Source organism: Typopeltis vanoorti, chromosome 1 (assembly GCF_054136105.1).
Source record: "Typopeltis vanoorti isolate ZY-2024b chromosome 1, IOZ_Tvanoo_1.0, whole genome shotgun sequence".
Taxonomy (NCBI): domain Eukaryota; kingdom Metazoa; phylum Arthropoda; class Arachnida; order Uropygi; family Thelyphonidae; genus Typopeltis; species Typopeltis vanoorti.
The window spans coordinates 182,391,616-182,443,491 of record NC_143549.1 but is presented as its reverse complement, the minus strand read 5'-3'; the positions used below and the strand labels follow the sequence as shown (position 1 = coordinate 182,443,491).

Below are 51,876 nucleotides of genomic sequence, written 5' to 3'. Positions count from 1 at the left end.
GGTACATAACAGGATATGTTACTATCTCAAATATAATTGGGTTCTATTGCTGATTTTCATGGGATAAAAAACCTGCTTGCCCATGCCGAAGATGGACTAACTCAGAAACCACTAGAAGACAGGCTCAGAAAAAGTTCCTTCAGTCAGCAACTACACTTGAACTGAAGTCTATCTTCAGGCAGCCTAGCACAGAGGATGCAAGCACCACTTTATATATATCAAACTTTGGGCAAAGGTTTTGCATTATGATTTCAGATATGTGCATCAAAAAATGCGAATTTCATATTAAAGTATGCCATTTTAATAAACAGCCCGTGTATTAAAGTGGAATGGTAAGGATACTCAAATCTTTTCCAGATATGCTACAAGAAAGTAAACAAAAATGTGTTCTGTAGAACTCGTACAACAATCTAAAAATAAATAACTCTGTAGTGCAATTGGAAGAACGGCGGTACGTTGCACCCTTGGGCGGGAGGAATCTTTATATATGGACTTTTTCGATCGGTGAGTTAACCGATTTCATACGGATGGAGCAGGGTTTTTTCTCCCGGAAACTCGGGTTTTTCATCCTGCATACAGACAAATCGGCCCTTCAGAACACACGCAATTTACAGATAAAAAAAATACTAGCTGAGGTGGTTGTAGGCAATAGATAGCATTGAAGATGGAGAGTCGTACAGTTGGTGTCCTCCCGTGATGAGTCTTCGGATTCCTTGGAGGTGTCACGAATAATATCTTCGTCTATGAATTTGCAAATAAAAGTAATAGTGGTGGATTAATAGCCTGTAACCCTGCCATTCAGTTACTTTATCATGAAGTATCTCTAAGGCATAAAGTTTTAGTAGTTGATATAGTATTGGAAAAAAATATCATTAAAGGGCTAACGAAAAAAGGATGTTTGGGGAACAAATAAAATACTATGTATTTCAAAAAAGCATTGCCATAGTAGCAGAAGACATGAATCTCAGAAAATAAGATGAAAACCAATAATAATAAATAGAAGTACAACAAAAGGAAGAACCAATGCATCTAAAATAAATATAAAATTTACATTTCAACCTAAATCGAACCATACGCCAGTCGTCTTCAGTGATTACCACATGGTAGAGGCCAAACTTTAGTTTTCCCAAAAAGATTTATCAGAACTTCCCATTATGAAAATTCAAACACTAAATGAGGAAAGTGAATTGAATATAGAAGTGGAAAAAATACTGGCAAAAAACTTGAAATGCAATAAGTGCATGGGAAACATAAAATATCAAAAAAGGCAGCCTATCCGAATAGGAAGTAAAAGCACCAGTGGAAGAAAGAACACAAAGATCTAATCTAATATATATAGGTTATACTACTTGACAACAAATATTAATAGAAGTAAAAACAGAAATAGTTTAAAAAAAAAAAAAAACTACAATACAGTGAAATAGGTGAATGGCTATTTAAAAGCTGTAGAAAATAATGAAGACAACATTCCACTGCTTTGGCTGTTTGAAAGAAAATGACAGATGAATGTATTGCAACATGACATGCCTCTCACTCCCCTACTCACACCCTCTTTATACAGTTTCCAGGGTTGACCTCTGGTTCTCCCCTGATCTCCCACTATTCTCCACCATTGATCCTATAACAACTCCTAATGCGGCACTGCCCTTCGCGCAGTTCCACTGTTATTTATATGTAGTTTGCGCCCGTAGTAGTGTTCGTAGTGCTTATCGTGTTTACTCCGTCTCTTTAAATATTTGAACATTACAATTAAATCCTTTAATTGTAATGTCCAAATATTATAAATCCAGTCCTTTAATTACAATTAAAGGAATGGATTTTTACTTTTGAATAATACTAAACTGTATAATTTTATCGATATTTTTTCGTTTTTTTTTTTTAATTTTTACCATAAATTTGATATTTTATCCAAATACGCATACGCTGTACTTACAATGTGTATGTATATTTCGAAAGTTGCAGCACCCCCACGATTTCAAGCCGCGAGCCGCCACTGGTTCTGAAGCAAAGCATCTCTCGAATATCAATATAGATTGTTTTTCCAAACTAAGTAACGAAGGAGCCAAACTCCTTCGTTATTAAAAAAATACTCCCTGTCACACCACCCCAGGTGGAACTTTACTTCCTGTTAAACAAGCGCAGTAAAACGTCACAGAAGTCAATTCATTGAATTTTTTGAACACAGTGAATACTGAGGAAAGGGAAGTGGATGCTCTAATCAAAGCTCGTTTTTTTTTTTTTTGCATTTCTTGCAAGATTTTTGAACAATTTTATTTGCTAGAAATGTTTTTCTGTTCAATTTGGCTATAGTGATGGAAGAACGAGAGGTCATGCCTGGAAACTAAGTAAGAGTGTCTTCACAAGGGTGTTAGGACTAGATTTTTCTCATGGTGAGTGGTGAATGAATGGAATGCCTTACAATTGTGATGTTTCATCTGTCAACGAGTCCAAGAAAGGTATGGTAGATATTGTTCGAGTCTACAGACTCCATGGAAATGCCTGTATAATAATAATATACTGCAAACCTCATCCTATGATATTATTCTTACGTGATACCTCCAGGGAGTCCAAAGACTTATCAAAGACCTACTCAATCCACCAACTATCAAAGACCTACTCAATCCACCAACTACAATGAACCAAAATACACCAACGCCATCTGCCGTTCAGCACAACCACTAACATCCATGTCCACGGCGGGATTCGAACCCGCAGCCTTTTACTGGAGAGCAGATACGCTACCAACTCGGCCAGTAATGATATAGTCCTGTTGTGAAAAAAAAAAGTGCATGTCGATGTTTCTCGTCATTTTTAAGCTACTTCATAGCGTCATGCACTTTTTTTTTTTGATGCAGTGGTGTAGCTAGAGGTTTTGCCACCCCTCTCAATACACACCAAAAATATTATAAAATGTCAAAACGACGTATAGGGAAATAAATTAAAACACTTTATTTTAATTGCTTTTCTGTTAGCAAAATCGTCGAAGTCTATTTCATTGTAATGTAGGTAATTCTTAATTTTATTTAGAAAAACTCCTCTCACAACTAGCAACACTTACAGCAATTGTGAGAAAATTCGCTGTAGTATTACAATAGTTGGAACTGAGTTCTCGAGACTGTATTTTAGAATTAACTGCAAGAGTTCAAAAATGTTCAAAGTGCTGCCCGGGGCGGATCGTCCCCCTCTAGCTACACCTCTGATTTGATGATGTTTGGGTTTCTTCATCAAAGCAGAAGCATAGTTGATGAGTCGAGACGGAGAAGACGTGTGCCTTCGATTATAATATGGAATAGTCGACTGCGTGTGCCTGGAGATGGAAGAAAGATACTCTTCACTTTATAAAACTTGAATTTTTTCAACTCTTTTATAGTGAAAGATATGGTCAGTGCGAAGACTGGTAGTGTTTTAGAAAACTAAAAAGATTTTTATGGCCTAGTTCTATATTCGCTTGAAAATTTAAATGAAATTACTCTTTTCTTCTGCCAGGAAACCAGTGCATCATCTTTTAAAATAAATGTAAGAAAATCAACTTCAGGTTGCATTCAAGGAAATTATAAGTCAGCAGAACTCGTCGATTCCGAGCTTTCTTTTTCGGATATCATTGCGTTGTAAAGGACCAGGAAAGGATGTATGGCCTAAGCTTAATCGCTATTGAAAAGACATTGATGATGGAATTGAAGGGAAAACCCTTTATTATTATTATTATTATTATGTGACACCTCCAGGGAGTCCAAAGACTCATCGAGGGAGAATGTGCCAACACCATCGAACGATTGTCCCCTTCTAACTACTAACCGCGCTCAAACCTGTTTAACTTTTTGCAAGCCATTAGTAGCAGAGGCTCTACCAATCGACCAACCCTTGCTGTCAATTTATGTGCTAACACAATTCCTAAGGAGAAACAGGAGATTGGAACTTGTGTATAAATAAGTAAAACGACTTATTTTAGTCTTTCTTTGATTCAATTCGGGAAAAATAATAATTTACCAAGTGATTATTTATACCGATTTCTGTGCATATTATATGGCTGTATTTAAAAATCGTATCAAAATTGAAATTATCCGTGTTTCACTCTAGTATTTGCCAAAGATAATTTAATCTCGCAATGAAGCGTAAACCCTTTGTGCTTCTCATATAAACAACATGCATGAAGCATAGATATTGTTCATTTGACCTTTATGCTTTCCATATTTCAAATTATATTGTCACGTTCTCGCCTGGTTGTCTGCAGTTTCTTTATTCGCTGGCGGGTACTAGCTTTTAGTGTATGTATGCCGCTTCCATGTCGAAAGGTCGCATTTTCATAAAGCTTATAGGTCATATTAGTTACATTTTCAGTAGAACTTTACTTCAAAAATTAGCATTTGTTAAGTGTCTGGATGATACCAAATATCTGAAATGCAATTCATACTATATGGAAACTGAAAATTTGAAAACAGATGTTAGGAGAAATGTATTTAGTTAGCTTTATGTTTACTGCTACAATAATCTGTTGTTTGCGTGCATGCAGCATGGTCTGTGGGAGCGAAAAATGTTTTTCCATCAAGTGCATCGTTCGAGTTGCCTCTAATTACACTAATTGTTCCTAATGTCTGTTCAGTACAGTAACGAGGTATGAAGCGCCTGTGGCAAGTGTCTAACTTGCGCCCCCCCCAACCCAAAAATTTTGAAAATTTAAATGTAACAAGTTACATTTTACTAAATGCAATGTTAAATACTTACTATTAACCCCATCAAAACGAGTTGCAGAATTTGTCTAAAGCGGCGTATTGCCGAAATTTAAAAATACAATATAAAAAAAGCGGACTTTTATATCTATTTATTTATTTTTTACGTTTTGCACCCCAAACCTAGTTGCGCCCTCGTTCCGATACTGTGTCTGTTTACTGTATTTAGTGAAAAAGACTCAAGTGGCACTTAATACTCGTGTTGTTTAAGGATATTAACAATATAGATGATATAATAACTAAATAAATTTGTCATTTGTAATATTGTTAAATTGGCATCTTCAGGGCAATAATACAGTAGTATTAACACATACATGCAGGCACTATTTCAGTAAATGAGAATGAATATCAGAAAAGAGGGCTATAGTCCTAAAATCCTGCTACCTATATTAGCTGTGATTGAGCATTCTTGGCTCTTGGTTGGATTGCCTGCAGTGAATTTTCCAGATGAGAGGCAGTTTAATGCAACCGTTTGTTGAGAATGGAATAGTGAGGGCAGATTCGGATTTGAGGAAGTCTCAAATTTAAATTTGCTTCAGTATAATTAAGCAGGTTTTTATACATTGGATCCTGAGGTGAATGTTGAAAGCAGTCTACTAAACCTGAGTGGCCCTGGTGGCAGAAATGGATATAGTTGTAGCACACTGATATTCTAATGCTGACTGTCCAGCTTGTTTGGCCAGAGCAGGAAAGGCTGCAGCTGTAGGGTACCTGGTAGACCCAGAGGTTTGCAGCTGGTCTTCAGGTAAGCAGATAAAGGATGCCGGCTCAGTGTGATATGTTAAGTAGTCACAAGATTGCATTTTTTTAGGATCTTGGCCAACTTTTCAGAGGTGCTCTGGATATATGGAATGGTGAATTTGTTATGATTCTTTTTTTTTTCAACTGGTGAGTGGGAGTAGCCATTGACTAAAAGGGCATGAAAATTCCTCAATGAATTTCCTTGTATTAGGTTAAATTCAGTAATGAGTGCAGTGTTATCAGAGCAAATTAATTTTTCCCTGTGAACAAGGATTTTTATAATACTGATTTTATTTTATTTTTTTTCGGGGAAGGGAGACTGTTAGTGGATATATTTAGTTGTGTGGATTTTATATAGTCGGTGAAGGTCAAGGATCCATCTGCTAGTTTTGTAACTAGAGTATCTAAGAGTAGACTGGTGTTGTTACCATGGTGAATTTCTTTGGATGTTGGCTGTTCAAATGGAAGGGGTTTTCAGCTTAAACAAACTGACAAGAGAAAAATATGTAATTATCAGACAACACACCGACCTCATAGCCTTATTTGCTTTGGCCATAACTCCACATAGCTGACCAACTGATCACTACTACCATAGTGCTGTTCAAAATAATGGTCATTAGCAGACAACTCCATCTAGAGGTCTAATAATTAAATCAATGACCATCGGTCTGGATTCTGCTGCTCCAGATGAATAGCAGATCTCAGCCTACATTACTAACCATTGAACATGTAATGGCTTATAGAATATTTATACATTAATAAACTGCCATCCTTCTGTCTACTCTCCACCCTCAGACTGGATAGTGAGCTATCTCTCTGGTCATTCACTGTGTCATGGTAGATGACTTCCTCTTTCGAGTTTCTCTGAAGCAGGGGTTAATGACCTGTTAACAATTCTATCCTGCAATCAGTTTTACTAATGATAGTTCAGTCCACTCTTATCGTTACATAAACCAGCATAATGAATGCCTAAAACATAGATCACCATATGTTTCTTTGATAGGATGAGGATAACCTGGTCACATTCAAACAAATTACACTGATAGCCTCTACAGCATCCAACAACTAGGCATTCTTTCAGCTCAATATACAACTTTTCACCCAGTGAACTTTTGTATAAATCTACCCATCCTTAGAATACTAATCACATTTGGAGTGGTGCACATACAACTTCCCTAAAAATTCTTCATTTCAAGCAATTTGGCTGATAGATGATCCTTCTTTCAAAGACTCGCTCCATCTGTTTCAGTTCTGTGTCTTTTCTATATAGGTATTTTCATGAAGATTGCTCCTCCAAAGAATTGTCATTCATTTCCTGATGGTTGGGCCTGTTAAAACACAAGTGGCAGTTGCTCAGCATCCCTTTTCAGCCTGACCGCAAACATGCCCATCATGAGTCTCTGGAAAAGCCCTCCTCACAAAGTGTTTTCCAACAATTACTTCTCCAGCTATTCATGAATTAAGAGATTCCTGCTTTCCAAATCCCCACTCACACATGGCGCTGTTATGCTATAGGTTCTTTTCCCCTCTCCTGAGTAGAACGAACTGATATACACACACACTTTAAAAATATCAATTCTACACAAATCTATTGGCACTTGCTCCTGTATTCTTCTTCATTTATTCATGCATGAATAACTAAAGGTTAGTTAGCCAGTTTCATACCTGGAATTTCAGGATTTTCATCCCTCGGAACAGGAAAAACCAGCCTCCATAAACACATGCATGTACAGACATAAGACACTCCTGGAATGAGAATTATCCAACCTATTAACGTAGGATTTCAGTTTCAAATGCCTACATGGTGAAGTGTGGGTCTATGCATGAGCATAAATCAGGATCTTTTACAAACCCAAATCTCATTGTTCGCTCTGCAGTAATCAGGTTGAATCTACAAAAAAATCTGGAGCAGAGACGCCAATTTTTGCCATATGTATCATAAAGTTTCAAAAAATTCACTTTATTTTTTAAAAGCAGAAGTGTTTTTGTACTTCTGGTTATTTATTTCATGTGGGGTTTCCTCCTTTCCTCAACCATCCCTAAGGACTGATCGAGTCCTCCTAATGAGGGATTAAGTAAGTATTTTATGACTGTAGATCTGTGTGTGTTCATGGGCCAGTTTGCCTGTTCTAAGGAACAAAAAACCCTAAATTTCCAGGTGAAAAAAAAAACTATCTACCTTCATATGAGACTGGCTAACTCACCTCTCCTCACATCATGGGCAGGAATCAAACCCAGGTCTTTTTGACCAAAGGGCTTCGTCTATACTGACTGAGCTATGGAGGCTCTACTTCTGGTAAAGAAAATAATCAAGCCTATTTTCTGCTTTCTAAGTTATTTTGATACAATAAGCTTTAAAAAAGAAATTAAGCCACTGCACTGGATGACAGAAGCCAAATTTTAAATTAATTTCATGTAAGGTGTTCTCAATATACTCATTTGCTATGGATGAATGGCTTATGGCATGAAATGAGACTTGTTGAAAGCATTATAATGAAGTGACAAATGTTAACAGTGTAAGATGTGATAAGTGTTGTCGACAATGTAGTAGAAAATGAGTGAGCGATAGGGGGAAAAATATGAAAGCAGCTTCAGTGGAAGGTAATGTGGGTGATGAGCTGGCAGTGAGGAAAGAAAAAGCATAATTACACAGTGTACTTTTTGCAGGACAAAACATGAGCTTAAGCAAGAAGAGAAATGGCATGTGGCACAGGAAGGAGAATGGAAGTAAATGGGTAAAGTATGAAAATATGAATTGAGAGTAAGGAAAAGGTACTGTATGGAGATTTTATGGTATGAGGTGTAATTAAGAACATAATTAATGCAATAATTTGGACAATTATTGCATTATGCTGCTTCCTCATTTTTACATTTCTTACAATCTTGCAACTTCAAATTAATTTATTTTCATTTTGAAGCTGAAGTGAAAATAATAAAATTATATTTTATCTTACCAACAAATTATCAAATGTGATCAAAATTTAAAAAAAAAAAAAAAAAAAAAACTTCGTGTACCAAAGAGCATGAAAATATATTGGCTACTGGTAGTGAGCTTTTGTTTTTGTTTAACTAACAAACTACCTAATAAAAGAAGTAATTCTGTGAATTAACTGATTCAGAGTGGCCAAAAGTAATAGCAATATCTATTATGCGTGACTGGTTTGGTGCACTTTCTGACTTATAGAATAACAAGTAACATTATATTTACTACGGTCATTAAATAGATTCAATCATTTGTAATAAACTTTAATCATCTTCTATAATCTATATGATAGAATACTCATATCACTAAAATTAAAAATTAGACAAATTATAATAAATTTGACACATCTATTTCACATTAGTAAATTTATCAAATGTCTTGAGTTGTTTTTTTTTTCCAGGACTTGAGACAAAAAAAAAATTTTTTTAATTTCCTGGGAATTCTTAGGACAGAAATCGTGGTCTGCATAAAAGCTAAAATTTCAGTGAAATCTGATTAGTTTATGGCAACCAAATCCTCTCTGCCTACACTTTCACATCAGCAAGCCTGTTAGTAGCTTTCAAGCCATTAATGGCTTCACTGGCTCACTAATGTGAAACCATCAGAATGGAGTGAAGCAACAGATAGGGAAATAAGTCCACATCCTTCAGATGTAAAGTTGCATTGCCTAGTGTAAATATCACTTTGCTTATTGGAGGCTTGAAGTGAATCAAAACTGCATCCGGACTCTAAAACAAAGCCCTCTTTCCCCCCCCCCCCACCATTTTTTTTCTAGCATGAGTAATGTTTTCAGTTGCATTAGACATCACAGGGCATTTTTTTATAACTCAAGGGTACACCTTAAAAATAAGCTCTTCTGCAGACATAACTACTTGATACTAACTACATGACATAATTTTAGGAACTTCTTCCAAGGTTAGACAGCTAATCTTGTTGCTGTTCTGCCTGATGCACTGTGCTGAGACCATGATTTGCTAGGAGTGAAATTCTTCATCTGTATTTTGTTTTTTATATTGCTCCAACCCATGCAAGGTTATTTTCAAACCTATAGCATATTTTGTACTGTGGGTGGTGCATATTCTGCATATCCCCTTATTTCAACTAATTTATTTAAAAAAAAAAAAAAACAGCCATGAAAAGCAGGCATACAAAAATGCATTCTACACAGAAGCTAGCAAACTCCCCATCCAAACTTTCAACATCCAGTTCCAAAAATAAGTGGTTTTAGAGTGCTAACTATTTTTAGTTCTAATCTCTGAAACCAACCTACTTTTCTCAATGATGTTTCAAAGGTAGAATATACAGATCTTCACTCTAATATTCCAATATCCAAATTCAAAATATACAACATGGCACTCCTCTTTTTTTTTTTTATCTTTCTTTGGACTAAAAATATCTTTGCCACATTTCGTAAAATGCATTTGTTTCTAATGCACTCCTAATGCCACCAACCATTTTCAACTTCCTGATTTCCTTTTTTTCAAATGTTAATATTTTCCAGCCATCCTAATAGTAATTAGCATGTGATGATATAACAGCCATTACACTTATACAGGGAGGCATGGTACCATCTTATTAAATCAATACATTACTAATGACTGAAATGTAATTTTGTCAGCAAGCATTCTGTTAAAATGTAGGATGAAAAAAGCCAGGGTTCCTGAAGAAAACAAAATATTCCAGCCAACTCTATATGAGATGTTCTATGTGTCCCATAATGAAGTCATCTTCTGCAGTGATTTTTACCAACTCAAACTGAACTAAATGTACTGATACAACAAGCAGAGATGTGTTTGCTAACACCAGTGATTTCACATAAAATTGTTCACATCCAGGAAGATACTAGAAATCAACAAACTTGATTTTTTTCTTTGCTAATGAGTCTTCAATTGTTTGTCCTCAAAGCTATTTAGATCACAATGAAGTACTGATTAGTTTTTCACAGAGAACTAACAACTGTTCTTATTCACGTGCTGTCTGGCATCATAAGAATGCCAAGTGGAACAATCAGAAATTTCTGTGCTTCATTTACCCGGATTGCTGTTTCCAATCTTCTAATCAAAACATGTGCATTAAATACATCAATGACAATTCTTACTGGTATGGAAACATTCATTTCTCATACACTAAGTATACCCTACATTAAGTTATATCAAAGCCATAGTTCCTTGAGAAGCTTGCCAAGGATGTGTAAGAGAAAGATGAAGCATGTTATAAGTGAGAGTCAAAATCTTTATCTTCCTTTTCTAATTATAAGAAAGCTTAAAACAGTTCAAATTTCAACTCATATAAAACTGAATTTGAAAGATCAAAAGAAAGGAGAAAATCTTGTATCATATCCAAATAGCAGTCATGCTTTCTGATTTCTTGCCAAAGATACTGGCTATAACCTCTGTCCAATGTTGATTCCATCTGTTTTGCACTTGGGCGGTTCCTAATTCATTGAAGATGCTTCCCGACTTTCCCAGATTCTTAGTTTTACATCCAATTCTTGTAATGACAATCTTAGTCAATGCTTGAAATTCCAAATTCACAATACTCAATTTTATGTTTTATTTTTTGCCAGAAAGAGAGAATAATCTTATTCAGACTGGATACCTAAAAGTCTCTTCCCAATAGTATTGCTCCAACTGTTCTGATGAGCTAACTTCTATTTTGTGTTTCCTTATTATGTTCTCATATTCCACTGGTATTCCTAAGGAAAAGTGCTACACTTCTCATTATTTTTCTGAAGTAAAGAACTTTCTGCACTACTTCCTCTGAATTAGCAAATTATCACTAATAAATAATGTGATAACTCACACTTCAAACAGTGAATCCTCTTAATTATATCACCTACTTTTAGACAAATTCCATGGAAAAAAATTAATTGATTTTGAGGCAAATGATCAAGTTCAATATAAGGTTTTATTAAGTAAGCTCCCATTTTATGGTGTGCCTTCTGACTTTTGTTATTCCACTGCCAGCTCTGGTTGCATATTGTGAGAAGGTGAATGGTTAATGTTCAAAACACTGATATTAATGCTGAGTTATCACAGGGCTTGTTCATTCAGGAAGACCAAAATCTGGGTAGATTGACAAAGAAGTACCTTAGAAGAACAGAATGCTAGATACAAAAATATTGCAGTACTGACAAGTGATAGACTAGTTTGGAAGAAAATTGTTGATAGGAGATTAGTAATATAACATAAACTTATTCCTGTAGTTGCTATCATAGTAGCCTTCATACCCTATACCAGAAAACTGATGATTATTCTTTCACCTACTCTCTTCCTTCTATGCAAATGACTTAAGTCAACTAAAAATTCAATTCAGTTTTGGCTTGGGATATGAGAAGCGCAATATTTCTACAACTGTGATCTCATGATTCGGTCTTAAAACCATTCTTCAAAACTCAATCCTGTCTTATCTGTTGCAAAAAAGTTTTTTTTTCTTTTTACATAATGTTGAAATCCTCCAAGATGAAATTTCTCATGTTGTGTCTCAGCATCCGAGAAATTATGGTCTTTCTTTCACTCCCAGCATTATTTCTGAAAAACAATCATCTCTATACAAATTACAAATGCATCAAATCAATGAATACTGTTCTTGTATTTGGGGTGAATGTTCCTAAGAGTTCAACATCCTTAAATTAATAGTAGTGGAGAGCGAACAAACAGGCTGATTAATGAGTCTTTTATGCAGAGGTTCAGTTTCTGCTGCATGTATTTTCCACAGATATTTACACAATCATTATTTTTTGGAACAAACATTGGTAATTCTCCCCTCCTTCTCTCCACAAGCAGCAGCAATAGCTGCTGAATGCTCCTTTAATAGTTTACTCCAAGCTCATACAACAATTTTTATTTTTTTCTCCTTTGTTCATTCTCTTTATTATGTCCTCTCTCCTCTTAAGTAGTACCTCAAGAGTACAATCTGCAAGTCATCAAATACAAAATAAATAAATAAATATTCTAATGACTTATTCTTCAAAGGAAGTAAGCCAGAACTATAACTTCTGGAAAATTACAGCTGACCTTGAATACTTCACGACATCTGGAAATCTCTTTTTTGCTTGTGTGAGACCTGTTGCAAGATCTCTGTTATGAAAAATAACTACCTAGTGACATTACGCAATAATACACAAACCATGCATAATGCAACTAATGACCTGCATGATTATCTATTATGTTACCAGTTGCTTTTATTCAAAAATACAATGGTCATTAAGTATTGGCATCTTTTTTTGTTTTCCACTGCCTAGAACAAAAATTAATTTTATGTATTCTCACATATCCTGAAAGAAAAGATATTTTCGGAAAAAACATTTTTGTTCTATGTGTTTATCAGAACTTTCCAGAACCCCCTCCCCCATCCCTCGCAAGATGTCTGGATACAATTATTCCTTGAACTTTAAGCATAACAATGTTGCTAGCTAAAATCATGAATTTAGTAGTGGACATCATTCAAAAAAGGATTAAATTTCAAATATACAAAGTTTGAGAATGAAGAACATTATTATTCAGGCCTCCATGGAGTCGAAAGACTCATCGCAGGAGGTCCTTCCTAAGAAAAACAAAGTTTCTCAAGGCTCATCCCTCCTAGGAAACACAAAGTCTATCATACCACTCCAACTCATTGATCGTTCTTGGTCTCAACACTCTTCCAGCAATGCATTCCATGGTTTAACTACCCTCCATGCAAAGAAACCACTCCTCACCCTCTTGCTCACAGTTTCCTTTCATAACATTAGAAAAGAAAAATTTCATCTAAGTACTCAAAATTTTCCAAATGGACTGAGGAATATAAATAAACAAAAGGGAACTTCTCCCTGCATTCTTGTCAAAGGGATGTGAGAAGTAACTCATATATCTTGTTTTATTAATACCCAAAGTTCAGATCTGCATGTAGATTTGAAAAAAGAATTTAAGTGATAATTAACGATTCAGTCTTTCTTCATGATCAATGTAAACCCTACAGTGGAAAATATTCTTTTATGCCTTCCATAGCAAAGAAAAAAATTGTAAATTTAGTAACTCTTGGGAAGTCAAGAGCCCTGTTCCATTTCCCAGAGAGAGAGTCTTATGGCTTTTCAGTGTAAAATTGAGCCCAACTCCAATGTAAGAGATGGGGAGGGGGGGTACCAATCACTATAATACTAACAAGGCCACACATCTTATTAGACATATTTAATAGCTGGTACATCCAATGTCATACAGAACAACAATAGTTTACATCAACTCTCCCTATGGGAAAACTTGTAGGGACCACAGGAACTGTTTGCTATAGTAGTTGTGTAGTAGTATAGTAATTATAGTAGATAGTGTGTTATAGTGAATTTCTATTTAACATAGTATTATGCTAATAGAAAGGGGGATGGTAAATCCCTTTATGTTTTTATAGCTGGGTACGAAACTCAGATCGAAATCCATAGTTTCATGCAGAAAAAACTATCGGCGAGCCCAAGTGTAAATGATCACTTGGGTAGTACAACACCAGGGCAACTCCATGCAAAGGTGGAGCAAGATCCATCATTAACTTTAATATTCTCTCATAATGTAAAACCCAGCTCCTAAGAAATGTATATATATTGTTTTACATTATGAGAAGAGGTCACTACCCAGACCGGTTTCAACCTTTTTTGAGGTCTCATCAGTGAGTAGGTAGACCTGGAATATCAAGATTTTAAGTGAACACGAACTTACATACTTCTGCTATCGAATTGCCGAAGTGGTGTACTCTTATATTTATTGTTAATTACTAATTTAATAAGCCGAAAGGCTATTTTACCGGCGAAAATGTTAATAGAAAGGGGGATGGTAAATCCCTTTATGTTTAAATCCATAGAGTTTAAATCTATGGATTTCGATCCGAGTTTCGTACCCGGCTATAAAAACATAAAGGGATTTACCATCCCCCTTTCTATTAACATTTTCGCCGGTAAAATAGCCTTTCGGCTAATTAAAATAGTATTATGCTTTTAAGACTTTGGTTTGGGAGTTTTCAGCAGCTATAGCGAGCAAGTTTGTTATAGCGGTGTTTGCTTTAATGAGAACATACTGCAGCACAACAGAGTTATGGAGGAAGTATGTTCACTCTGGTGAGAACTAATAACGAAAAAAAAATGTCTGGGTAGAGTCAAAGCCCAGGAGAAGGCAAATTTGGATGTTGAAAGCATGATTATTAAGTACTTTGTGCAAAAATAACAAAGCACAACACCAGATTGTTTATTTACAAACATGCTTAAAATATGACATAAATACACAAAGAAGCATGACACGAATGATATTTCTTATATAAATCACTGAAACATAATGTAAAGCACGAATATATTTACTATCAGCTTGTCTAAAACAAGCAGTTTATCTTGCATTAGCTTTCTTTTTTGTGAATTTTGAAAAAGAACAATTAAAGCGGCTACAGTTTATATAGTTTGAGGTTCTCAGCTAATAATATTAGTAAAACATATAATAAGATCATGCAGTGCACTGAGGACTGCATGATTTTGAGTGTGTGTGTGAGTAGCAGTAGCATATATAATATGCTTTGAAATTCCTGCTGGTGTGTGTGCATGTGCGTGCACATGTCTTTGGGAATCCTAATAGCTCCCAGGGTAAAGGAGATATGGTACCACACAAGGACTGCTGTTCTAGGCAACCAACAAATTAAACTTAGTAGTTAAAATTTTTTTAAGGCACCAAAAGATCTTTGTCTTATTATAAAAAAAAAAAGAAAAGAAAGAGCACTTCAGCTACTTATAAGATAACAAGAACATAGAAAATTAAGTTAAACAAAAAAAAAAAAAAAAAAAAAAATTATGTGTAGTTCAAAATATCACAAAAAACATTTCTTTGAATATTCAAAATCAACTAATCTTAAAACATATCTAATAACCCTCATTTGACTGTTCTATTTTTTTATAACCAGGAAAATGTTCTTTAAGAAGTTGGCAGGTAACAGAATGGTCTGCTTGTCCATAACCCTGAAAGAAATAATTATGGTTAAGAACATAGCAAGTATATAGTGATAACACACACACACACACACACACACACACACACACACACACACACACACACACACACACACACACACACACACACACAATGTTGCCAAAGGCATCTGGACATCCCCCATAGCTCTACAATACCTTGCCTGCATGACACAGATATACGTCCCCAACATTATATAAGCATAGGCATGTGGGTATCAGCAGTGTAGGCATTCTTTGCCATTAGGATGAGTGGACGAAAAGAGTTGAGTCTGTTTGAGCCCATAAGTTCAGTCAATCGGTCCAAGAGATTTCTGCCACATTGCACATCACTACTGTCAGCAAGGTTATTGTGAAGTGGAAACATGATGGAACCACCAAATCCTTCTCCCGAACTGGTAGAATCAAGAAACTGACAAATTGGGACTGACTGGCAAACTCTCAAATATGATGTCACAGTAAATCGTCAGTCGACCTTAGCAACTATTGAAAATGACTTCTGCATGAACTCTGGAATGGATGCCAGTGACAGAACTATTTGCCAGGAGGCATTTGCCCTTGGGTTTCATGGTTGTGCTGTGGCTCATAATCCCTCGATTACACCTGCCAATGTCTGATCCACACCTGCCAATGTCTGATCCACACCTGCCCTCATCTATTGATCCACATCATTAGACTGTGGATCAATGGATGAGTCTTATGGAGTGCATGAATTGTGGTACACAATCTGATGGAAGTGTCTGTACCTGGCAGATGTCTAGTGAACAACACTTACAGGAATGTCTTGTACCAACTGTGAAATTTGAAGCCAGCAGCATAATAGTCTCAAATTGTTCTTGGATTTGGGCCTATTGGTTTTTGTGTCTGTATCTTTGAATGCTGATGCAGACCATGACATTTTAAACACTTCTGTTCTTTCCACACTATGGCAAGTTTGGAATAGGTCCTTTCCTGTTTTCAGCATGATATTGCACTTGCTCACAAAGCAAGAGCCCTAGCTCCATGGTTTGAAGACATCATGGAAGTGGAAGAACTAAACTGGTCAGCCCAAAGCCCCGACTTCAATCCTACTGAACATCTTTGGGATGAGCTGGAGTGAAGTTGCGTGCCAGCTCTATTTGTGTCCGACTAACACTCATCAGCTGTTCACCATACTACAGGAGTAATGGAACCAAATTCCAGCAGCAGTTTACCAGAACTATGTGGAAAGCCTACCCAAAGGGTAAAGGCTGTAATAGCAGCAAAAGGAATCCTGACCTCATATTGCCAGCAATTCTGTAGCGATGGGAAATACAAACAATTGCTGTCCGAACACTTTCGGCAACATAGTGTATATAGAATATAATTCTTAGATAATAAAAGTATTCAGCTATGGTTCTTTAGCCCTGCATTAATATTGCTATACATGCCTTTCAAGGAAAAAAAGTTTGCTTTACATAGGAAAGATTCTAATGGTCAATATAATTAACATTTTTAAAAATAGAATTTAAGGAAATTTCAGTACACATTATTTTTGTTATTTTCAATCTTTTATATGCACAGAACTTAAACAATAACCAATAAGCAAAGTCCACAGAAACTTTAAGAAATGCAAATAAAATTCCCAAATGCTCTAAGATTCCAATTCTTGTGTAAAACAAATGTTCCAAAATTCAGTTACCTTGATTGCAACCAAAACAAATCAGCAGAACTTTTACAAGCAGGTGAAATGGATGATTTCAATGGCAAAAAAGAAAAAAAAAAAAGATCGCCAAGACTGCTTTCTCATAAAAGAATAAATTACTCCTTTTACTTTATTGCTTCTATGTGGATTTACCTACTCAGGCTTATCCTTCAAACAAATGGCCATCTAATTATAGCATGCGATACTGATTTTGTTTTTCCCAGTATCAAGCAAGAGCAGTGCTAGCATCTTAAACTGTAGTTATAAAATTTTACTATTTCAGATTCAGTTTATGATTGAAGAAATTTAAACAAATAAATTGCTCTTCAGATGTCAGCATGTTAGCTTGAGAATGCAATTTTGATTATAGAAATATCGTCAGGTGTCATCATTTCGGACTCACATATAAAAGAAAGGATGGAACTAGCTTTCCACACCTTGTGACACTATCAAGCACATCTAAACTAATAACAGCAATTAATAGCAAGTTCAAGGACACTTTTCCTCCAATCACATATGTGCTCAAACTGACCTAACTTTTGCCATGAGAGAACAAGAACGTCAACTTCAAAAACAAATGTCAAAATAAAAACAACAGTAAAGAACAAGATGGATTCAGGCCATGGAAGACTGTTGTATAAACTGAAGAATATGGGATTGGATTTTTAAAACACTTAAGGAATTGAACAACGTAGTTAAGGATATAAATTAAATTATACTTTAATAAATATTTTCCGATATTTCGGCAATGTCACATTGCCATCTTCTAAAGGAACTTTCAAAAAAAGCACGTGCACGTAGGCACTACAAACACAGTAACTGGGAATGAAGAGATGAAGCTATTGTTCTCCTAAAAGTCCTGATGGTGCCCTCTAGCAAGGTGTTCTTGGTGTTCTTGGCCGTTGGGCTGAAGGTCTGCTGATGTAAGCCTCCCAAATTTGGGGCAGTCGCATACAACCAAATTTGTTGAGGTTTGGAGAATTTCTTAGGGCTGAGGCTGATTCCATAAATAGTCTTTCGAATTTGTATTTGCTACGGTGTATTATTGTAGATTTCTTCCACCGTATTCTGTGGCGTGTATCCAGAGCAAAAAGAGGAAAAAAACAGCCTCCCTTTCCTAGACACACTAGTCACCAGCCAGCCTAATGGAACCTTGGTCTTCTCAGTTTACAGAAAACCCACCCATACAGGCAGATACACCAACAATCCCCCCCCCCTCACAACAATATGGAGTAGTGAAAACACTATACAACACTAAACTAATCTGTTCAAACGACTTGGCCCTAAACACTGAACTAAATCACATCCTCAACACTTTCTCAGCCAATGGCTACCCCCCCCCACAAAAAAAAAGTCCAAAAAATATTAGAACCTACAAACCACAGATCCCCCTCCCCCCCTCCACAACAAGGATTACTCTAAATCCATCACCATTCCCTACATCCGAGGCACCTCGGAAAAGATTACCAAAATCTTAAAAAAGCATGACCTGACCTCCTGTTACAAACCTTACAGAAAATTGGCATCCCTTATCCGCTCCACTAAAGATCAACCACTTCCCCTAGACTTACCTGGTGTATACCAGGTCCCTTGCAGTTGTAATCTGTCTTACTTTGGCCAAAAAGCAGGACAGCGAATATCAGAATTTCTGAACACAAGGACTACATCCGGTTTCACAAGTACAGCCATTCTGGTCTTGCGGACCATGCTCTGGATACACGCCACAGAATACGGTGGAAGAAAGCTACAGTAATACACCGTAGCAAATACAAATTTGAAAGACTATTTATGGAATCAGCCTCAGCCCTAAGAAATTCTCCAAACCTCAACAAATTTGGTTGTATGCGACTGCCCCAAATTTGGGAGGCTTACATCAGCAGACCTTCAGCCCAACGGCCAAGAACACCTACTTAGCCCGCTAGAGGGCACCATCAGGACTTTTAGGAGAACAATAGCTTCATCTCTTCATTCCCAGTTACTGTGTTTGTAGTGCCTACGTGCATGTGCTTTTTTTGTAAGTTCCTTTAGAAGATGGCAATGTGACATTGCCGAAATATTGGAAAATATTTATTAAAGTATAATTTAATTTATATCCTTAACTACGTTGTTCAATTCCTTAAGTGTTTTAATAATGCATAACCAACGTATAAGTCTGTCTACGAGAATGGGATTGGATTATAAACTATTGGCATGAATATTGGTGTAAATGCCAGTGGTGTGTTTCAAGAATCAGTTCTTGATCCATTTTATTCAATCTGTACATTAATGACATTGGGAAGGATTTGATATGTAATCAGGAGTGCTGCTGATATGCAGTACTTGCAGAATGATTTGAATAGGCTGGAATTGTGGACATGTGAAAATGGCTATCATTTCAATGTTAATAAATGTAAAGTTATGCACTGTGGCGTGATTAGATATCCAGTGCTGGTGGGATTATGCATGAAGTCACTGATGAGGCTAGGGATCTTGGAGTTTTAGCACACAGGAAGTTGAAGTTTAAGGTTCATGAAGTTCAAGCAAAAATTGTAAATACAACTCAGAGAATAATAACAATGCTGAAACGAACCTTGATATGTAAAGATAAGGAAGTTATTGCCTTACTGCAAGACCTCTTTACAAGGTCTTGATAAAACCTCACTTAGACTACTGCGTGTAGGTATGGTCTCCTGGTTTTTGTGGTAATTCTAATACAGTGGAGGGTGTCAAAAATGATATCAGGATTGTGGAATAAGATTATGAAGACAGATTGAGAATTTGTAGGCTGCAGACACTAACAATCAAGAGAAAGAGGGGTGATATGATTGAGACTTCTAATGAAATTCTATACAGAATCTCATTAGATGGAATTTTTCATTCTATGAAAGATGGGGAAATGATATGAAGGCATCCATAGAAATTGAGAATGAATGCTATCAAGGGGATTAGGGCTAGATTTTTCTCTCAGAGTAGTGTGATTGGAATGAGTGGCCTTTGGATGTTGTGTATGCAAGCAGTGTGAATGACTTCAAGAACAGGTATGACAGCTGGTGCGAATAATATGGCCTCTCTCGATGAGTTCCTGATTCCCTCAAGATCTCTGTTAATAATAATAGTAATAATAATGAAGTTAGTAAATTACTAAGGTATGACCACCTCTTCACAAATCCATGTTACCACTCATAGAGTGTATCATATTCTTATCCAACCATTCTTGAATTCTCTTTTTGACTAATTTTTTCAGTACTTTTACCACCACTCCTGAGATACTGATTGGCCTATAATTTGCTACTGCAATCTTAGAACCTCCTCTTATGTAAGAGAATTATTTTGTCCTCTTTCCACTCCCTTGGAAATACCAAAGAATACTTAAAGGGCCTAGTCAGAGGCATTGTAAGTTCCCTTACACGTTCCCAGATAATGCTAGCCGATATCCCATCAAATACCACAGCTGTGTTTACATTGAGATTCTGCAATACCCTGAGTGGTAACTCAGTAACTGAACTATTTTATCTACTTCTGTCACCTTGTGACCATTAGTGCTCATTAAGGTTATTCTTCCTGTTACTTGCCACACAGTGAAAAAACTCTTTGTGATTTTCCTGCTCAGCTAGTTTCATTTCATAATCTGATTTTGCCTTCCTTACCATACTGGTCACTTTTCTGACACGATCCTTGTACTATTCATGACTTTGCTGGTTTTCTCCTTATATATCCTCCACAGCATTTTTTTTTTCTGAAGCTCATGCTAAATGATATTACTCATCCATCTAACTCCTACTGATTAATCCTCCTTGCCTGAAGTATACAATTTAATATAGCTTTCACTTAGGGTGACCAACTTTTGAACATGAAAATAAGGGAGACTGGGTCACAACAAATTTTAGCGAAATTTTTGGGATGCGAATCCTACATTAATTGATAGGATGGTTTAGATTTAAAATATACAAATAGCAATTTAAATTATAGTACATCAAAATATTTAATATAATTTTAAACATTTATACTTACAATTAAAATATCCATACTTCTTAGATTAAACTTATTTATATTTATCAACAGAAGCTGCAGCAGCTTGGATTTTCTTGACTCCTTGTGCAAACTGCAAAAGCTCTTTACAATCATAATCAAAATTGATCACTACCATTAGTTCTAATTTAATTAATTCTAAGCTACTTTTATTTCTCTGATCTGTCCATTTATTGTTCATCATTGAGAACATTCTCTCAGTGTGGGCATTTGAGCCTGGAATACTTAACACAAAGCCTAAAATTTTACAAAGATTTGGAACATTGATTTTCTTGTTATTTAATTCAGTAAATATATTCACCCACTTTTGTTCAGTACTTCCTGATTTCAACATATTCACAACACTCACTGCACTACAAAACTCTTCATACAGATTGTCTTCATTTACAATATCAATATGAAATTGTTGAACAATGGCTTGTAAATGCCTGAAAGAAAGTTCACTGTCCAAATTTAGGGGCACAAGATAATGGATGGGATTTGCATCAGATAAATCAAAATTCTTGGAAATGTACAACAGTAAAAACTATCAAATTCATCTTTAATTTTTTTTTTTTTTTGTAGGGATGGGGTCATACAGTTTAAAATATTTTCAGTGGCATTACCAAAAAAAACTCCTTTATCCTCTGTTTAATTTCACTACCTAAACATTGCATTATACTGTAGCATTCAAAGATACTAAGATCTGTAGTTTCAAGGGATTTGGCAGCTTGAACAAGTGTAGCACCAATGTTGGAAAATAAAAATTAAGGTATAAGGATTTTTGGACAGTCGTTGACACTTTTAAAATAACTCTTAATAGGTAAAGTTCTTTATTAACCTATCTACAGCTGATGTCAAAGAAAGCCACCAAGTAGGAACATGACGAAGAATTTCAGACCATTCTGCTTCAAGAAAATCAAACCTTCTCTTCTTTTTGCAGATACTCCATAAATTTTTAAAACTATAATTTCAATATCAATATCCAATCTATCAGAGGCATGTTTGATTGCATTATGCAAAATATGATTGCAGCAGTTTGCTTTACCAAGTTTTCATTGTCTTCTGCGAGCAGCTTTATTACAGAATTATGTTTCCCGTAATTCATGTGTGCATTATCCGCACAATATGAAGTAACATTTTTTACATCAAATTGTGCTCATCAAAGGAAGACTTTATCATGCTATGAATGGAGTTAGCCGTCTCATCAGCTTGCTCAATGAAGTCTAGGAGCCGTTTTTTTATGCCACTTAGAGGGTCAAAATATCTCACAGCTAGAAGAAACATTTTTCTATTTTATGGTTCGAGGCATCAGTTGCAATTGAAAAAAAGTTGCTGGTTTTTGAAGGATCTTTTGAAACATCGATAAAGTCCTGCACACTTCTTGGAGCCAGAACATTTCTCACAATTGCTTCTGCCTTCGTTCGACCACATGAAATCTTCTTGGCCAAATTTGAGTCATAGAAATTGTCCCTTGATACCTTATTTGAGCAGTTCACTTCTATAACTGATATTGTATTTTACAGTGTGAAAAACTAATGCTAGCTCACCTGCAGTGTTGTTTAAGTCCTTACTTGTGTTACCGAAAAAGAGGTTCAAATTCGAAGAAATCTTCACATCTTTCCCTCTCCGTTTATGTCCTTCAGTGCTAGAATGTTGCTTGCAGTCATTATCATGTTAGTAAATGTGACTTCACTGAAGTCACATTTACATAATATACAATTAGCTTTGTGAATGTTGGATGGCACGGGTTTCAGCCACGAGTGCTGTTCTTCCCATTTCTTCAGATAAGCACACAAATATTTACATTTCTTTTTTGGTGGCATTTTTACATTATTACTTTCCATTTCACCATCACTATCCATCACGAAAATATACTATGGCACTATGTTCAAAGATACTGAAAATACTTTGAGAATGAATGCAGACACAATGGCTGGTAAGAACGTAAGATAGGAAACAGACAAACAAAATCCAGAAGTGTATATCAAAAATCGCTACAAAAGATTTGATTATTCCGAATAGGTATCGATTATTAAAATGGTGCCAAAGGTCAACGCAATGATATAACATCTTTGACAAAACACCCATGTATATTTGTTGGTAGGAACAGAATTGTATCGATTAGAATTTTCCAAACTATCAATATTAGTGTCAAATTGTATTTGGTGGTTATAATATACATTGAAAAATTAACGACAATGATTGATTATGAAAAATACGGGAGTATTTGAAGATCAATACGGGAGCCGGGATGATCCAAAAAAATTAGCTAAAATACAGGAGAGTTGGTCACCCTACTTTCACTAGATGCCCTTTAACTATCTACCATGCACTACTAAGATCTGTCCCTTGCAAGGTTTTATGTCATGGCACATCTTCGAGCTTCCTACTAAGCTTGTCATAATCACAAGCCTTGTAGTTCCACATATACAAGGGGTCCTCGAGTTAGGTCGGAGATCTGTTCGTACGGACTGACGTAAGGCGATTTTCAATGCAAATCGGAATTACCGTAGCCTAAGTTACTTACCTAACCTAAAACACCCTAAAGTAATACATATATATCAAGAAACAGAACTAGGCAATAGGAAAATGAAAGGAGAACATAATTACTGTATAGTACAGAAAAATGACAAAAATGAAACTGTAATAAAAAAACAAGCATAAAACAATCTTTTCGCCTTTTCTTGAATTAACATGAAGCTAATTGGGATATGGTGTTGATGCTGGTCTTCCAGCCAAAGAACAAGAAGCCTTTCCATCTCAATCATGAGCCTACTACGTTTTTTCGTAATCACAGTTGATTTCATGGGCGCCAATCCTTTCACGTGTTCAAGGATGTGAACTTTATCCTTGATAATAGTCCCGACTGTGGTACGACTTAAGTTCAACGTGCAACCGATGTTTGTTGGCGTTTCTCCCTTTTTTGCCCTTTTAATAATTTCTAATTTCACTTCTAATGTAATGGCTTTCCTTTTCTTCGCCATACTGCCATCGGAAGAGTCTGCCTTACATTTGGGAGCCATACTGAAGGGTAAAAAGTTACAAAAAAACACAAACACAAAAGCGAGAGAGCGGATGTAAACAAAGCATGCAGTACCCAAAGTGTGTATGCTGGGACCCAAGCGACGCCACCTCTCCCAAACAAATGCCGTGTAATGGCATATTCTTCCATCACGCTCACAAACAAGTTCGCCCGTGACGTTTGAATTTTACGTCGCACTGCTTCAAGTCGAAATTAATTTTTTAAATTATTAAGGGATTACCGCAGTAAAGGCAAAACGACGCATGTCAAGGACCCCTGTACACCTTATTGACAGAACATTCCTCGTTTTTTACAATCTCCAAGTCAAGACCACATGGTCACTTTCCCAAATCAGAAGCAATGTGGCCACCTTAGTTATAGATAGCTTTTCTGATCCAATACTCTTGCACATTGAGTCCCCTCCATGATATGCTGCCTTAAGTAATTACATCTCAGTAAGTATATAAATTCCATTTCCTTCCAGTCTATGTCTCCATAGTTGAAAACCCCCATAATAATCACTCAACCTGTACTCACTGTACTAATTTTGCAATGCATGTCTTCCTGATCATCTCTGGAACCCCCTGGCCTACTGTATATAGTGTCTTATTGGCTTTGATCTCACACCAGACTGCTTCAAATGAGCAGCCACTGCCCCATCTATCTCCTATTTTTTTTTTTGCTGCAATCATCTGTGATCATCAGCAGTACCCCCCCCCCCCTGCCACCACCACCACCATCCTATCTTCCCTGAAAATACTAAACCCTTACATTATATCTCTGTAACTAACATCATTTGCTGTTAGCCAAGTCTCACTAATGCCTTTTGGTGAGACTGAATTAACCAATGCCTCTCTCTCTCTCTTGTTCCTAATATTCCTGGTGGTATATAGAAGCTGCAACCATCTTTACTTGCTGAATTGACTACCCTATTTAATTTAATAATTATTTAAACCTGATTCAATATTTTTGCCTGAGAGACTAGATTTTGCACTTGTTGGTCATTCTCACATAAACTTGGCTCATGGGTGTCTTCACACACATTCATCTGCATCCACCTTAATTGCTTAAGTTTTCCTGATTTTTTTTTATTTGATTTTTTATGGCACAAAGACATCAAGGGTCATACTGAACCAGGACACAGGTCACAGCAGTACATATGGTAATTCGTTATTAGATACAATCACAAACATCCATGCCCTTGGATTTGATCCTGCAGTCTCTTGGCTGGAGAGTGGATACGCTAACAACTTGGCAAACCAGGCCAGTAAGTTTTCCTGAATTTGCACTTCAGCATACTCAATGAACAAAGCTCTTGCTAAACACCTAACACCAAAACCATTTTGATGCAATCTGTCAGCATTATACATTCTTTCTGTCAAACACAAGCTATAGGTCGACAAAAAAAAGTACATCATTCTTTCTGCACAACCTAATGAGTAATGAAGTTTTCAAGGAAAGTTATCTTACTGTTTGGGTAGTCAGTCTACAGAAAATCAGCTTTCAGATATAATCAGTGTCAGTGTGGTTATCAGAATTAGGAGAGCAGTAAAGGCAGAAAATGAAAGTAACAAAGTGAGACAAGGAAATCGTAAGTGAGAGCATATCATATAAGGATGACTCAAGAGTAATTGAAAGTTTATGCCTGAAGTATCTTCAGGACTGACAACTCATAGTAAAGGTGGACAAAGCTCTCATCACTCCTTGTCTTAGTATCTCCCATAATGCAAAACACATCTCCTTGCAGACATGTATAATGCTATGCATTAAGGGAAGGGCCACTACCCAGACCAGTTTCGACCTTTATTGAGGTCTCGTCAGTGGGAGCCTAACCCAGAAGTGGTGATACTAAGGTGAAAGCAATGGAGAAGTCATATTTACCTATACAAGTTGCCAAAAGGTGTCTCACCTTATTATTAAATTACTCTGGATTTAGAGAAAGATGTTGAAGTTTTTTCCCACTTGGTTAGACTATAATATATTTAGTTTAATCTTTATAGGTAAATATGACTTCTCCATTGCTTCCACCTTAGTATCACCACCTCTGGGTCTGGCTCCCACTGACGAGACCTCAATAAAGGTCGAAACCGGTCTGGGTAGTGGCCCTTCTCTTAATGCATAGAATTATACATGTCTGCAAGGAGATGTGCTTTGCATTATGGGAGATACTAAGACAAGAAGTGATGAGAGCTTGGTCAACCTTTACCACGAGTTGCCTCAGTCCTGAAGATACTTCAGGCGCAAACTTTGTTTGCTTACACTTGGATAAAGGATTAAACTAAATTTATTATAGTCTAACCAAGTGGGAAAAAACTTTCAACATCTTTCTCTAAATCCAGAGTAATTTAATAATAAGTTGAGACACCTTTTGGCAACTCATATAGGTAAATATGACTTCTCCATTGCTTCTACCTTAGTATCACCACCTCTGGGTCTGGCTCCCACTGACGAGACCTCGATAAAGGTCGAAACCAGTTGGAAGCTTGGGTGATGAATGGCAATGCTGAAGCCATGAAGTTTTAACTGAGGCTCGGCTGTTGCTTTCACCCAGGTCCTGGGTGTGTGTGTGGGGGGGGAGGTAATGAATGGCAATGCTGTAGCCCATGAAGTTAACTGAGGCATGCTTGTTGCCCCTCAGATGAGATATGAGCAAATGAGCAGCTCTGCTCAGTGGTGGGGGGAGCCTGCCATGGTGTACAGCCAACCATGGCAGGCTCACCTGAGAGTTCTTCTCAGTGGCAGGGTGAGCCTGTTACTGAGGGGGACAACGCTGAGTTTTTTTGAGTTTGACCTGTACTTGAACATTCAATAAAGGTTGAAACCGATCTGGGTAGTGGCCCTTCCCTTAATGCATAGCATTATGCATGTCCACAAGGAGATGTACTTTGCATTATGGGAGATACTAAGAGAAGGTGTGATGAGAGCTTGGTCCACCTTTACCATGAGTTGCCTCAGTCCTGAAGATACTTCAGGAGCAAACTTTGTTTGCTTACACTTGGATAGAGGATTAAACTAAATTCTAACCAAGTGGGAAAAAACTTTCAGCATCTTTCTCTAAATGCAGAGTAATTTAATAATAAGGTGAAACATCCTTTTGCAACTCGTATAGGTAAACATGACTCTCCATTGCTTTCACCTTAGTATCACCACCTCTGGGTCTGGCTCCCACTGACGAGACCTCAATAAAGATCGAAACTGGTCTGGGTAGTGGCCCTTCTCTTAATGCATAGCATTATGCATGTCCGCAAGGAGATGTGCTTTGCATTATGGGAGATACTAAGACAAGAAGTGATGAGAGCTTGGTCAACCTTTACCACGAGTTGCCTCAGTCCTGAAGATACTTCAGGCGTAAACTTTGTTTGCTTACACTTGGATAAAGGATTAAACTAAATTTATTATTAGACTCAAGAGTAATCTTTGGCATGGAATGCCAGATCTCACAAAAACACATGCTTTACAAAAGAAACTCATGATTTTTGGGAAGTATTTGTTGTTTTTTTGATACTCCCCCCCTCTCTTTCACACACACACACATCTTATAGCCATATGCATAATCAAAGGATACAGGACAATATCTTTCGAGGCAGCTTACGTTACTGCAGCTCTAACACTGATCTGCCTGAAAATACAAGAATTATCTCTTATATATGAAGTCACTTCCGGAAGATATATCGAAAGTTACAAAATTGATCCAAATTGCTACGAACGTCCACTTCACTACAGTAAGTGGCCTCACTCAGCAAAGAAAACAAATATTAAGGAGAAGGAAAGCTCTGAAAGTGACGAATTCCAAATATACACTGATGGAAGCAAAACCGAAAGGAACATCAGTTGTTCTTTCACTGCATACGACAAACAGTCCATAATACAAGAGCGCTGTTCTAGACTGCATCCTCTCTGTTCCAATAACCAAGCAGAACAACTTGCTATAGTTCAGTCACTCACATATCTCCAGGAATTAGAACTCAACACCTCTCAGCAAAAGACAGCAACAATCTACAACAATAGCAGAAGCACTATAGACGGCATAAAAAACCAGAATAACCATATTTGCATTGATAGAACAGCCAAGAAATCTGGTTCAAAATCTCACTCTAGAGGGATGGGAAATCAATTTCTGCTGGGTGAAAGCGCATACTGGAATAGTAGGAAACGAGAGAGCAGATCAGTTGGCTAAAGAAGCAGCTAGAAACAAGTTACCAGGAATTCTCAAAATCTGCAATAAAAACACTTGCAGAAGAGAAAAGCCTAGACATGTGGGAAGAAGAATGGAAAACATCAAAAAATGGATTAACAACAAAAGAATTCTTTCCTAGCATCAGAAACAGACTCTGGCTGAAAAGACATGCCATTTCTCCAGGTTTAACCACGCTACTTACGAGACACTGAAAACTAAGACACTACCTTCACAGATTCCATATCCTGGAATCACCATCGTGCATTTGCAGTCCACACCTTCAACAGACTGTTGACCACATACTTTACGATTGTCAGCTATTGGACTCCATCCGGATGCCCCTAATACAACATGTCATCACTTCCGGAGACAAGTGGCCAGTGTCAAGACAGAGACTTATTGAAAACTATTACATAGAATTAACTAAATTTGCTAATAAAATCAATTTCCAGTCCCTGTGATCTAACATAACTAATAACATAAATAGATCTAAATAAATCTAACATAATCACACACACACACACACACACACACACACACACACACACACACACACACACACACACACACACACACACACACACACACACACACACACACAGTGTGTGCTATTATGTGAATTATACAGTGTTAATATATGTATATATAAAAATCTAAATGTAAACATGAAAATTGATACAAAAATATAAATGTTAATCAGTACTTATAAACTACATGTAATATAAGCATTGTAATGCAATGGAGCATGTAGGAATAAATTACCTCCTGGTAGGGTTACTACTGGGAGGAAAATGCAAAACACATACACACAATAATCACTGTCGAGTGTTTATGTACTATGCCTTTCTAAAGATATTCTCTTAGGCTGCTATCCTGAACTAGCTTCATCATTCATCCACTTTCCTTCGAGCCTCTAAAAACATGAGCAGCTCATTCCAAGTGCTCATTCTGCTCTGTTTTACATATAGGAGAATTTATATTTTTTCTCTCATCTCACTTTCAGTGTCCTTTACTGCCATCTGCTAACAATAGAATTTTAAAATGAAGTAACAATTACTTTATACTTTTAACTCAAACTAATTAATATCATACTTATACCCCATCCTAATTGGCTTTCACAAGCTCTTCTTCCCAATGGGACCCTAGCCCATAGTCCATTTACTAACAAAATGTTTTTTTGTCTTCTTCAGAGGCTTAATCAGAATAACACAAGGGGAAAAAAAAATAATATATAATGTTTGTAATTTTTGTAATCGTTGTAATTCAAAATGAAATGACAAAGACCAAATAAATAAAAATTGTGAAATATTATCAAATATGACTCACTTGAGAGTAACCAAAAACACGTATTGTTTTCTCATCTGGTTTATGAATAATGCGACCACCTCCAACACATTCAGTATCTAATCCCAGATTAGTAAGTTTTGCAGAAACTTCCTCATAAACATTGGCTGAAAAATAAAGCATTATACGTATCTGCTTTTACTCAAGTGTTAAATACTACAATTTATATCATATTTATGTGATACACTTAGATGAGTTTTAAATTATTGTATATCATTATATATAACTATGGTAAAATATCAGAAGAGATTTTAATCTAGGCCTTTCTTCTGGAAGGCACAGATTCAAACCTCATTGAGAATGTCATAATCAAATTCTTCATATGTACCTCAAGGGTTGTACAGTATATTATGATAGTACTGCATGAAAAAATTAGATCATTACTAACTTCCTAACAACAATTTTCTTCCAAATTAATATGTTACCTGTCAATATTCCAATTTTCTGTCTTCTAAGACATATCTTACTGTATCAACTACCTAAACCTCGTTTTCTGCTGTTTTTTTCCTGCAAAAAAGGCATTTGTTTTTGCTAATCTTTCCACTCCCGTTGTTTAAGTGACCATACCACCTGAGATTAGTTCTGTTAATACATCACTAAAGGCTGACAACATCAAGTGCTTTCCTAATATCTTCATTTTAACATGATACTATTGTTGCCATTTGTTCACTCCCCTAATCTTTCTCAGAACTCTGTGGCTTCCTGCTCTCAGATCCATCAGTTAAAATCAGCTTGAATGCTGTGTTGTATACAGCTACTTTAGTGTTTTGACTAATTTCTCTCATATTCCATACAAATTTACAATTGACTTTCTACAATGCCAGTTTTGCTAATTCTGTTTAATTTGCCACCTATGTTAAAAATTGTGCTTTGTTTCACTTGTTCTACAATGGTCTCCATTCAGGATGTGGTTGATGTTTGCAATGTTCTGCCTATTTTCATGGTCATTTTATCACTGATTTTCATACCAAATTCATTACAGCAGTTATTCAGTGTAGTCAGCAAATCCTGCAGACTTGTACTGGATTTATTTAGGATTATAACATCATCTGCATAAACATAATCAAATCAAATAGAATAAAAAATAATCACATATAGAGATTACATACTGATTGATATAATGTCCCATTTACATCATAACTGTAGCATTTTCTACAACAGCTTTTTGCTTGGTACCTTATCCAATGTCTTTTCCTCATCAATAAAACTTAAACACAGATATTTGTTATATTTCCATGATTATTAACTTAAATGTCTTAAAAGTGAAAATCTGACCCTGATGACCCTGGGCCCAAACCCAGTTCGTTCTTCTCCAAGCTTCCATTCCACAATTTTCTTGACCTTTTCTTAAGTATGTTTGCATAAATCTTACTCAGAACATTCAGTAGACAAATTACTCTGTAATTCTCACAATTCAGTTTTACTGGAATTTGACTCTCTAACCAGGCCTGAATTATGCAGTGTAGCTACTGTGAAACTTTTATACTTCATATTTGAGCATTTCTGGTTGAATATCATCTATTCTATCTGCCTTTCCACATTTGAAGTATTTAATGGATTTTGCTACTTCAAATATAAAGGTGCGCTGATAAGTTGTTAATCACCATGAAAGAATCGCAGAACCATGTTCTAGTATTTTTCAGAACTTTTCAGCCTTCTTCCCCTCGTGCGTGCGTGCGTGTCATTGCATTCATGGTTTCTATCACAGTGACATCACTGCTTGTTTCAATTAGTAATCCTTCAAAGTAATACTCCAGACATTTAGAATATCTTCATCTTCAGTTTTCATGCCACTTTTATCATCTATGATTCTTTTTACTGTACTTTTTCCTCCACTTCTAAGCTTTTTCGATAATCTCCAAAATATTTTCCTGCATTCCTGATATTTCTTTTCTATGTTCTTACCAAAGTCTTCCTGTAACTTTTGTTTCATTTAGAAATCTTTCAAAGTAATTACTTCAGACATTTAGGATATCTTTATCTTCCTCAAGTTGTCCTGAAGACTTGTGCACCAGAGTTGACTCATACTATACATTGCCTCTTTATGCTCTCTTACTCCACAGGCATCTACCCTACACCCTTGAAATTAGCTCATGTCCAACCTATTCCCAAGAAAGGTGACAGATCCTTGCCATATTATCATCCAGTCTCTTTCTCTCACCTAAGTCCTCTCTAAAGTAATGGAGAGAACCATCAACAGCTAACTTTTTTGCAATATTGAAAGTACTAAAGTAATAAACGACTGCCAGTGTGGATTCTCCAAGGTTCATTCAACAGAGGTTCTGTTTACTTATGTCACACACCTCTGAATAAGAACCATGGAAAAGTTTGGTAAATTCCAAGTGGTTGCACTAGATATCTCCAATGCTTCTGACCAGGTCTGGCCCAAGGGTCTATTAAGTAAGCTTCCATCATTCAGTCTGTCCTGTGACTTCTTCTGAAAGTTCAGCTACAACGGCATGCTCACCTGCAGCTTTTCCATTCTGCAAGCTTAGATGCTCCACATAACTTCCTCTATGGCACTTCAGTTATTTCGTAGGCAGGTTATGAATGATTGAAGAGAACTTGAGTGTGTTTAAAGCACGGTATGATGAGCTGTGTATGATAAAAGGACCTCCTAGATGAGTCTTTGACTCCATGGGATCTTGGGTAATAATAATAATAATTCATTTGATTTATCATCCTGATATAGTATTGAGTAAAATTCTTTAATTCTTTTTGTTTTTGGATATCTGTCTCTGGTTATGGTTCCATCTCATAGTTTAACTGTGACAATCTGTTTATTGCTGTTCATCAATTGTTCATCAAAAGAAACTATGGTTGTCTTTGATTGTTTGTGGTATGAATTTACAATTGAATTTTTAAATTTCTTCTGTGATACATTTTCTGACTGTTTTGCACAATTCAGTGTATTCAGTTTTATTCTGCGGGTTATTTTCTTGTTTCTGTTCTGTGGTGCCAGTTATTTCAAGTGAGCACTGCAAAAAAAAGATTTTGAGTAATAATGTCATTACTTTCTGATGGATCAGCATTGTCATCCATAATAAGATTTTTAAATATATTGTTTAATTCATATTGGAATATATCTTTTTTAATGCTGAGTCTGTTTACATCTATGTTTTGCTTTGCTCCGCTTTCATCTGATTGTTGTTCAATTAGTTCAATTTTGGCATTCAAGTCTCTCATTACAATTTTGAAATGATGTTTTCCTTTGTTGTAAAGTTGGGATACATCACAATAGAGGTCTTCAATTTCTTTATCAATATGACTTGTTGGTGAATAGACTTGGATAATCTTGACAGTGCATCTTTTTGAGATTTGGATAACAATACTAGCTAGTCAATCAGATATGTCAAATTCTATTATACTGTTCTTCCATTTTTTCTTAATCATCAAATTAAACTTCACTGATTCTATTCTTATCTTGGCCTATATAATACAGTATGTCTCCATTTTAAACGTAAGTATGAGGTATCAAATATACAGATTTAATGGTTGGCTAGAAGATGAATGACATCTCCTGATGTGAAACCATTGGCTTCTCCAGTCAACAAGTCAATGATGTGAAACCATTGGCTTGTTGACTGTAGACCTGAACTTATGGGAATAAAGTTCATGTGTGGTCCTTAGAGAAGGATTTCTGGTTCACCTGACTTCATGCCATTGTTATGTCGTTACTTTTTCTCGTTACTTTAATGATCTTACTACTCACTTATACAGTTATTTCTCTTCTGGTTTCTGTAATATGTTGTCAATCAAACCAGTAATTCAGCTATCACTTTCTTTTCCTTAATCAAGCTATGATTCGGGCCATTCCTAAGTTTAGTTCACGTGTGTTTCTTTCATTCATTAGAGGCTTTGTCTAAATCTGGGACAAAGCCCTTAATTTTATCTTCTGAGACAGTCTCCCTGTTAAATATTGACAAATTTATATTATGCTGCGCCAGCCAATACAGAGGATAGATGAGACTCTTATCCAAGGTGGCTCTCTCAGAATAATACACAGTAATGGATGTTCTAACACCCTTACTTAACTCTTTCTACTCACTAATTCAATTCACCTATTTCACTTTGCTTTTGCATGCAGTCGTGGCCCGTAAATTCCAATTATAATCCTGTGTCCCTCCCGCTAAGTTCTGTAATTTTTTTTTTTTTTATGAGTGGCAATTCAAATTCACATGACAGGCTGATTTCAGGTAAATGAAATAAAAAATTTTTTGAGGTCTAAGAATTACACATGAGAAATATATCAAACACATGGTTAACTTAATCACTTTCCTAGTAAACTTTAGATATCATTACTAACACAATAGGACATGAGTAATAACTTGCTCCACAGAGTTATCCATAAAATGTACAAATTACTAGTTTAAATTATTAGATTTTCAATCACTCTCAAGTCACTAATCATATCTCACAATATATCACAGTTAATTCACATACAGATCCCTTCCTGGGAGACTTTCTTCAAATAGGGACAGGTCACTTCCAAATGTGGTAATCTCTAAAGTTCTCTATCAAATGTCCACACATAAATTAACATATAGAGTTCATTTATATCTCTAACTGGAAATAAGACTTAAACATTCTACATTACCATCCCATGGAATGACTTTCTGTTCTATCATCAGCCTTGTCTAGACTTCAAGGCAATTTTGTAGGCCATCGTCCACGGGGAACCTTAAGATAATTGCACGGCCTGGTCTCCCCGAGTCGATAAGGCGATGTGCCGCTCTGGTCTCTTTCTGGTACTGCTGACATTCATCTGTATGCTTAGCTGCTCTGCTATGAAGAGTTAGCTAGCACTGACTCGCAATCTACAGTAGACGACTCATGACTTTTACAGCCAATCTGGAATCACCCAGTTGGCGGAGGGAGAGCCAATGTCCAAGAGCGCAGGAAACAGGAACCAAAAGACCACTAGAGAGGGGACAAACCCCTTTTATACCACCTCCTTTGGCACCCTCTCATTGCTACGTTTTTACTGCACGGCACTCATCTATCGCGCATAGCGTTTTTCCGAGAATGCGTTCGAGCTTCGCTTTCCATATAAATTCTCCTTTCCTTAGGCCATAAGTTATACTGGATGGCTAAAGCGTGACCATTGGACCCCAGCCTACATTCAACTTACACTCATACACTACATAGAATGGGATATTCTAATTTAACTATAATTTTATATAAATTCCCCTTTTTGACTCTGTACAAAATAGGTTAAGTTTCGCATTTCTAAATTAAACATTTCTTCAGTTCTGCTTTAAAGTTATAATATACATATTTATTTCCTTGCCAAAGTACAAGTTTCTCTGCCTACAATTAAGATTTGTTAGATCCTGAATGAATTAATCTTTTATCCAAATTTTGATCATTCAGGACACAACACCATCCATGATATACATGAGTGGGATAAGCTGAATCCTATCCAGGATAAGGTTTGGAAAAATAATTAAAGATTACATTTAAAAATTATGTATAATATCACTGATCATTTATAGAAGGTGTACTACAACCTCTATAATGTGAGGGAGGAGGATACATTATTATTATTACATCCTCCATGGAGTCAACAGACTCATCTTGGGGAGGTTCATTCAACTGACAACATATTTATCATATAGAACCTTAAAATCCTTAACACTCCTTGCATTAACAATACATTATGGTAATGCATTCCATTCGCTGACAATTCTCCATGTAAAAAATCTACTTCTCACACCCTTCTTCACCACACTTTTATAACCTCCAGGAATGACCTCTGGTTCTTCCCCTCTCACCTTCTACTCTTTTTATCTTATTATTAATCTGATAAAATCCTCACTAACTTAAATGTCTCTATCATATCACTTCTCCTCCTATCCACCAAACTCTGCAATCCACATTTCTTCAACCTCCCTCTATAGCCAACATTCCAAACTCCTGATATTATCTTAGTCACTTGTCTCTGGACCCTCTCCAATGTCTCCACATCACATTGAAAAACCAGGTGACCAGATATGAGCACAATAGTCAAAGTGTGGTCTAACTAGTGCCTTATATAGTGGCACAACCACTTCCTTATCATTGTATGTTACAGTACTTATCATAGCAGCAACGATGTGCAGCCTTTGCAACAGTAGCAATATGCCCTCTAAACTTCAGTCTACTGTCAACCATCACTCCCAGATCTCTAATCTCATCAACTTCCTGCAGTACGGCACCATCGATATAGTACAAAGCTTTATATTTCTGCACTCCAAAATGCAACACCTTGCACTTATTGATATTAAAACTACAATCCCACTCTTCTGTCCAAGTAAAAAGTCTATTCAAATCTTCCTGAAGGGATTTAACATCAGTAGTGCTACTTATAATTCTTCCCAACTTTGCATCATCAGCAAATAACTGAAGATCCCATCAGTCCACATGATATATCATTTACAAACAAGTTAAACAGCAGGACACAACACAGGGCCCAAGAACAGAAACCTGGGCACACCACTGGTTACCCTTCTTTTTTGAGACACTGTTCCATCATACACAACCTGCTGGTATTGTTCAGAGAGCCAATCTCTGATCCATCTAACCAATATACTATCTATTCCCATCCTCTGTAGCTTGTAAACCAATTTATGTGGTAATCTATCAAATGCTTTTGAAAAGTTTAAGAATATCACTGTATATGATTCTCCCTTATCTAACACACTTGTCACCATATCATAAAATGCAAGAAGTTACTAAAACAGGACCTACCACAAATCCATGCTGACCATTATAAAGAATGCTATGTTTATCAACCCAATTCTGTATTCTATTCCTTACCAATCTCTCCAGAACCTTGACCACAACTGCAGTTATACAGACTGGCCTATAGTTGGAGACTTGTCTTAGAACCATGTTTGTGGAGGGTACTATTTTGCCTTCTTTCCACTCCTTAAGAACTACTCTACCCACTGCAAGACTTTCATTAAATAACAAGGTCAAAGGCATACCCAACACATGACATGACACTCATCTGATTGTTGTTCAATAAAGTTTAATTTTGGCATTCAAGTCTCCCATTACAATTTTGAAATGATGCTTTCCTTTGTTGTAAAGTTGGGATACATCACAAGAGAGGTCTTCAATTTCTTTATAGTATAAGATAGGATATCTTAAGGATATCAAATAAGATATATCTGAAATAATGTCATACCACCATAATATCTTAAAAAAAAGTTGACATTTTTGGAAGACTAGATATGCCACATATCTTAAACAGAATCCAAATATCTCATGATTTAACAACTTCACAGGAAACATTTCATGTACTTTTTTTAATTTATGATACCTGTGGCAAATAAAATAGGTTAAAGATGTGAATCTTTTGAAAAGTTCAAAAGATTCACATCTTTAAAGATGTTTAAAGAAGTTCAGTAAAAATAGTACTCTACCCACAACAAAAAATAAAGTGATATTTGAAAATAGCCACCAAAGTAACTGGTGGTCAGATGATGGAGTATGTGATCAAGAAGTTATCACGGGTTGTGACTAGCCCTATGAAGACTTACATATGGCAGGAAAGGATATGTGTGGAATTACAAGGCTGGTGATTATGAAAAACTTCGGAGACAGCTTGGAGCTATCGCATGGAATGATGTGTTAAGCAGGAGGGAGATAAATGGTGTGTGGGAACTGACCAAAAGATACTTAACATGAATGTGTAAATGTATTCCAAAGATGAACAATTGCATGAGTATAAAGAGAAGGCCAGGAAAGTGACTCGTAAGAACAGCAAATTAGCAAATCAGGCCAAGAAAAACCCTAGAGAGTTTTTTCAGATATGTGGCAAGTAGAAGGAAGAATGATTAGGGTAAGATGATGTTAATAGATGAAAATGGTAAAATGGTAATTGCTGCAAGACATCCTTGAGGTATTCAGAACAAATTATAAGGGTGTTTCATCCTCATCAGGGTGAAATCATAAACTCAAGTGTAGAGGACATAAGAGAGGATCGCTTAATTGTGAGTGAGCAGGAGGTATTTGAGGAAACAAATAACCTTGATGTCAATAAGGTAATAGGATTTGATGATGTATTCACGTGTCTTAAGATATGCCATGTTCCAAAGAATTGGCATGCCTGTTTGATAAGTCTTACAACAGCACAGGTTCCAAGAGAGTGGAAAGAAGGTAAAATTGTTCCATTGCATAAAGATGGTGATAAGGCTGTGGCATAAATTATAGGCCAATCTGTATACCCAGAGTTGTGGTTAAGGTACTGGAGAGATCGGTGAGAACTAGGATGCAGAAATTGGTTGAAAACAGCAGTATTCTCTATGGTTGTCTGCATGGGTTTGTTAAAGGGAGATCCTATTTTACCAACTTACTTATTTATTATAACAAGGTGACAAATGTTTTGGACAAGGGAAATTCTTATACAGTGGTAAACTTAGATTTTGCAAAAGTTCTGATAGACTGCCACATAAAAAGCTGTTAAATACACTAAAAGAAATGGAATTGGATAACAAACTACTAAGTTGGATCTGACTAGCTGTCAGATAGGTATTAGAAAGTTGTATATGGGGAGGTGCCACAGGGATCTGTATTGGGATCATTGTTGTTCAATTTGTATATTAATGATATTGGAATGGGTTTAACTTGATATGTAACTGCTTACAGATGATGCAAAATTGGGGAGAGCAATGCAGAGTCAAGCAGATGTGGCCTTACAGGAGAACTTGAATAGATTGTACGAGTGGGCAACAGTATGGAACTGTCAGTTCAATGTTGCAAAGTGTAAGGTTTTGAAATTTGGTAAACAACGACAGAATGCAAAGTATACACTTGGTGGGGAAATTTTAAAGGAGGTAGAGAAAATGAAAGATCTGGGAGTGGTAGTGGCAATGATGCAGAGAACCTTGACCTGCAGAAATAGGGGTTATGATTCCATTGTGTAATAAGAGCTTGATCATGCCTCATGGATTGTTGTGCCAGATTTGGTCACTGTTTTTATGGTGATGAGGTTATATTAGAAAGGGTCCAGAGAAGATTCACAAATGTAGTAAGTGGTGTTTGGAATGTGGAGTGTGAAAACAGGAGTGAGGAGAAGGTTCTTTGCATACAAAGTTGCTGGTGAGTGGAATGCATTGCCTGAGTTTGTTATGAATGTAGACATATTGAATCAGTTGAAGGCAAAGGATGAGCTCTGTGTGTGATAGTATATACCTCCCACATGTCTCATGGATGTCAGATGTTAAAAATTATTATTATTATTATGTAACACCTCCAGAGAGTCCAAAGACTCATTGAGGGAGGGCACCTACTTTACAATTCTCTGTCTCCACCGACCACAACTATCTTCATCAGCTACACAAATGCCATCTATCGCCGACCATCATGACTAGTATTTTCACATGCCCAAGGTGGGATTCGAACCCGCAGCCTTTTGGCTGGAGAGCGGATACACTAACCACTCTGCCAACCAGGCCAGCATAATAACAACAACATAGCCAAAACAAGCATCACAAAATTTGCTAAACTTCCAACAAGAAGCTGATATTTGGGAAAGGAATCTATTGACAATATACCAATATATCAAAAACTTCTGTATAGTGTCATTTTTTTTTTCTTTAAATAATATTCTGAAGGAAGGAATGCACAATATGAAAATTTTGAATTTTCCAGGGGAATGATGTTTTCTACACTGGTACCCAAAACTGTTATTTCCAAGTCCCCATGAGGTCACAATACTCCTAAATACACAAGGCAAATATTTAAGTTTATTAACAATTCAAAAATTTACTTTGTATTATAAATAACATTTCATCATTCATATTTGAAAGGGATTGCACCTGCATACATTTGTTACCATTTTAGTTTCACTGTGTATATTTTACCTTCAGTCTGGAGGGGAGAGAAAAAAAATCCATAAGGAGACCTAAACAGATCCAAAAGTTTATACCCATAATTATTTTAGATTAAAGATGTCAGTAATGCTGTAAGCATGCAGAGAGTGAAGGTGAAAGAGATGTTTATTTTGGCTGGTACAATACAAATGGTTTAACAGGTGACAAGTGTGGTATGTGAGAAGACATGAAAGAGTTGCTAATGAATGCGATAAAGAAAAGTGAGAAAGTAAAAGTTATGTTGCCATGGTGTGATAGAGGCAAGGTGTGATGCGAGCTATGATTGGGAATGAGTCAGTGCACAGATTGTGCAGAGTTTGTGGATGTGTGGAGGGAGTTTGATGGAAAGATTGATTTACAAAGGCTTACATCTGAATGTAAGGAGTCTTGAGAAAGTTTTGTTCAGTGGGACAGCACGGTTTTGTGAAGGGGCAAGTCTTGTGTTGGTAATCTGCTTACTTTTTTATAATAAAGTTACAACAGAGTTGGATAAGGGAAATGACTAATACAGTGATATGGCCAGACTTTGCAAAAGCATTTGACAAGATTTCGCATAGAACTCTATTGCATAAATTGGAGCAATGGGAATGAATATGAATTTGGTGATTTGGATTAGAGGAGGGGGGGATGATGGACAGAATCAAAGAATGGTTTATGGAGGAACTGAGTGCAAGAGAAAGCAAGTGACGAGTGGTATACTACAGGGCTCAGTATTTGGTCCTTTGTTTATTTTACATGTCAATGATATAAAAAATAATCTGACAAGAAATATTTAGCTGTTTTCAGATGATGCTAAACTGGAAAGAGCAATGGTAAATGAAGGTGATGCAGAGATTCTGCAAGAAGACTTAAAAAGACTAGCAGCATGGGCAAAGGCAAATGGCTGCTAATTTAATGTTACCAAGTGTAAGGCAATACACTTTGGGAAGAGATGACAAACTGTGCACTACATTACTGAAACTGAACAGAGACCAGAGACTTAGGGGTATTGTGGACAAGGAGATATTGCAAAGGTAACCAAAGCAGCAGAGATAGAGAAGTTATTGTTCCCCTACATAAGGCTTTAATAAGGCCACAATTTAACTTATGGATGGAGCTGGGTTAGAAAAAAACTCTTGATCAAAGACTGGAGACCAGAAATATGCAAGTCCTGAGAAAGATTAATGGGCTGAACAGAACAAGGATATCAGGAAAGAACTTGACATTATTAGCATTCAAGAATGTGTTAGCAGAACTAATCTCTGGTATGGCCACTGAAACAGAATGGGAGATTAGCTAAACAAGTGGTCTTTGCCAGAAGGCAGGAAAAAGACAGAGGAAGACCAAGATGTAGGTGGATTGAAAAAAAGTGCCCTAGAAGACAGAAATCTAAGATCTAATGATATTGGAATGTTGATAGATAACAGATAATCGGGAGGAAAAGTATTGATAGGAAGTTAGTAATGATGTAACTTTCCATGTAGTACTATCATAATATCCTGACCCCCCCCCCCCAGAGGGTATATGTGAGGAATTTTATAAGGCCACATCTGGACTCCATGGGGGTGAAGTGGTTGAGAGGATCCAGAGGCAAGTGACAAAGATTGTGGCAAATCAATGGAATGTTCCTTATGAGAATAGATTGATGGTCTATGGGCTTCAAACAATAGCTGATAGGTGAAAAGGAGCAGACATGATAGAAACTAAGTTATTAAACGGATTTTATAAGATTGACACTGAAGACTTTTTTCAGTACACAGGAAGAAAGGAGAGAACAAGGGATCACCAGTGGAAGTTGTGTAATAGCGTGGTTAGCAAGGGTGTTTGAACTAGATTTTTTGCTTGAAAGGTAGTTGTGGGTACATCATCAGTGAGTTTAAGGAAAGGGATGACATATATAATGGATCTCCCACAATTAGTCCTCTGACTCCAAGGAGTTACGTAAATAATTATAATAATTACTGCTCCGTTGTTAAGGATATGTGCAGTACAAACGACCTTACCGTGATAATCAGCCCACGAATAACCTCTAACAATATACTTGAATTCATCTTCTTCTTGATTCTTAGGGTCGTATACTTTAATTAACACGTATTTGAATCTACCGGTATCAATTTCGACATCAGGAACAGCATCCATTTTACCGTAACTGGAAACCGAAGTGAACAAATTACAATTAACTAGATTTTTCTGCGGTAGACCGGTGGTCAAAGATACTTTATATACTACTACACGAGAAAAGAAAGATGAAAATGTAAGCATTAATTTCGTGTGTACAATATTAAAAATACATTCATTTGTTCACTTCGAAACAAACACCAAACTTATAAAAATATTCTAAACGTTGAATTCTTTGAATCGTAGCCAGAATACCAAAACGATTACTACACACAACAGAACGATGCCAAAACTAGCACGAGCTACTACACGCTCAGCACAATTTGAATGGTTGTTTCTCTCGGCGCCACCAGTGACAAGTCCTGAACTACTCTCTCTTCCTCATAATCGACTTTTGTAACCAAGTCAATGTGCATTATTTCTGATTATGTATATATCCTTCCTCCAGTTAGTTTGCATTTTGCGGGATGCAAACCTACCTATCAGACCGGCTATTTCCCTTAAAAATTTGGAATCGATGGTTACATATTGCATTTTTTCTCCGTTTTATTTTAATCTGATATATTAGAGATTCCCAAAGCAGAGTGCAAGTGAATCTCGGAGTGAGGGTGAGATGTTAACAATAAACACTTTTTTTTTTTTGTGAGCTGTTACGTTTGAGGTTTATTGGAGCAAGGACGCAAAGGTCGTACTAAGCCATAAGTGGGAGCTAGATGGTACTGTGTGTATGTGGTGGCTGCGTGTAGGATTGCCTCTGGTGCAATGAGTTTTGGACGCCTTGCGGGTATCACATAAATAAATACATCTACTAACACATTTTATTCCCTAGAAAGTAGATGAGGACGTTTTAACCACCATCTAACTTTAGGAGACCGAGGTGGAAATTCATTCTTCACCAGTAGCCAATCACAGATAATTGACCCAAAACTATCCAATTATAAATGACATCGAGTAAAGAAACGACAGACAAGTGCCGCCATCTCGTAGACCATAATAGCAATGCCTGAAATGGCAGAATCCAACTGTCGATTTTCTTGAATTCAACAAGATGAAAAACCCGCTTGCCCGTGCCCGAGGTTGACTAAGGAACCAGTAGAAGAAAGAGCTATTATGTTAAAAGTTACTTTTGTCGGTAACCAGATTCGAACTTAAAATAGCTTTCTTCAGCAAACTAGCACCATAGATGTAAACTCCAATTCCACAGGGCTAATAATAACAAATTCTTTGCTCAGTTCACTAAGTTTAGTTGTCATTGAGAATTGTAGAAATACAAAAAAAAAAAAAACCTTGGGGATTTCAGAAAGTAAACACTTCAAATGGAGACATGAGTACTACCTAAATTTTAATGCAAATGGCCATGCATTAAGATTCTCCTTTCCAAACAATATACATTGTATATTACTTGGAAAAGAAGAGTCCTGCAGCTAGAGGGGGAGGAGGAGGAGGTCCTCCCCAGGCGTCACTTTGAACCTTTTTAAACTTTTCGTTAATTATAAAATACAGTCTTGAGAACTCAGTTCCAAATATTGTAATACTACTGCGAATTTTCCTTACAATTGCTGTAAGGGTTGCTAATTGTGAGAGGAGTTTTTCTAAATAAAATTGATTCAGAATTACCTACATTCATGCCATTTTCCGAGTCACGTGTTTATAGCTGGTAGAAATTAAAGAAATATGGCGCTCTCAAATCAGTACAACTATGTCTAGGTGAAATGGCTGCGAGAAGGGAGCTGACGGAGTTTGAACGAGGCATGTCGTGTCGCATGGTATCCTATCGTGTCTCTTTAACGAGATACGATAGGTCTATCTGTCCAGCAAACTGTTGACAAATTGGGCCATCCCAGGTCATCTCTGGACCTGAGATGGCCCCTTGGATGCTTCAGTTCACTCCACAGAGGTTCAGTAGGATTAAGTTTAGGGCTCTTTGGAGGTCAGTCAAGTGTGTGGCGTACACAAGCCATTTGTCTTACTAGGTATGAATCTAATTCATCTGTTCTTGCTGATTTCATTAGCGCTGTCATATCAAGGATTCTTCCAAGTTCTTCCCTGTCATTACAGAGGAGCACTATATCAATAGCTTATCTCAAATTTCTGACACATCTGATATCTTTCCTAATGACTAATTTGCAATGCTCAAGCCGCTAAAATAGTGGCAGATAGCAACATTTTTGTCATTGACTGTGATAGCTGTGACACAATTGTAAAATGTTAATCTCCTTTTTCTAATCAAACTTTTTAAGCAGCTTGCATTTATGTTTAATGAATTTATTGGGTACAAAAAAGAATTACACCAGAAATGTTTCTAGAAAAGAAACGGTTTTTAATGACAACTTAGTTTTAAGTGTAGCTTTACAAGCTTTCCTTTCTAGTTAACTGTTTAATAGTTCTGCCAAACATCTCATGAATGTAACATGACAAAAGTCCCATTCGCAAAAAAAAAAAAAAAAAAAAAAAAAAATCTTGTTAGCCAGAACAATCTTTGCAGTTAATGAAGGCAACTTTGTTATACTCAGTGGACGACCCCACTCTTCAATAGATAGTAAGGGGTATATGGCCTCCCCTACTCCATTTGAGGAATAAAAGGGGTTAGCGGATTTTAAACTATTCTTTCAAAGCAGGTTTTTGAAAAGATGACAGTAAATTTTGTAAATTGGGATCCTTCCTCATATAAATCTAGAAAATCAACCATAGAACCAACATTGTTTCAAACATATAATACATTATGTCACGATTAGGCACCTAAGATAGCAACGCTTGTCTACTTCTCGTCATTGTTGTTGTTTATAAGTAGTGATAGTTTTGGGCCAGCTCTCTCTGGTTGGGTACTGGTCGAGATTAAATTTCTTCCTTAAAGTCTCCCTAAGAGAAATTAAAAGCGTTGGCAAATTTTTTTTGGGGTAAGTTTTGTTTGTTTCAGAAAGCCATTGTAACCCATTAGAAGTGACACTTGCATTCTTCGCACTAGGCCGCCCGAAGATATATTTAAGTTTTTCGTCCCATAAATTCCAAAAAATCGATAGAACATTATTTCAGACACTAACATATCCTGTTAGGTATCAATAGATAGCAACACTTGTTTGTCCGTCTCTTCATAGGTTGCCGCATATAATCAGTGACAGCCATGGGCCAAGTATCTCTGATTAGCTACTGGTGGAGATTGAACTTTCCACTCAGCCTCTGAAAGCTAGATAGGGTTAAAAGGTCCCACCTACTCGCTATTAGGCCAAAGTGGTGCAAGACCCCTTTCTAGATGTCCACAGGTTACATTACAAACAGCATTAGTGCACTGAATTCAGTGGTCTGGAAGACAGAATACCAAAAAAAAAAAAAAACTTACAATTGGAGCAGAAAAATAAAAAGGGCCACCATTATCATTGGGATTTCTCCTTCAACCACAAGACAGTTGCATCATGAAGAGGGAAGCACATTAGTGGAAAAGTTTGAACAATGCAACATCTTTCCTTTTAGTTGCAAACGATCAAAGTTCTATTCTTGTCAAAAAGCATTATAAATCTTTATATTGATGGAGTATGAATCCAAGCCATTTCAAACAAAAGAACTTATATTTTTAGATGCAAAGCCTCAATCATCGGTATTAGACAATCACTTTGGTTTTTGAAGATACATTGCGGGATGGTAATCAAAGAACAAAACAAACTAGGATGGTCGAGAGCAAGAGAAGTGGCACTGGATTGAAGAGGATGGTATGCTAAACTCGTGGCGTCATGCACCTTATAGGTGTAAAGAGCAATAAATCAAGGCAAGTTTTTAAAATAATGACACTTTTGTTCAGTGCCTATCTTAATGTAAAATAGGAAAAATGAGATGATGAGTTGGGAAAGGAAAATTACTAAAGATACAAACCACAGATTTAATTTTACAATATTTGTAACACAGAAATAAGCATAACTTCATGTTAAATATTGATAATGATCAAGTATTTAAGCTTTTGATTTATTATTATTATTTATTTGTGTTATCTGAAAAGTCCAATAATTGGTAGATCAATAGCCGATTGAAACATTGTTGGCGAGAACGTTGAGTTTTCTTCGATGTATTTAGTTTTTTTGAAATCAGCTCAAATGATGCAAGATCTAGTCTTAAATCCGAACTTGCATTAAGCTTGTTGCGGTACTTATTTTTTATGAAGGTGAAAGAAGAAAAAGCTCTCTCCACTAGTTCAGTATTAGTAAATGGCAAGAGGTATTCGAGTGCCTTCTCACTGAGCTGTCCGCATTCCTCACTGACATCTACCCAGAAGGTAATAAGATTTCTTTCAAAATCATCTTATTTAACCATTTAAAGGAGAATCGGTTGAAAGTTGGATTAACTGCTCTTTTTCGATTGATAGTTTAGTTTCTTTGAAGGGATCTACAATCCAATTGTTTTCTTTTCCACGTTGAGGGAAGTGCTTACGTTAAATGCTTAAAAGGATACTGTGAGACCTTCAAAGTGACTTAAAATATTCTCTTTCATAGGTGCAAGTCATTCTCAGATAAGAAGTTGTGCAGTTTCCAAAACCTCAGGCAGAACTCTTTCAATACACGCGAGAGCCTGTGGAGCTCAGTGAATGTGGCGTTTGCACCGGTAGCGCACTCAGGATTTAATCTTGGGTGGGGAGGAGGGCCGTGTTGAGTAGACGATTTGAGAATACACACCACGCATCGCATACGACCTAGTGAGCATCTGAAATGATCGCTAATTCATAAGTATAGAAATTGAAGATGCGACACAACATTAATTAAAAAAAAAAAAATTTTAATCAGGAAAAGATCGATTTTTGGAAAATTTTCTAGCGTGTTTTCCTTTTTCTTTGGGGGGACTGGGGCTCTGGGTGTGCACTGGTTTGCATGCCCCAGCACTTGACCGCACGAAGGAAGACTTCTTGTTTTCGAATCTAGTCGACGACTAGAAGAAATTTTTCGACCGGTTCCCGAGTTAGTCGATCTCTGGCACGGGCAAGCGGGTTTTTTATCCCGTAAACCAAATAAAATCGACCGTAGAAACCACATTATTTCAGATATTAAATATGAGTGTTAGGGACCACGAGATGGCGGCACCTGTTGAGCCATCTCTCTCTTTAGTGTGCTTCAGTATTTAGTGATAGCCTTTGGCCAGCTATCTCTGAATTGGGTACCAGTGTAGATTGAACTGCTCACTCAGTCTTCAAAAGTTAGATAGGGCTAAAACAGCCTCGCCTACTCCCTATATATATATATATATATATATATATATATATATATACATGCATATACACACACGTACACGGGAATAAAAAGGCGTTAGCTGATTTTTTTTTTTTTTGCTTCCCAAAAGTCCACTTTTTTAATCATTGACTCAATTTTGTTGGTTACTTTGAATAGTGATTGAGCTGTTTTGAAATCCCAAATCTCGAATGTGATAAAAAAAACAGGAGAGCCAAGTAAATATCGAAGAAACTGCCGTAGGTCACTTAAAAAAGTGCAATTTTTTCCCCTTGCAAGTAGATGAAAGTACAGACATCGGACAATGCCAATTTAATGTGTTTTACGAGATACGATTGTGACAATACAACTCGCACAGAATTTCTTTTTTGTAAACCTCTGACAACACGAACAACAGATGAAGAAATTTTTAATTTTATTGCAAATTACATCAATGAAAAGGGCATTGAATGGAAGAAATGTGTGGGACTGAGTAGCAATGGAGCCCGCGCAATGGCAGGTGCACATACTGGACTTTTCCCGAAGATTAAAGCCTTAGCACCAGACTGTGTACGGGTGCATTGTAGCATTCAGAGAAGCATTGGCCATCAAAAGAATGCCATTGCTTTTAAATGCAACTATGCAAGTGTGTACAATTTATAAAATCTCGTCCAGAATATTCTTTGTGTTGTGCAAAGAAATGGGGAGTGAACATGAACATCTTTTACACTGCGAGGTGCGATGGCTGTCAAGATGGAATGTTTTAAGACTTATAACAGCTAGGGATGTAATATTTGAGTTGTTTTCATGATGTCAACTGGTTAATCAAGGTTGCCTACCTTTGTGATTTTTTGAATAATTTAAATCTGAACATTACAAGGTAGCAATGTAACTATTTAAAGTGCAAAAGGTGGAAGCTGCAATAAAAAAAAAAAAAACAACTCAATTTGTGGTCATGTCGTGTGGAAGCAGGGAATTACAAATCTTTTACAAAGCTAACAGGATTACAGAAAGAGTATGAGTTTCATCTATTATCAAGGAACATATGCTAGGACTGAAGGCAAATCTGAAGGAATATCCCTCCCCCATCCCCCAATCAACTGCAACAAAGCATGGATAAGGAACCCTTTTACAGTGAACGCAGAATCTGAGACAGAATTGCCGGATTCAGATATTGAATCTATAATTGAACTGTCGTGTGATACGGCACTCAAAGACATCTTCAACCCAATACCACTGATAGATTTTTGGCTGTCTTGCCGTCAGCAGTACTAACCAGTTTTAGCAGAAAAAGCAATAAAATTTCTAATGCTTTTTGTCACAACCTATAAGTGTGAAATAGGCTTTTCAACACTGGTTTTTCCAAAAAAATAAATATAGAAACCGATTGGAAGTCGAACCGGATTTAAGAATAAAGTTATCTTTTCCTCCAAACCTGAAGTTTCCAGTTAACAGCATCACACTTCTCATTAATAAATTACTTGGCTTTAATGTAGTTTCTTTATATTTTTGTAAGAGTAAATGCTTCTTTATTATAATAATAATAAATGAAAACTCTATGAACATTCAAATCTGTTTTATTTTACCTATTGGCCATAAAAATTTTAGTGGGTCATCACGAAGATCAAGTATTAAAATAACCGGACCATGGGGGGAAAAAAGTTTGGGAAACCTTAGCTTAGAGGGATATAAATATTTATTTATTCACTTAAAAGGCTTTCTTTAGTTACTAACGTTCTGTGCAAACAGCAGTATAGTCTTATCTGATAAAAATATCTCACTAGACTGAAGAATTTGATTATAAGATTTTTTATAATATATACTAATTACAGAAAAGTTTACTAAGAAAAGAGATAAGGTAAACAGCAGCTAGAATAGGGGAGAGGGATGTTACGCTGACTCTTTGCATAGTTTCTATGATTTTTGACACATGGTGGTCCACCAATCTGCGTTTTATAATTTTGCAAATTAAGTGGCATTTTTCAGCATTATGAATAAAAATTACAACTTGCAGCCTTTGGAATTTCAAACTGTAAACAATACAAGAAACATTTTCAGTCAATGGAAGAAGTATATGAATTACCAGTTACAAATATTAGTCTGCTTGAGAGGCAGCAAGTCTAGTAAACCGACCAAATATTGATACCAAAGAAGTACAACAAAAATTGAAATGTTTGAATTTATGACTTAACTTTTGGCAGCATCAAGTATAAAAAGCCAAACGGCTATTTTTTCTGGCGAAGTTAATTAAATCTCAGAGTTTCGTATATTGGTTGTAAAATAATAATAAGGGATTTTTATTCCCTTAATTTAGCATCAAGTATAGTTGTTTGGAATTAAATAATTACTAGTGACAAATAAATGGTGGCATGTGGCTGCTGTGCAGCTAAATTACAAGAGAGATAATTTCTTGCATTGTCTAGAAATGAATGAGTGCAATAGTGAAAGGAAACAGAAGTGGAGTCTTAAACCAACAAAAATATTAGTAAAGTAGTATTTATACTAACTTATTAACATATCTCAAGTTCATAAAATTAACACAATTTCATTCAATCGATTTTATTTTTCTATAATATGGCTACAATTTTTTGATGGAATATGTATTTTATACAATACTTCCAATCACTTCATAACCATTGACACAAATCTGCGAAACAACGAAAGACACTGTAAGCTTATAATTACTATTTTAGTTCCATTCTATATTTATATACACTTTACACAGAAAAGTAAATATTTTACATAACTTTATTTTACATGCACACAATCTCAAGTTCAACTAAAATATAGGTCTAAACAAACTGAAAATTTTGCTAAACAATATACAACTGTTCAATGAAAATCTTTAAAGTATTTCAGCAACAATATATATATATATATATACACACACACCCACACATATACATATACTACAAAGTTCAATACGGCAATATACTTTAAAAACATTGCACGATATAGAAAAAGTTGACAATATCAAATTCCAGTTTTTCATTTTTTTAAAAAAAGCATCATTATATCAAAGGCAGCAGTATCTCCAAGAGTGGAAATGTTAAAAAAATACTAAAACTAATTTTTCCATAAATAAACATCTGTATATCAAATTGTTTCTAAAAAGGCAGGAAATGTTCAAATTAGAACAAAATTAAACACTATATTGCAAGGAAAAAATAAAACAAAACCACAGGCACTAGTAGATTGTCAATAATAGATTGAGCAAGTTTAAAATTGTACTCTTTTCTTCTTTCAGAGAATACAACATGATGGGCATATTTAAACACATCTGAAAACTCCTTAAATTTGGAGACATAACAACAAACATAATAAAACAGTTAATAATGGCACAGGTAAAAAAAAAAAAAATGTAAATAGGTCAGCAATAAAAACCAGAGGCACTTAAGTTTTAAATATGTATGCTACTTTTAATGAAGTATGATTATTAAAATGACAACATAATCTGTATAAGATCTATACTTAAAGCTATTTGAAGAATAATTTCATAGTAATATATTTATTCTCCTATGTTTCAAGTACAGGCAACACTCACTATAGCAAACACTGCTATAACAAACTACTGAAATCCCCCACCCACAGGTACATGCTGAAATTCAAAATAGCAAATTATCCAATATAAGAAACTGTTGTTGTGGTACCCTCTACATTTGTTATAGTGAAAGTCAACAGTAGGCAAATGTTATCGAGATTTATTGTTTATTTTATTTTTTTGTTTCTCTATTTCATGTCTACCAGTGAAGCATCAGTTACACTAAAAGAATGTAATCAAGGGTACAAGTGGTGGAAGATAAAACCAAGTCATAATGGGACATTAAAATCACTGCTTCAAGAGCAGGTAAACAGGTATACTCCGCTGTCATTACTTTCATTTTTTCTATTTGCTAAAGACATATTTTTATCCTTTCCAATTCAATGAGAGCGAATTTGAGCTGTCTACAGACATTAGTCCACCTCGTTACAACTCAAATTTGATACAACTAACATTAAAAGAAATAAACATAGACAAACATACAGCTAATTTACACAATGAAAAGAAATACATAAGGTCTGTCCACAGTACTAAGGTATTACAGGTTTATAACTTTTGAGAGCAGGAGACACACAAAAATTATAGTAATAAATAAATAAAATAAAATAAAATATAACTGGAATATTGCTCTTAAACAGTCAATGTCTACAGTTGGAAAGTGATCATCTACATCATAGGTGGCCAACAGCAGGCCCGAGGGCCGTATGCGGCCTGCAACATAATTGTGCGGCCCGCGGCACGATAAAAACTATATTAAATTATATATATTATCAATTTAGCTATTGGTTTCGACCACAGATTTTCTGTTTATATCACTAGTTATATTCATTATTTCTGAATGAAACAATTTATATTCTCAACATTGAATCAAAATTGCTTTAAAAAGATTACTCAATTTATAAAATCTACTGCTTCTCTATGCAAGTTGTAGTAGTGGGAGTGGTAGATTTCTATGCGCTCCAGAGTAATGCATCATTGAAAGTCACTTACTCTGCTCTGGTTACAGAAATTTGTAATTAAATTTAATTTAACAAGTTATATTTAAACCAATCAAGTATTTTGTATTGTTCTCCCAGTAGTAAAATGATTTAACATATATAGTAATTCAATACATAACTATTACCTTGATCAATGCAGAGTTTATTTTTATTTAAGTTCTGTCTAAAAGTGTGCAGCCCATGACGCTACCACTCATCATATATTGGCCCTCGGATAGAATGCAGTTGGCCACGCCTGATCTACATGATTGTTTTTACATATCTTCTGATTATATTTACTGTAATGGATTGGGTGTACATAGTCACTTGAGTGAAAAGGAATGCCACAATTCAAACAAATACTGCCAAAACCGTGTTTTACGTTCAACACTCAAAATGATACCACAAATAATGGATTTGTCTGTTCGAGGCAGAGGCAAGTATTATTATAACCAATTTTAAGTTAAGTTGTTATAGTGAGAGTCAACAGTAGGTAAGTGTTATCTAGATTCAATTTTGTTTATTTTATTTTTTACTAAAAAAATTAGCCGAGTGGTTAGCGTATCTGCTCTCCAACCAAAAGGCTGCAGGTTAGAATCCC

At 36.1% G+C, this 51,876-nt stretch overlaps 1 protein-coding gene across 1 annotated transcript; it reads right to left on the bottom strand.

Moving 5' to 3' along the window:
- Positions 1 to 14,633: 14,633 nt before the first annotated feature.
- LOC150110687 (14 kDa phosphohistidine phosphatase-like) lies at positions 14,634 to 41,886 on the bottom strand. Its single transcript, XM_090395649.1, has 3 exons — positions 41,460 to 41,886; positions 29,600 to 29,724; positions 14,634 to 15,412 (listed from the first exon to the last, which is right to left on the bottom strand). Exons 1-3 carry the CDS (start codon positions 41,716 to 41,718, stop codon positions 15,317 to 15,319), a joined length of 480 nt encoding a protein of 159 aa, XP_090251775.1. The 5' UTR covers positions 41,719 to 41,886; the 3' UTR covers positions 14,634 to 15,316.
- Positions 41,887 to 51,876: the final 9,990 nt, after the last annotated feature.

Bases quoted from the DNA above. Each gene is read 5' to 3' on its own strand.
- LOC150110687 (XM_090395649.1), bottom strand. From the start codon at position 41,718: ATGCTTACATTTTCATCTTTCTTTTCTCGTGTAGTAGTATATAAAGTA. The intron at 29,725-41,459 runs GTAAGGTCGTTT...TTTATTTTTCAG, and splicing joins TTCGTGGGCTGATTATCACG to CCAATGTTTATGAGGAAGTT. The intron at 15,413-29,599 runs GTGAGTCATATT...TATTTCTTTCAG, and splicing joins GTGTTTTTGGTTACTCTCAA to GGTTATGGACAAGCAGACCA.